This window comes from Humulus lupulus, chromosome 2 (assembly GCF_963169125.1).
Source record: "Humulus lupulus chromosome 2, drHumLupu1.1, whole genome shotgun sequence".
Taxonomy (NCBI): Eukaryota; Viridiplantae; Streptophyta; class Magnoliopsida; order Rosales; family Cannabaceae; genus Humulus; species Humulus lupulus.
Window position 1 is genome coordinate 15248957 of NC_084794.1, and position 72089 is coordinate 15321045.

The following is a 72089-nucleotide window of genomic DNA, read 5'->3' on the forward strand; positions in this document are numbered from 1 at the left end:
GCAGTCTCGTCTGTAAGGCATTTCGCCGTCAAGTTCCCGACTTCTAGTGGCATCGAGACGTTGAAGGGAGACCAATTAGCCAGGAGGGAATGCTATAGCATTTCACTAAGGGGAAAGAAGCAGGCGAGTGCACAAACGCTCGTCATTATCCAGAACAAAGACGGGACAATCTTGGAAATAGATGAAGAAATCGACCCAAGAGTGGAGGAAAGAGCTGATCTCGAACCATTAGAAGAGCTCGAAGAAGTCAGGCTCAAAGAATCAGACCCCCCAAAAACGGTAAAGGACGGGAAAAACCTCCAGGAAGAAACTAAATAGCAATTAATTTGCTTTTTGAAGAAAAAATAGGATGTCTTCGCGTGGTCACATTCGGACATGGTGGGAATAAGTCCAAATATAGTGAGCCACGCGCTAAATATCGATAAAAGCCTCCCGCCGAAGAAACAAAAGTGAAGACAACTGGATGACGATAGGAAAAAGGCCCTGAAAGAGGAACTCAACAAGTTAAAGGCAAACTGATTCATTAGGGATGCCTTTTACCCCGATTGGGTAGCCAATCCGGTATTGGTCCCAAAGCCTAATGGGACGTGGTGAACCTGCATTGACTACTTGGACCTCAACAAGGCCTGTCCTAAGGATTGCTTTCCTTTATCGCGGATTGACCAGCTCGTGGACGCCACGGCAGGACATGGACTAATGTCATTTATGGATGCCTATTCTGGATATAACCAGATTTCCATGCATGCTCCTAACCAGGAACATACGAGCTTCGTAACAGATAAAGGGTTGTATTGTTATAACGCCATGCCATTCGGGCTCAAAAATGCTGGGGCCACATACTAGCGGCTTGTGAACATGATGTTCTCCGAGAAAATAGGGAACAACATGGAAGTTTATGTTGACGATATGTTAGTCAAATCTCAACTTAACAATAACCATGTTGATGACCTCGAAGAATGCTTCGCCGTGCTCCGGAAATATAACATGAAACTTAATCCTCAGAAGTGCTCTTTCGGAGTATCTTCACGAAAATTCCTGGGTTTCATTGTAAATGCTCAAGGAATAGAGGCTAATCCGGATAAGATCCAGGCCTTGATCGATATGCCTTCACCTCGAAAACACAAAGATGTCCAGAGTTTGACAGGCAGGATGGCGACACTAAGTAGGTTTATATCAAAATCTACAGACCGTTGTCTTCCGTTTTTCAACTTGTTGAGGGGAGGCAAGAAGTTTGAATGGACAAAGGAATGCAAGTTGGCTTTTCAGGAACTCAATAAACACCTCGCAGAGCCCCCTATACTGTCAAAACCTATTACGGGAGAAGTTCTGTACTTATATCTTGCTACGACCGAGCACGCCATAAGTGCAGTACTCGTACGAGAGGAAGAAAAGGTGCAAAGGCCCGTGTATTACATCAGTAAAAGGTTACTAGGGGCAGAATCGAGATATCCCTTGATGAAGAAGCTAGCTCTCAGCTTAATTCACTCATCAACCACTTTCAGGCGCACCCCATCCATGTACTAACTGATCAACCACTAAGACAAGTCTTGTCTAAGTCGGAAGCTTCAGGTCGACTTCTTAAATGGGCAGTTGAACACAGGCAATTCGAGATCACCTATCATCCAAGGATGACCATTAGGGCGCAGGCCTTAGCGGACTTCATACTGGAGTGTACTGGCATGACCAACGATGAAGTTATAACCCTGGCCCACGAGCTGTGGAAACTTTACGTTGATGGGTCATCTAATGAAAATGGATCAGGGGCAGGAGTAGTGTTGATCACTCCTGCAGGAAGCAGATTTCACTCTACCTTGAGATTTGACTTCGACGCGTCAAATAACGAGGTCGAGTACGAGGCTTTACTGGCGGGACTTTGTATAGCCAAAGAGCTCAAAGCTAAAGCAATACATTGCTACAACGACTCCCAGCTAGTAGTTAACCAAAATTTGGGAGAATACCAGGCTCGTGGTACAAGAATGGCAACATACTTGGAAAAGGCAAAATCAGCATTGGAACATTTCGAGTTCTATGCGATAGAACAGGTCCCCCGAGAACAAAACTCGAATGCGGATGCCTTAGGTCGACTCGCTACCTCTACCGAGAATGACGAACTGAATGTCATACCAATTGAACATCTCTCGGCACCTAGTATTAACGAGCCAAAGTAGGAAGACGTGTGTATGATCGATTCTGAGCCTACCTGGATGACTCTGATAATTGAATATCTCGAGACCGGCATCCTTCCGAAAGAACGGACCAAGGCTCGAAAGTTGATGTATTAAATCCCTCGTTATACCATTATAGATGGAAGGCTGTATAGAAGAGGATATTCCATGCCACTAATTCGATGTGTGGCTCCACCCGAAGCTAAGAAAATCATAGAAGAAATTCACGAAGGGTTCTGTGGAGACCATACTGGGGGGCATAGCCTGTCCAAGAAAATTATACGCCAAGGATACTTCTGGCCTACCATCAAGTATGACTCGTTCGAATACGTGAAAAGGTGTGATAAGTGCCAACGATTCATCACGATTCCTCGAGCTCCACCATCCGAGTTGACTATGATGACCTCCCCATGGCCATTTGCGGTATGAGGAATCGACCTCATAGGCTCTCTTCCGACTGGCAAGGGCGGAGTAAAGTATGCGGTAGTCATCGTAGATTACTTCACAAAATGGACAGAAGTTGAACCTTTGGTGACTATAACCTCCAAAAAAGTCCTCGACTTTGTGGTGAAAAATATCATATGTCGATATGGGATGTCGAGGAAAATTGTGTTTGATAACGGAACCCAGTTTGACAGCGATCTGTTTACCAACTTTTGCGAAAAAAATGGAATAATAAAGAGTTTTTCGTCAGTGGCCCATCCTCAGGCGAATGTCCAGGTCGAAGCTGTGAACAAGACTCTAAAAAGTTTGCTGAAGAAAAATTTGGAAGAAGCAAAAGGAAGATGGCCCGAAGAATTTCCCCAAGTCCTATGGGGATATAGGACCACGGCCCGTACATCGATAGGACATACCCCGTTCTCTCTGTCGTACGGTTGCGAGGCTATGCTGCCAATCGAGGTTGAAGTTCCCACAATTCGAGCCCTCGCTTATGATCAAGCCTCGAACCACTCTCAGCTCGAAGAAAATCTTGACGTGATCGAAGAAAGAAGGAACGAAGCTCAGTTAAAAAATGTTGCATACCAACAACGAGCTACCGAATACTTCAACAAAAGAGTTCGGGATCGAAAATTCAGTATGGGAGATTTGGTGCTAAGGCGTGTATTCTTGGCAACGCGGGATCCAGCAGCTGGCATGCTCGGGCCAAATTGGGAAGAACCTTACCAGATAGAGTCAGACATCCAACCCGGCGTTTACAAGTTGGCAAGGTTGGATGGAAGTCTAATACCGCGAGCATGGAATGGCGAACACCTACGACCTTACTATCAATAGTGTAAGAAGGATGTTGCCTATAACCATGCTTTTTTATCTGTACTTTTTTTCTATTTTTGGATTTTTTTTTTCAAATAAATTTGATTTCGTTTAATATGTTGTATTTTTTGCAATCTCTCTTAATCTAATAACCTATGGTCACACTCATAGGATATTAAGGGGGCATCATCAGCTTGAAAAAATAAAATAACATATACGAAAAACATACAAGTGTTTGGATATAACCAAATGCGCGAAATGAGACAAGTTTGGATAACATACAAGTATTTGGAAATAACCAAGTGCGCGAAATAAGATAAGTTTGGATATACCAAACTAACAAAAAGATAAAAATGTTTGGATATGCAAATTAGATAAAAATGTAAGTGTGTGGATTACAAACCTAACACGATCTTAATAGGTTTGGAACAAACCAGCTAAAACTAATCGACAGTAAGTTGGAGCATAACCCACTTCGTACAAGTCGAGATCGAGGCTGAAGTATCTTACAAAACAATAGTTTCAACCTCATAACCTCGGAGAGCTAACCGAGGACGAGAAAAAGTAACTAAAAAGGTAAGGTATAACTAAACCATTTGCATTACACACCATACAAGTACTTTCGGGTGCATGGTAAAAGTAATATTTGACCTTGACAAATAACGAGATCGAAAGCGGATAATTCGAGCAAACTGTGCATGAATGCATTGAACCTCGAGCTTAAATCCAAACTATGTTTGTGTGATTAAACAGGCATATATGACACTTTAATATAAAATGCACAAAATATTTCAACTCAAGAAATGTAAAGCATAAATATTAAAATGAAGTCGAAAAGAAAGAAAAATTGTAGAAAAATTGTATCAGCCCAATGGGCATAAATTAAAAGAATAATTACAAAAAATAAAGGGACGCAGCCCCAAGGTATCATCTAAAGAGAAGGTGCAATCCCCTTGGACTTCTCGGCAACCTCCTTGGCCTTCTCAGCATCTGCATCCTCCTTGGCTCCACCGTGTCATCTCGAGCAGCATCCTCCTCATTAAGCCGAGCCTGGCATTTGGCCACGAGCTTTGCTTCAAGATGGCCTAAGAAGCTGGTATCGAGGTCAACATTGTTGGCTCAGATTATGTACATGGCCAGGTCGACCGCCCGATCCTTCTTCTTCTTAAACTCTTCAAGAAGACGAGCTTTCTCATTCTCAATGATCTCAAAAGTGAGGGCCTTCTCTTCTTCAAGCTTGGCATTGACCCCCTCGAGCCGAGCATTCTCCTTCTCAATCTCGGCGAGCCTGGCATTCTGCTTCTCAAGCTCGGATATCTTGACCTTAAGCTCCTCGGCTCCTGCCTCTACCTTTGCCTTTGTTGCCTTGAGCTCATCACTCAATTTGAGCTGAAGATCCTTCGCCTCCTAAGCAAGAGTCATGCTTGAGTGGACTTCGTTGTTTAGCCTATAATTAAGCTAAGCATCGACAGCAAGAGCCTGACATACAAAAAACACAAAATTAGTATATGGACTAAGTGTAAATGCAACTAACTGGTGGGAGAAGAAAGATTACCGCAGCGTGGAGCTCAACACTCTTCTCATAAAGAGTGTTGCAGTCTTTGGCATTGTTCAGAAACTGCCAGTGAGGAGCGTCAAAGCTCCCAAAGCTTTAGCCCACCCGAGACAGGATGTTCGAGCCTAATGTTGCCCAGTGGGATCCAGCAGCATTGTCGATCACATACTCATCAATATGAGTAGAGATCGAGAACAGTGGTGTCTTCGAGGACGAGGGTTTCTTCGGAGGCAGGCCAGCTGGGGGATTGGCTTGGGATGCAGAAGGAGTCGAGGTAGGGTCAACGAGGAAGTCCCGACCTGGGCAGATGGACTTAGAGCTGAGCTCGGAACAACCGAAGCCGGGGGAGGTGGTGTTATCTCGGTCCTCTTAAGGACCTTGGCAGCCCGGTCAGTCTTTCGCGACCCCCTGGGACGCTTACTCCTCTTGGCTCCGCCACTCTCAAGGATGTTGTCAAGATCAGAGAGAAACCTAACTGGAACTCTCCCCCGAGCTTGAGCTCGGTGACCATGAAATTCCCCCATCTTCAGAAGAGGCGGGGGGAGTACCTTCCCTATAGGTGGATGTAACGCCCTACTTCCTTAGAGCCGTTACTAAGTGAGTTTTAAATGTGCAGTTAACTTACTAATTGAGGTTTTTAGGTCAAAAGTGTAATTAAATCATAAACAATGAAATAAACTTTGAAAACAATTCCATTTACTACAAAATGTTGAGTGTTTGACACTTGGGATCCCAGGATACTGTTTAGAAATATTTATAACATATAATTTACAAGTTTGAATCAACTAGACGACAAAATCTAAGTTTTAATACAACCATTTCTCAAAACCACTGGCCGTGGCAGCCAGGCAGACCAAACATGTACACGCCGCCTCACGCTCTCCATACTCATGGTTGGTTGACCTTTCCCTTGCCCTTACCTGCACCACAGAGCACCCATGAGCCGAAGCCCAGCAAGAAAACCCTCACAAGCAGATAACATATACACAACAAACACTTAGCATATAATTAGGCCACCAATAGGCTAAACACATACGGCCATGCCGTCCCAGGCGCTTTACCAGGCTCTGGGTTCGCGGTCCACACCGTGAGGATATCCCAGGTATCCTTTAGGGTCTTGCCCTGGCAACTCGCACTCCACGTGCTCAACGCTGCTCCCAGCCCCTTGCCGTACTCGGCCTTGCACTCAACGTGCCGAACGTCGTTCCCAGCCCTTTGTCGTTCCCGGCTCTTGCCGACCACGGCCTACGCCGTTCCTGGCTCTCGCCGAACATTCACATAATTGTATTCATAGCATAACAAACATATACTGAATACTAACAAATTCAATCAAAGGGCTATGCCCTGCAATTCAAACATATTGGGCTCAGCCCTGCATACAAGCTCTGTGGGAATAGTGGTTTTCTTACCTGTATCCCGAGCTTCCGATGCCCCAAAGTCGCGAGCACGGTCCTCTAACTCGAGCCTCTCCAAAGACCTAGTCACAACACATATAAAACATCCTTTATTACTAATCAATCCAAAACCACTTCCCGGGACCGATCCCACACTCTCGGAATCCCCAAATTCCTAAAACAATTCATTGGAAACATCCCCCGAACCCCCGGAGCAAAAGCTCAAAATTGCAAAATTTCTATGCCTTGAAACTGGCCTAGCGCCGCGGCGCTGCCCAGCAAGTCAGAGAGCTTTCCCCTGCCCAGAAACAGCCTCGCGCCGCGGCACCCAAGAACAGGGCCGCGGCGCTCCTTCGCGAACCCAGATTTCTGGGTTTTTCCCTGCGTTTTCCCCGAGCTAAAACCACTCCAAATCAACCCCAAAGCATACCTAAGTCCAAAATTCGATTCAAAACCCCACATAGACCATCTAACAACTTAGAAACATCAAAAATAAACCCAAACACACAATCAAATCCCCAATTCACCAATTGACTTGAAACTTTATGAAACTTAAACTAACAAACCAGCAACTTAATTCACAGCAGCTAATACATAACAGAGATGCTTAAAACCCTTACCTCAAGTAGAAATTCGCCCCTGAGTCTTCTCCAAGTCCAGCTCCAAGTAAATCCCCCTTATTCTCAAACTGAATCTAAGCAAGCCTCATCCCCAAGAATCCACCAAACAGCCACACATCAACTTTCAATTTTCATACTAACACTCTAAGAAAATCAAGCTTAGAAACTTAACAAAACAGAGATAAATCCTTACCTCAGAAAATTCTTGGTTTATGATCAAGTTTAATTGCCTCCAACCACTTGATTCTCCTCCTAGATCCCTCAAGTTTCAGCTCCCTTCTTCCTTACCTTTCTTTATAGTTTTTTCCTCAAATTTTCAGCCAAAACAAAAATATACCTAAGTGTTAAAACGTGAATGACTTCTCTTCTCAGCTGAAGTTATCTAAAACCTTGCCAAAAGACCATCTTACCCTTCCATCTAATTCCTCTTCTAGCTAAGCCTCAAGGACACTCTTGTCCTTTCACTTATATTACAATTCTACCATTTTCCATCCAAACTTGTTACTCTCAGCAGTTACTAATGGTTACTCAAGTTACCTAATCACCAATAACCATTAACCAAAAACTCACAACCCAACTCATGAAATTTCCCCAAAGTACCCCTAGGCTCCTCCCAAGCCGGGTATAGAATCCCGTTGTGACTTTTGAGTTATAGCTCTCTAGGACCGTCTCGGCACGTGCATCACATTAATATCACCACACCCATGTGGTACAAACCACATAATACAATTATCACATTTATGCCCTCAACGAGCTAAAATTACCAATTTACCCCTATCATGCAAACGGGGCCCACATGCATACTTATACCACCTATACATGCATTCTAATCACATATTAGCATATTAATTCACTTATTTCCCTCCAAGCATGCTAATCAAGGTCCTAAACGTTATTAGCAACTTAGGGTGTTACAGTGGACGTCAACCTCGAAAGGTCCCTATAGTCGTTGGTCCCATATTGGACGGCTATTCCATTCCATACCTCATTCAAGCTATCCATGGTGTCATACTTCCCGAGCCAGCTATCGAACCTATGAACCCGTTCATCTACCCAAGACCATACATAAAAATGGTTCCTATCGTCCTCACACAATACTAACCTATCGGGCTTATGCTTTAGTAGGGAAGGGGACCACATATTCGAGCTAAGGATGATTGTACCTTGCTCATCCGAACCTGAGCTTGAGGCCTCGTCGTTGACCTCGTTCCCCGATTGTGGACTCCTGTGACGAACTGGAGGTGGAGGCCTCGCCTCTCTCCTTGGGGGGAGGTTGTCCGTTGGCAGAGGCACGAGCTCCCACCGGTCGTATTTTTTATTGGATCAGTCTGATGTAGACTGATCCTCTCCTAAGAGCCCACAAGCCCAGAGCTTGTCTTCATGTAGGAGATAGGAAAGGGATCTCCTACCATAAGGAAGTTGGAGCAGAGTCTCTCTGTGCTCCTTCATCTCATCAGTGGGAGTAGGGCGATGATAGTTGGCTGGAAAGTTAAGTACATTTTAGCTAAGCATGAGCCTAAAGCAAAGTTCGAGCACAAAAGAAGGAGGTTGAAATACTTACGAATCCGTCTGAATGAATAGAATCGAGACAGGGCTAGGCCATTTGTCCAGAAGAAGGCCTTCTTGAAGTCAGGAGGGTGATTGGGAAGATCCTCGAACACCTTCTTCTCCTTAGAGTAGCTCAAAAGATAGTAGAAGTCGTCCCCTCCCCGAGCTCGGGAGGGATTGCTTTTCAAACAAAAGAGATACAAGATCTCATTTGGCGATGGTCCTTCCCACTTTAGCTCGTGGTACAGCGACCTCAGGGCAGACAGAACCCTGTAAGAGTTGGTGTTAAGCTAGAAGGGGGCCAACCCAACAAAATCTGTGAAGTCCTTGAAAAAAGACTTCAAGGGCAGTACCGTCCCTGTCTTCATGTGCTCCTGGCTCCAAGCTGCGTATCTCAGCTTGCTGTCAGGATTTCCATCTCCTGGAGTGTGACAGCTTCGCTCGTGGGAGGTTGGGGCTCGACACCTTAGCGAGCCTGATAGTCCTATACCATGAAAGGCCAGGATATCGGTTATCTGGCCTAGTGACGTAACCGAGCTCCAATAATGCTCGGCCTCGAAAAATTCCCTCATCGGCTGCGAGGTAGAGGGTTCCCCCGTCAGTGAAAACTGAAGATCACCTGGCTTGAAAGCAATCGTCACTTTAAGCGAAGGGTCGAGTGGAATCGGCCTAAGCTCGTTGTCCGGATTTGGATGCAAGGCGACCCTTAGTATTTTCCTTTTCCCTTCTTCGACCTCGTCTATCTGACGTCGGAAGTGATCTCGGGTGTCTTCTTGCTCACGCCTCAGTTCGTGTTCCCAAAGTAAATGTTGATTCCGAGTGAAAGGAGATTCCGGGCTCAAAGTTATTGGCGAATAGGGAATTGCGAACTTTAACCCCCACCACTTTCCCGAATTCTGCGGCATCTAACAAGAAAGTAAAAGGGTGAGGGCCAAGCAAGCAAGAAGTACAGGGATAAATAGCACCTAAGCTCGAATGATCGAGGCTACAAGGCAAGCTCAATCCAAAGGAGACAAGACCAGTCCCAGAGTGTGTGTTCCACCGAAGGATAGGAAGGTGGATTTGTCATGGGAAATCTCGAAATATTAGGAAAGAAAGGTGGCGGTTATTGAAAAGGAGATATTTTTGGGAATCGTGCATTCCTTAAAGGCAAACCCTAATTTTGTACCTGATATCTTCATGTGCAAAATACAGTTTCTAAAATTTGAAAACCCAAAAAATGAACTATTTTTGGACCCTTTTTCGCAGAAGCTGGGTTTAAGTCTAATCCTAGTGCGATTAAACTAGTGATTTGATAAATGGGACAAGAATAAATCCTAATGCCCACGGTGTAACAGAAGTATAAGCATGCATAAAAAAAAATGTATATACGTAACGCAAAGAAGCCATGAACAGATACTTACACAGTGTGATCGGCGGAAATAGAGAAATGGACGATTGTATGAGCGATTGCAAGTGCGATCTCACTGAGTCAAAAAGTCCAACGTGGATTTGTCTTCTCGGTTTGGAGAACATGCAAGAAGTGGGCAATGAGTTTTCTGGTTTTCTTTTCTTTCCTTTCTTCTCTCTGATGGACGTGAAAAGAAAAGAGGAAGAAGACAACTGGGGGCTTATTTATAAGCCCGTGGGAATACAAAGGGCTGGATTGATCTGGGCCATTGGCCAGATTCCATATCAGATCAAGTGGTTAAGAACCCATGAGGTGATAGTACCCAAAAGGATGGCAGGCGGATAGGCGTGGGCAAGTTTCCAGGGTACTCAAGTACATTGAGTGAGCAATACGCAACTGAAGCGTGTCCATAGTCGAGTATGTGTGATGGAACGGTTCCCGATGAAAGTAGTTCAAAAGTTTCATTCTCATAGGATTCGAACTAATACTTTTGAGGGGGCAAAATGTTACACCCAGATTTTGAGGCTTGAGGTTGTGACCTCAAAAGCTGGATTCGTCAGGTGTGAGCTCGCAATATCTAAAGTGCAAGTTCGTGATCCAGGTGCCAAACCTTGAAGCAAGGTGGCAACCTCGAAGATATGTAACCTCGGAGTTCTTTCTAAGCTCGAAAGACGTAGCATCAGAGTATATCCATTGTCAGGTGTCTCGGATCAAGTAGCCCGAGCTTGGTATGGGTATGAGCTCGGAATGTGACAGCCTCGATGATATTTACCCGCTCCGAGCTGGTCTTGGGGAAAGTTATACAGCTCGTAATTTACCTAGAGACCTGGACTGACATGATGCTGACTGCTGACCTCGAACGGCTTAGTGAGTCATCTGATGAGACGCAGTCCATGCATTCAAAAGATATTTATTGTTGTAACTTCCCTACATTAAAGGGATATTAACTAGTCTGTTATATGTCCCCTGGTCTTCAGGGGATGTTTCCTTGTATATAGAAGTTATAGAATTTAATGTCATTATTCCCATTAATGAAGAGGAGTATCTTCCTGAAATATGTGGGAACGAACTCTGAGAACCCTCTATAAATAGGTGGATCATGGACACTTAGACGGGACAAAATTTTTGCTATCTTGAGAGAATTTTTGGAGAATTCATCCCTGAAGGAATTCCAGAAAACACCAAAGTCCTAATAAAAAAGACTCGTGGACTAGGCAGAGTTAACTGCTGAACCACGTAAAAAACCCTCATTGTTCTACTGTATTAATCATCTTTTCCATAGTTTCTATTGTCTACGTACTCTACATTTTAAGTTGACGAAAAATAGCGTCAACAAGTCTAAAAAACAGCAACGAGCTATTCTTCTTGTTGTGTTATTTTCCTCCGTGGTGCTCTGCTTCCACAATGGCAGCAGGGTAAGGAGGTGAGCCATTTATGTTGTTATTTTATTTTTGTAGTTTTTCCTTGATAAAGAAACCACATAGAGAAGATAGAAAGAGACCAAATAGAAGAATGTGGAATACTGAGCAATGCTAGTATATAGTCGTTCTTGTATGTAAAGTTGTACAACCTTAAATTTTAACCAATAATCTTATTGAAAAACCGCCCGCACCAAAGCTGACCCTATATATATATGTATATATATATATCATTTCAATATTAAAGTCAAAGATGATGATAGGTGAAATTTAATATGGAATGTTTAAATTCAAAATAAAATATGGATGTTTCATCGATCAATCACTTCATAACATATGATGAGGTGCTGGATCTTACCTATAATATGATGTTCCATAGCAATATTCATATTCAAGTTATTAGAGTTTTATAAAATTGAGAGAAAACTGAGAACGAGTATGTGTGATTGCATCAAATATTTTTTAGCATTTTTTGGTTGATCAGTTTTGAAGTTTTGCTATGCATTTAGGATATGCTTATTATATGCTTATATTATCATCTCGAAATGGTATTGTTATGTTAAGAACAGCTCATTATAAACGTGAATTTACAATCCATCAATCAAATGGAAACTTTTGATTTTGTCTCTTCATAGGAAAAAAAGCCTTAAACAATGGCCGCACAAAGCTTAACTTCGTGATTTCTTTTGTTTTGGATTCTAATAATTCCAAACGAAATCATGGTAAATTGTTCCAACATTACATACTTCCAAATGTATAATCAATTTATGATTTTCACATGTGAAAAATATTTCTAGAATGAGACAATATATCTAGCAAGAACACAAAAATAAACAAATGCACATATTAGAAAAAAATAATCAATTTAACTCAACCACTGCTTATCTCATCCTGTTATCTATTCTCTTATTCAACTCATCTATACAATTCAACTTTTACTCCTTCAGTTTCTTAATTTGTACTCTAATGGCCGACAGCCAAGCCAAACCAACATGGGAAGAACTCCTGGGACTCAACAACTGGGAAAGCATTCTCGACCCTCTAAACCTCGAACTCCGGCAACTCCTCCTCCGCTGCGGCGACTTCTGCCAAGTCACCTATGACTCCTTCAACAGCGACGAAAACTCCAAGTACTGCGGCGCCTGTCGCTACGGCAAGGCCTCTCTATTCCGCAAAGTTTTTCTCCAAAACGGCTCCGACTACGACGTCGTTGCCTACCTCTACGCCACCTCTCGCATCAGCGTCCCACAGGCCCTTTTACTCCGCTCCCGCTCACGCGAGTCCTGGGACCGTGAGTCCAACTGGATGGGCTACGTCGCCGTAACGACAGACGACGTGAGCAAAGCCCTCGGCCGCCGAGAAATCTACGTGGCCTGGCGTGGCACCATCCGAGACTACGAATGGATCAACGTGTTGGGGGCTGATCAAGAGTCTGCCAAGCCTTTGTTACGGCCAGACGATAGTAATGACGATCGAGCTCGGGTCATGAGGGGTTGGCTTACGATATATACGTCGGATAATCCAAATTCCCCATTCGTGAAAACAAGCGCACGAGTTCAACTTTCGACCATAATGAAGAACCTGATAAACAAGTACAAAGACGAGAAGGTGAGCGTAGTTATCACCGGGCATAGTCTCGGGGCAAGCCTTGCGATTATAAGCGCTTTCGATATAGTCGAAAACGTCGTCGAGCCAAATAAGGACACTCCGGTCACGGCTTTCGTCTTCGGATGCCCTCAAGTGGGGAACAGAGAGTTCAGAGAAAGAGTACAAAGTCATCAGAACCTCAAGATTCTCCACACCAGGAACACCATCGACCTCATAACACGGTATCCAGGGCCGTTGCTTGGCTACGTGGATATAGGGACAGAGCTGTGGATAGACTCTAGAAAGTCTCAGTACTTGAAGCGGTCGATGACCACAGGAGACTGGCACAACTTGCAGGGAATTTTGCATGTGGTAGCGGGTTGGAATGGGAAAGATGAGGAGTTTGAGCTCAAAGTGAAGAGGAGCGTGGCTCTGGTGAACAAGTCTTCGGGGTTTCTCAAGGACGATTACTTGATTCCAAGCTCCTGGTGGGTTGAGAAGAATAAAGGGTTGGTGCTTGACCAAGCTAGTGGGGAGTGGGTTTTGACTCCACCTGATGATGAAGATTTGCCTGTGCCTGAGTTTTGACTTTCAAGTAGTACTGCATGTAGCTTTATATTTGTTTGCACCTAAACTTTATTAATTTCTAAACTTTTAGCCCCCCGCGAAATAAAGTGATGGCTATGTGAGAAACAAATGTTGATATTGTGTTTTTTATCAGAAAAAAAAAATTGTCAAATTGACGAACATCTACAAAGATAGTTGTGTCACATGTGACCATAGTATAATGATTCTACAAGACTACAAACATTTTGCTTAGCATTGATAAGTTGACCTTGATATGATTAATAGTAAACGCATTTAAATTAAAAAATGCCTTGCTATTATAGAAGGCGTATTTCATGTGTACCAAGATAGATAGAGGTCTATTTCTCGCAATATATTGGTCAATGTATCGTATTCCCTTCTCTTCTTGCTAAATGGGCCGTTTATACGTTTTAATGCCAACTCGCAAGGAACCAATTGTCAAGCTTTTCTTAAAAATTTGCCAAAAACAAAATAACAAGTTACACGTTTGAATGATCACAAAGAACATGAAGTAAAGCCTGGTAGAGAAGTCAAGGTGGGACAAGCATGCGGCCCACAACTGATATATTATATTGCGAACACAACGCATAATGCTCTAGTTCGTGATGGACAAGGAGGAAAGCATTAGAAAGACTGAAGATTTTGCAATTAAGAGTCATCACACGAGAAAATTTAGAGAACCATTCTTGCAAAACATAAGTTTCTGCACATAGTTTTTGACTTCGGAAGATTAGCTATTACAGATTCATGCGCAACACTTCAACCAAACACAACATAGGTGAAGCTTCCTCCGTTGTTAATTTCCAAGGATAACTTTATTTCTTTCCACGTAGTTTCACGCCAAGAGCTCTCTCTAGCTTCGTTATGATCTGCTGATTTGGTATGGCTTTACCAGATTCATACTCCTGGATAATTTGAGGCTTCTCATTAATAATCTGCAAAAAAAACATAAAAAATTAGGGCAGATACCAATAATATTGAACGCGGTTATAAGTATTGAATTTTGGGAATACTAGAATGAGAGAGAGAGAGATAGGGAGTGAGAGTGGTGTACTTGAGCAAGCTGGGACTGGGTAAGCTTCTTGTCCATCCTAGCTTGCATTATAGCTTTTTTCAGTTCAGTGGGTACACGGTCATCTGTACGTGAAAAAAATACAAGTTATGCAAGGAAATCCCAGCCCAACAGAACAATAATGGCCCGAAACAGAAACATTTAGCCAAATTTACAAATAGCTATACAAATCCCTTCAACTTAACATCTAAATACAAAGAACATAGCAACATAATCTAAAAGGAATCAGGTGAATTACACTGAGAAAAGGGAATTGGAATGGGGTTCTAAACCAACATCACACAATGAAAAAACCACTAAGTCATTATGCATCCTTGCTCGTATTGTATCACACAATGAAAGGACACCTAGTTCAACGAAAACCAATACTTGTATTGTATTCTTTAAGAAAGCCAATGGCACCTTCTTCAAGTTCCCATTATATCACCAAAAGGTACAAGAAAAAGCACATGCAATTAACAATACAAACACGCTTGTAGACTCATACCTACCATGAGATATAGTTTTCTAGTTAAACTGTTAAAGTATTTGAAAGTTTCACCTTTGGCAGAACTTCCACCAAACAAACATTTTTTTACAGTCAACTCATACTTCCAATTTTTGTCAGAGATTAATTAAACATACTATTCCCCCAACCAAAACCACATTCCATGCTTATCCTTGTCGTGGTAGTAAAGAACAAATAAATAGCAGCTCGCCCACAAGAAATATTAATTAAAATTGTGACTAAAACTGAACACAATGTTCGTCAGATCATGAAGCTCATCATTCCTATATATCCGCCTCAAAATTGGTATCCAGTACAAATTCCAGTTATCATGCACCAAATTATATAAACACAATAGAAGAATTAAAAAACTGTAATGCATTTAACAACATAATACTATAATACTAAGGGGGTGTTTGGTATGGGGATTGGGTATGGTAGGAGTAGGGTTGGAGGGGGTTTAGATTAAGGGAATGTGAAACTAAGCGTTTAAAAGGTCAAGATGACCATCCTATCAAGCTAAAAAGTGTGACCCACTTGGAAACACAAAACTCTAATCCATTAAAAATAAATTTAGCAAACATGGGTTGCGTTAGTTTTGACATTACCATTCCCACCAACTCTAACCCCCAACTCCCATACGAAACACCCCTAAGAGCATAAAAGAGAAACACAGAGAGACAATAAGAATATACAAGTTGATAATATAAAAGCGAAAAAGGTTAAATTCACATCACCACATGAACTCCAACTGGAGCATCTCTAAACTGCAATACCAACCAGTGTAGTATATGGAAAATACTATCAACTTAATCGTAAACCAACAAAAGCAGGCAAAAATAGTTTGTTTTCTAGATCATGCAAAACGTAGAAAACAAATAATTAAACATATCAGAGTGTAAAGCTAAAGCAAAGTCAAAATAACTCACGAGCAAGATTTTCTGTTTCATCATCGAGCTTCCTTGTATTCAAAGATGTGCTACTAGAGGCAGCTTTGTTTGTTCCTGCGGTAGCTGTTTAAAATAAAGCAAAAAAGTGAAAATACAGGAATGTAAAAATCTGGCAGACTGGTAAACCAAACGCAAAAACACAAGAATTTAATAGCAAATAAATCCACATATATGCAGACGAAAACAACAAAGTTTACCCCCTTAAGATTCTGGAACAACGGTAACATGCAAAATTTATTCGAATAATCCAAGTTTTATCATTTTTAATTCAAAAATACTTATTTCCAAAAATTCATTTTAACATAGAACTACATTGTATAGAAGTTAATATATATATATATATATATAGTGTTTTCGGCAATGCATAACACCACAACCATCAAAATATTTTAAATTAAACAAAATCCCAGGTGAATTTCGAAAGAGACGAATACAGTACAGTAAATTCGAAATGATTATCGTTTATCGATTAAACTTAGTCGATAAACAAATAGCACAATAAAACATATCTTTGTGTACAACCTCTAATTGATCAGATACTAAATAATTTCCAGATTGTATATTTTGTTCTGTTTCACTTATGGATGATGAAAATAGAGAGCATATAAAAAATGAAATAAATATAAAGCAGAAATACGAACATTTTTTTACAGTCTCAATCTCAGCACCGGCCCGGCGAGCGGCGTTGACGGCTTTCTCGTCTTTCTTGGCGGCGGCGTTAGGTGCCTTCTTCCTGACAACGACGGGCTCCCAATCCTGAGTGATGTGTCCTGACATGGCTATGGATATGGCTTTGATTAAACTTTCTCTCTCTTCTATCTGTTGAGCTAGGGCTTTGTGGAAATGAAATTTGGGGATATCTCGTTTCCTTTCTTGACTAGTTGGCTTGGTCCGTACGCCTGGATTAGCTTATATATTCCCCCAGATTCTCTCACTGATATTTTCGGTTGTCAAAAGTTGTGTGGGTTACCTTTAATATAGCCTAACATTTGGCCCAAAAGTTCATAGTTTCACACTACCAGGCCCACTAATTACCCAGTCCAAAATGACCAAAAATTCAGAGAAAATCTACAAAAATGCACTAAAAATAAAAAAAATATATGAAAAATACGGTGATTACAAAAATACGGAATTTTTGGATAAAAATACGGAGTGGTAAAAGTGTAAATATGGAGTGGCTTTTAAATCGTAAATAGAAATGGTAAAATACAATTTTTTATGATCAACGTTTACAAACTTGTAAATATCTGTTATAAAATTGTTAATATCTGTTACATGGTTATAAATAATATTTACAAAAATCAGTTTTAAAATTTTATTTTTTTTACATAAAACTTACGAACAAATTCGTAATTAATTTTTTATTTTTGTAACAATAGTTTACAGATCTAGTTTCATAACTAGGAAAGATATTTTTGTAACTAACATTTACAAAAATAATTTATAGTTAAGAAATCCTAACCAAAATTTACATAAAATATATTATAATTTTCCATATGTTATAATATTGTACCAAAAAATTACAAGAACAATCAAATTTATATTATACAACTTAAAATATAAATTTAAGATATTCATTATTTATAAAACACTTTATTATATATATATATATAAAATGCAGTTACAGAATAGTGACTTACAATAATTTTATAAACAAGTTTTACATTTTTATAACAACAGTTTGCAAAACTAATTTCACAATCAAGAAGTTTATTTTTGTAACTAACATTTACATAAATATTTATAAATTTATTTAACATGATTGTTACAAAAATTTACAAGACTAATTTTTTAACTTTAAAATATATTTTTGCAACAAAACTTAAACTTTGACTGGATTAAGATTTTAGTTTAATATTGAGTGTTGAGATTTGACTAACTATGATTTTCAAAATAATATAATATATTTTTATCACTATCTCTCCTTCTAGTATTAATATATGTTACAAAAATTTATTAATATATATAGATGTTGTTTGGTAACACTTAAAAAAAAATTTATTTAATTAATTAAAAATTTGACAATTAAATATAAAATATGTTTGGTAACTCTATTTTTATTTATTATTTTTTAAAATTTTAATTAAAATTTATTAAATTTTGAAAATAAAACTTTTTCACTTTCAAAATTTTTTAAAACCGTTTTTTATTTTTCTCTTTTTTTTTTTCTCTTCTTCAAATCAACACCTCATATTGTTAAATAAAAAATAAAAATAAAAGTTATCAAACGCGTTTATTATTTTTTGTTTTTAAAAACAAAAAATAAAAATAGTTACCAAATATATTTTTATTTTTTAAAAATAAAGAAACAAAAATAAAATAATATTTCCAATTTTGTGTTTAAAAAATTCAAAAACAAAAAAAAAATTCCAAACATAACCATAATAAAATTGAAAGATCATTTATATCAATTTAAATAAAAATACCATTGTAAACAAATTAATTATAAAAAGTAATATTAATGGTGAGAAAAAAAAAAAAGTAAAAAGGCCCATATTTAATCAGAATTTTTGTGTCTTTAAGTAGACTAGCGAATTCATACTTAATAATAGAGGAAATATATGCGGTGGTGTAAATTCACCGTACAAATCAAAAAAAAAAAATTACCGTAAATGATGTAATTTTTCCAAATTTTATTTACAAATCCAACAATTAAAATATTACAATACTAACTAATAAATATCTACGCCGAATTTCAAAATAATTCTACATCTAAATCAACTTTCTTCTCCTCAATATTTCCTCTTTTTTCTCTCATTGTCGATCACTGTGCCTTCGATCACCACACGCATCGGCCCACGAGGAAGCCCACCACCAGATGACCTCGACGCCTAAGTATCACAATCAAGCAGTAAGCCATGCATTCCTATGTGCTGGAAGAGTAACTCACAACTGTTGCCCTTTTGTCCATTTTCTAATGAGTTGTAACATAGTTTCTAGGGGTGAGCATCTAAACCAGCAAACTGCGATGACTGACCGCACCGCACCACACTACATCGCAAATCGCGGTGTCAAAAGTAGAATGATTCGGTATGGTTTGTATCTTAGCTAAATCGCGCAGTGCAGTGCGCGGTTTGGCAGTGTGAAATTTTGATTTACACCACACCGCAACGTATACTTATAAATATGTTAAAAAAAATTAAACTTTACATGTATACTATTTTTTAGTAACTTAATATGAAACTAGAAGCCCACTTAAATTAAGGTATAACCTTATTGTCTAACACATCATACACAACAACAATTCATTCATCTCTCATCTCATTTGCGCATCCTCCCTATCACCATCTCTATCTCACACATTCTTTAATACACTTACACCGTGGAAAACCACCCAAACCACACCGCAAAAAAATGGTTTGGTTTGGTCAGTTTGGTGCAACGAAATTACACCGTACGGTGTGTTCTAGCTACTACACCATATTTATGACATGGTATATTAAAAAGTATTCAAACCACCCAAACCACAACGCACACACGCCTAATAATCTCGATTGGTACCATTGTGACCATTATCTCAAGATGAACCAACCCCGTCGTTTTCTTGGCGAGTTTGTAGGTATTTCCATCACTTCAAAAGCATTTTACAGTCATATCAAATGTCGATTGGACCCAAGAATGTACAAATGTGACCTATTCTTTGGATGATTATTTTGGTGTATGGCATGCCTAAGTTGAAAAGTCAAGCTTTTAATGGAATTGTCATGTATTTTATTGTAACTTTTTGGTTACTTTTAAATTTGGTTAACTGAAAAATAAAAATAATTTAATAGTAACCAAATTAATGAATTACTAAAATTTCGTACCATGTTATTTTCTATTTAAAAGTTATCATAAAGTATCCAATAAGCTATTCCCTTACATAAGTTATGAGTATAACAGTAACTATATGATTTTAATGAAAAACAAATTAAAAATAATTTAAGCGAATACTGTTGGACTTAGAAAGCTCAAAAGAGAAGAAGTAAGAAAAAAATTCACAAGAAAATATGCTCTAAATGAATAAACATGAACTTCAATTACTTAGTAATTTATACATGTACTTGCAATCTTGATTAAAGCACTGAAACAAAAGAACTAAAACTTAGGCAGAGTTAGAGCTTTGGTGAATAGGTTTGCTTCAATACGAATTTATCATACTTCCAATATCTCAATATATGTGTTAGTTCTGGAATGGAAAATTGAATTGGATGCTAACATTTGAGTAAAATTGGTTTTGCCGAGAGAGGGACAACCAACTTAGGGCCCGTTTGGAATGGCTTTTTGAAAAGCCCAAAGCACTTTTTAAAAAAGCTATTGACTAAGGGCCCGTTTGGAATGGCTTTTTGAAAAGCCCAAAGCACTTTTTAAAAAAGCTATTGACTAAAAAGTGTTTGGTAAAATAAAAAAAATAGCTTTTTTAGGAATTTAGGTTAAAATTATAGCTTTTTATCAAAGTTGGCCCACACCAACTTTGAGATTTTAGCTTATACGGGAAGCTGAAATTGTGGTTTAATGATATTTTTTTTGGACCAAAATACCCTCATTTAAATTAGAATTATTAGGTCTTCTTTTTCAATCGTTAAATCTTCTTCACCTTGCCTCACCATTTCTTCTTCCTTCTTCCTCACGGACTACACTTCTCTGTCAAAAACTCTAGCACAATCAAGTCAAGGTATTTCTCTAACTTTTTTTTTGAATGCTATATTAAACACAGATTTATTAAAGGGCATTATATATATATATTTGTACAGTGGTTTGATTATTGTTACTGTGATACTGGGTTATTTGATCTTCTTTATATCAGTATATTTGTGTGTGTGTATATATATATATATGGGTTGGACTTGTTTAATGGTTTATTTTGATGCATTTCCTTTTTTTGTTTCTAATGGATATATAGAGTTAGCTACTTTTAGCCTTCTCAAATCCCAAAACCCTCAATCAACCATGAAATTTGTATCTGAACCAGTTAATACTACTTCCAAGTGTCGTCGAGGCCTCATAATCTGCTGCAGTTTGACAGCGGTAGTCTTGATCATGATCACCGCAGTGTTAACCGCCTTGGGCATAACATTTTAATTAGCATATAATATAGAAAAACAAAAAATAGAACTGTTGTAAGTGTTATATTTAAATTTTGTATGAAATATATTATATAGAAGATATCAATAAAAGACAAATAGCCATAATAACATATCAATAGAAAAACAAAGGAACATCGCAAAACTTAATTAATTTGGCAAAACAGTACTGCTTGTTCATTAAGAGAGAAGGCCAAAAACAACTTGGTCAATGGGAATAGAAGTTTATATAAAAATATATATAATTCTATATAGAAATACGCAAATCAAAGGAGAAACATCAATGAATGAACCAAACCCAAACACAGACGAAAACAAGACCAACGTGTTAATTTCTTACAATGCTATGCTGCTGGGCATATTCACATAGATATAGAGATATAGAAAGAAAAAACTTAAAGCACACACGCTTGACGTGGTATTTAATTTGAATCAAATCAATAACCATCTCTATGATTATGATGATGAGGCTTTCAAGTTCAACCTCATCCTTGCCCATCTCCATCAACAAAAACAATCATTTTTCCTCTCTCACGAATTAAAGTCGTATATAAAGTTATATTCAACACTGAGAGAATTAAAGTCATATGTAGAGTTGAATATTCAATACTGACTGAAAAAGGATAGATATGCTTTTTTAATACAAAAACTAGATTAGATTTCTATCTTTTTGTTTTGAGTGAAATAAATAATATAAAGGAGATTTCTCACTTCAAAAGTTGATTTATAGTAACCTTTTACATGTATATGAATGTACATATGTGTGTGTTTTATCTTCTCCCAAGGGATTCTTTAAGAATAGTCTTGAAGTTGGATATGTTGAACTTTAGTTGAATTATTTAGTTTTACATAGATGGTAGTGATTGATAAGAGTTGTTGCGTATATGGATACATCATTTTACTTTTGTATTTTTTTTATACTTATCATTTCACTTCACTTTTATTAGATGGAAAATAAAAATAATATTTGCACCAAGAGTGACGTACCAAGAAGTAAAGCAATATGGAATTCAGAGAGTTTGAATTGTTTCTTAGACTTCTGTATCAAAGAGGTTGATGATGGGCATCGTCCTACTACTTATTTAGATAAAGTTGGATATGTAAACTTGATTACAAATATGAAGAAAGCAACTGGAAGAGATTACACTAGACCACAATTGAAAAATAAGTGGGATGGATTAAAAAATGAATGGAAGCTTTGGAAGCAACTCAAGGGAAAAGAAACTGGCTTAGGATGGAATATAAAAAAGAATACAATTGATGCAACTGAAGATTGGTGGAATAGTAAATTACAGGTACATTATAATCTTGTTAAATATTTATATGAAACTAAAAGACTTTTTTTTCATAAATGTTACATTTAATTAACAAACAAATTTTGTAGAGTCATCCCGATGCTGCAAAGTTTCGCATTCGGGGAATTGAACCAGAGGTAGAGGAAAAATTAGATAGGATTTTCATGAACACTGTTGCTACAGGAGAGTATGCTTGGACACCTTCATCTGGAATAATTCCATCTGAGTCTGAAAAACCTTTTAACAATATTGAAACCTTACATGAACAACTTGAGAGTAGTGACGATGATCTAGAGATGCCTAATACTGATAGATTTCTTAGAGAGAAAAATAACAAGAGATTAGCCGAGCCACTTGAGAAACAAAATAAAGCAATGAAACATGGAAAAGGAAAAATGAAGAAGACAGGGCCTTTAATGATATTTGAACAAATTGGTCGCCTTGCTGATGCTGTGGAGACAAGGAGTAGAAATATTGAAACAGCTAGAAAGGAGAATAGTATTACCGAAGTTATGAAAATTTTAAATTCTTTGCCTGGAATTGAGAAAGGGAGCAGCTTGTATTTATTTGCAACTCGCTTGTTTATCATGATAGAGAAGAGAGAGATGTTTGCTTCATTGGAAGAACCTGAGTTGATGCTTACTTGGCTCAAGAATGAGCATACTCTGGGATAATTATAATACTATGACTTATAGTAGTAGTAGTATTTATTTTCTAAACTTTGTGTTAAGACGTTAGTATATGTTTATTATGTTATTTCTTTACAGACTTTTTTTTTAAATTGCTCTCAAGACTTGGTGTTGTCACTATTTAATATAAATATGCTTTATTATGTTTTTCACTTGCATTTGTTATGAAGACTTTATGGCTATTTGGCATGTATTTTATATACTCTTTAATATACACAGGTTTATTTTAAATTAGAAATAATGGCAGACACGGATGAGGAGATTGAGTTACAATCGGCGTCTATAGCTACATACTTTGTTCAACATTATTATACAACATATATTGAAAAGACACCTTGTATGAATTCTTCTCAAACTGGTCATATGTGGTTGATGGAAATATTAAAAGGAAATGAAAGTAGATGTTATAGCATGTTTAGGCTGGAGAAAGATGTTTTCATTAAATTATGCGATGAATTGGAAGCTAATTATGGATTTAAGGGTTCAAAGAGAATGTGTGCTCTTGAGATATTAGACATGTTTTTATTTACATTAGGTCACAGTGCTGGAAACCGATTAACACAAGAGCGATTCCAACACTCAGGCGAGACAGTTAGTCGATATTTCAACAAGGTTTTAGATGTTTTATGTCATATGAGTGTAGATGTATTAAAACCACCAGACCCAGAATTTAAAGATGTTCCTGAAGAGATATTGAAAGATTCTAGATATATGCCTCATTTTAAGGTAAGTCATACTTTAAAATTATACAATTTTTTAATAATTTTTTTTCTAACTAGAGTATATTTTTATAATCTTGTATTTTTTTTCTAGAACTGTATTGGCGCAATAGACGGTGTACATGTGAATGCTGTAATTCCACCTGAAGATCAAGTACCATTTGTTGGTAGAAAAGGGATACCAACTCAGAATGTCATGGCAATATGTAATTTTGATATGCAATTTATATATGCATATGCTAGGTGGGAAGGTTCTGCTCATGATACAAGAATTTTCTATACAGCTTTACGTGATTCAACTTCAAATTTTCCAAAACCTCCCCAAGGTTGTCATCTAAACACATTTATAAAATATTAAAGTATTTATAATTTGTAATTATATTTTTATATTTTATTTGACAGGAAAATATTATTTAGTGGATGCGGGATACCCACAAATTACAGATTTTTTAGGACCATATAAAGGCCAAAGATACCATCTACCACAATTTCAACGAGGTAGCAAACCTACTGGTTATAAAGAGGTATTCAACCAGGCACATTCTTCTCTTCGAAGTGTTATTGAAAGAACTTTTGGAGTATGGAAGAAAAGATGGAAAATATTAAGAGATATGCCTAGTTATCCATATCAGAAGCAAGTGAAAATAGTGATTGCATCAATGACCTTGCATAATTACATTCGAAGGCATGCAAAACGTGATCGACATTTTGAGAAAATTAGAGATAATCCATATTATTGTGTAGAAGATCAAACTAATATTGAAGATGAAGATGAGACAGCTAGAGCTTCAAATTTAAATGAAATGGACAATACTAGAGATCTGATTGCTGCAAGTTTAATGGGATATAATTAAACTATATTCTTATCTATTTTATTTTATTTAAGTTTTGTATTTTGTCGTATCAAATTGACTAAATTTAAATTATTTGTTATGATCAAAATTTATAATAATTTAAAAATAGACAATATTTATGTTGATTTTTTATTTTTTAAAATTTAATTAATCATTTTATTATACGTATATATTAAAAGAATTAAATATTATAAAAAATCATTATTATTTTTAATAAAATAAAAAATAATTATAAATATTTTAATATGTATAAATTTATTCAAACAAAATTAGTTAAATACATATGATACCTATTTTGGTCATTCTGTATTTAACAGCTATCTAATAATCTAGTTTACCAAACACTTATATACAACTTTTCCAACTCACAGTATTTCTAAAGTTATAATTTACCAAACACTCAGCTGCTTTTTCTCACAGCACAGCTACAGCTGCTTTTTCCCACAGCACAGCTGTACCAAACTGGCCCTTAAAAAGTAGAGATTGAATCCAACAACTCCAATAAGAACTTCGTTATTTCATAATAGTTGTTATGTTAAGTGTGCAATGTACATTTAATTTTACATCATAATGCATCATTTTAATTTTTTTTTTTTTTTTGCCAGTTTCAATAGTGATGCAGCCCTAATTGGTATTATTATTATTTTTTTATCTATTTTGCATTACTAATGTAATTTTTTATATTAATAAAAAAAACCAACATACAACCACGGATCAACAATAGTTTACAAAAGAACTTTCTTTGTTGGAAAAAATAGCCATAGGAGAGAGAGAAACAAGGTATGTAGTTCTTTGTTAGAATGTGATGCTAATAAATGACAACAACTTTTTTTTTTCAAGTAAGTGGGGTTTCCTTTTTTTCTCAGTTAGGGCTTCATGAATTTCATTTTTCTTCACCTTCTCTTCTCGGCTAGGGATGTCGACGTCGTTCATACGTTTTTCCATGCCTGGTCGAGAGGATGTCTCTACAGATTGGATTGGTGGGGTTAAGCATGGAAGGTGGCTGCTTTGGATCTTCTACATCATGTGTTTGGTTTGGGTTAATTTCATGGAGGTGGACGAGAGGTAGCAAATTTGAAACTGCACTTGTTTGGTGGTTGATTTTTATGTTAGTTTTGTTGTTTTTATTACCTAGTTTTGTTGGCTTTGTTTTGTTTAAATTTCAAAATAATGGTGAGTTTCAACCACTGTCCTGATAGATTAGTGAGATTAGTAATTATAACGGTTGGGGATGATGGCTTTGATTCCTATTGGGTGATTAGTGGTTCTTCGTTCTCTGCAAATTGCTTCTTTAGGAATCTCGATTTTTCTCTCATTGCTTGTCAAATCTGGGGGATTCCTCGATCTCTCACTAATACAAAAACATGCTTTTATGACACTTTTTTAAGGCACTCACCTAAATGCGAGCCTTAAAAACATCTCTTGGACTTTTTAGGACATTCATTGAGAGTCCTTAAAGAATTTATTTTAGGACTCGCAACGCGAGCCCTACAAACTAATTCGTGTCCTACAAGTTTGAATTTATATTTTTAAACAAAAGTTCCTGGACTTTTAGGACACTCATTGAGAGTCCTTAAAAAATATATTTTAGGACTCGCGCTGCGAGCCCTAATTACTAATGTGAGTCCTAAAAGACTATGAGGAAATTTGAGTCAATGAAAACTTTTAAGGACACACTTTGAGTGCCCTAAAAAAATAATAAATTAATTAATTAACAATTTAAAGTTTTATTAATAACTAAATTAAAAAAAAAAAAACAAACAAACCCTATCTCCTACTCAGCCCCCCCCCCCCCCATCTTTCTCTCTCCTCTCTCTCGGATTCTCTCATACACCCGAAGTCTCCTTCCCTCTCTCCCACCTGATACTTTGCAAAGTCTGACCGCCACCTTCCCTGCCACCACCAGCAACACGCGCCAGCCAGGGAGCTTTGGAGGCCACCGAAGCTTCAATCCCCGCGAGCCTGAACCCTCATGCGCCACCTAAGGCGGACAACGACGCCTGCGATTTTGGGTTTTCCCAAAGTTTTCGACGAGATTCCGACCACCTTGGGTTGTTGTGTGTCGAGCCATCACCACCATCATACTCAACACTTTCATGCGAGCAAAACCCAACCAAGGATTGGGTTAGAAGTCGCCAGATTTCATTTTTGGTGTTCGTCGGAATCTATGGAGTCTAAAACTTTTTGCCTCCAATCCGGCCACCACGTTTCGTTCCACGAAGAACCATCACCACCACGACGTTCCTTGAGACTTAGGCTTCGAAAGCCAATCACTGTTTTCTTGAACCACCATCGTAGGGGGGTGGCACCGCCGCTGTCGTCGGAGCTCCGGCGGGAGCTTTGGCTACCAATTAATTTTTTTAAAATTAAAACTATAACTTTTTAGGACTCGCAATGCAAGTCTTAAAAATATTCTTTTAAGACTCGCAATGTGAGTCCTAAAAACATTTTTTTAGGCCTCGCAACGCGAGTCCTAAAAATCCTCACTTTTTAAGGCTCACAAATAGAGGACTCGCGCTCCACAAGTCCTAAAAAGCCTTTTTTGTAGTAGTGTCTATTGGCCATGTCTTACGTGGCATTTGGATATCTAGTGTTAGGGCTTATGAACATGGTTGATCGTTGTTTTATTTTCCTTATTCATAGTTTGAATAATGGAGTAGTTATCTCTTGTATTCTATTGGAAGATTATTGGCTAATGGCCATTGGTGGGGTTCATCTATCATATGCCCATTTGGAAAGGAAACCTAGTTTACTTCTCATTCATTGGAAGCTTGATTGCTTATGGCTAATTAGACTTTTAGTTGAAGTTTCTGTTAGGGTTTTTTTTTTCTATTGATTATTGTAAACGACTTGGTATGTCTATGTTGGCTAATTTTGCTCTATGAGTGTTATCTTTTTGTAATGGAATATGTTTGATTGACCTATTAATGAATATTTCATTTACCTTTCAAAAAAAATATATAAATATATAACCGATGTAGAGAAGAAAGGAACACATGTTATATTATTATTTTACAAATAATATAATATTTTGATTAAATGAATTATGTGACAAATAATAGAGTGTGACAAATGTTACTTTGTCAAATATAACATATATTGTGAAGTTACAATTTGAGAAATGATAACCATAATAAGTTTTGTAACATATAGAGTGGAGTTACAATTCTTAAGAAATGATGATCATTATTTTTGTAACTATCACAATTATTCACCAATTGATGTGTAAAAGGAGTTACACATGCATCTTGAATTTGATTTTCATTAGCTATAATATTTTATAGTTGTTGTGTGCATATTTCTAACTCTCAGTGGAGTTTAGAGGAATTAGAAAATCAAATGGTGGATGAGAACTCTAAAAGTAGATTTTTTCTTGCTCTCTTGGATGTAATGTTGGATTAGCTTATACAGAATCTTTATTTATTTTCATGTATATCTAATAATAAAAAAATTAATATGAGATAACCTAAAACATGTTTCTAAAATTGAATTCAAGAGAAACAAAGAATAGAATACTTACAGTATACGCAGCGGAATTAAAGAGTCATTCCTTCAGTTTCTCTAACTCTTGTATCCTCTCTGTCGCAGAGTATTATCAAGAAACTAAACCGATCTTGTATTTTCTTCACAATTTTCCAATGTATCTTTAGAACCACCTAGACTAGTGTGGGCAATTCTCAACACATGAGATAGATATAGAGAGAAGAAGAGAAAATAACAAAGTGGCTTAGAAAAGGACTTGTGTTTAGAGAGAATCTAAAACTATCTGAAAATCTGACTTGTGACTTATCAAACTTATGTTTTGACTTCTCTCTAAGCACTCCTTTTATAGACTCAATTAGGTCATTTAATTTAATTAAAAAATCAATAAAATAACAGGCATTTTGAAGCCCTAGGTCGAAATTATCATGGGCTATAGGCCCGTGAAATTTCTCATTTGATTATAAGCCCATTGGACTTAAAATTAAGACCTATATTATTTTCTATTGATTTAATTAATTAAATAATTATTTAAATCCTTTATCAAATTAATTATTTATAATTTGAACCTTGATTTAAATTTATTTATTAATTTAGATATCAATTTATCTTTATTAATAAATCTGCCATAAATTCTCTTTTCTTCTCAAAATTACACAACTCTGTGAAACTATCCAAAATTGACCTGGTCAACTTTAATAATTCTAATTGATGATTAAGTCAATTAATTGAGACTATCTAGATGATTTTCTCCAAGGTACAATGGGGACCATGGGCCTATGAAATCAAGCTCCAATAAGTTATCATAAATCTAACAAATAAATTTACTAACTTATTAATTCCTCATGACTCCACTATAGACTTGGAATTGCACTCTTGAATTCATAGGATGCTCTATAATAAATATAGATACGCTATTAATTATCCATTGTTACAACCATAATTGTCATTCAATCCTCTATAGACGGTCTACAATGAGATAGGACTAAAATACCGTTTTACCCCTCATTGTATTTTATCTTTAAAACACTTAGTTCCTTATAAATGATATTTCAGTAAACTAATTTAATTACTGAAATGAGATCTCTATCATTTAACACCTTGAACCAAACTAAAAGGAAACCATCGTTTCACTTCTTCATCAGAAGCTATAGATGTTCATATCTATGATTAACACTCCCACTCAATTATAGTACCGAGTTCCCAAGATGTAAGTATGGGCTAGTCCGTAGGGTAAGCTGGTAACGAACAAGTCAAAGAACTCAAATAATACAATCAGTTAGAATACTAACCACTCATAATTGAGATTGAATTGACCTATGGTTAACTATATGATATGACTAGAATAGATAATAAAGGTATGTTTACTTATCTTATCACCTGTCAATATCGGTCCAGTCCGATGTAATAAATACATCCGATCTTATCTATTTTGCTAATGTTTTGGAAATAACATAACACTGTAATGTGTAAGTAGATCATATCGTAGATTGGCAAGTCAATGTAAATCCTATGCACTGACTAATCTTAGGACTAACTTATTTTGAACATATAATCATATTTATATTCCACTGTGATTACGTCACTATAAATAAGATTAAGTATATGCTCGGGATTTAATATAAGTTTATATTAAACAAATAATCATGAAAATAAAACATGTGAGCAAAGTGATTGACCTAGTCAAAAAATGATTTCTATTCTTTTATTGATAATAAAATGAGATTACAAAGAATTTGAGTTTTAATTAGGGCATAAAACCCCAACATGTAATGCGTGTATTGACGCCGTTTTTCGTCAACTTAGAAAAGAAGAGCAATTAAACTTAAAATACCAGAGGAAACAAATAATATAGACACGATTTTTTACGTGGTTCAGCAGTTAAAATCTACCTAGCTCACGAGTCTGTGTTATTAACTTCTTGGAATTCTCTGATGGCTTTTTGAAAGCAATTGTACAGATTTTTCCCTATATCAGTTTCTCAATCTTACAAATGAATGGTTTCACTCTATTTATAGAGTGGTTTACCAAATATCTTCCCACATAATTCGGGTTGATATAATACAAATCAATTAAAATAAATGCTATTTAATGCATTAGTTACTACGTACGTGGTTATATCCCATGATATTTGGGATTAATAACAAATTACATCAGATCCCTTAAATGTAGGGATTTTACAACAATAAATATGTACACACACAGTTTACGAGCGTAGGCATTTGAATCATATGCCTTCGTGGTTGTTCACCCATTGCGAGCTCGTAGCCTCGGTTTGCCTCTGTTGTCAACAAGTAAAGTTGACGAAACCATCTTCTTCGAGCTCACAATACTCGATCTCGAATCGCCCTGTCTGAGGACAGGAAATGAATCAGGAGATTTTATACAAGTGTTGAACTATTGCCATTGTGAGTTTCGAGCCTAACTTATAGTCTCGAAATACCTTCAATACTACATAGTTTCCGAGCTCACCCAATCCCGACGTTGTCACATTTACTGCTCAGCGAGACTGTCTCTGACTTGCTAATCACATGACAACTATGCTTGTCTCAAACTTACACCTTACGAGCCTGAATTTTGAGATCAAGATTCTCATTCTCGAAATCGGGGTATAACAGCGTGAATGTGAAAAATACACTACATAGATTAGAACACTTGTGATGACATGCTCATCTTTAGAACACTATGATGAGTATGGGAAAATGCTTAATAAATCCTTAGAATTATTTCTAGAGAGTATTCCCAAAGTGTTGTTATGATGGAAGAAATTAATTTTAGGACAAATGTTTTAAACTTTGTTTAAGCCTTGAGAACTTCATCTTCTACCTCCTATTCTTATGTTGATTTACATAAGTTATGTAATCTCTTCTCATTTTTTCCTTCACTTATGTAATATTATTTGTGTCATTTTGATTGTAATCATCTCTATTGTTATATATTTCTAACAATCTAAAAGCTATTTTTCTTAGATGGTGATACAATCAAAGTTTCCATTGGAGGAGGATCAAGGTGACTGGCACATCACAAGAAGTGGTGGCTAGAAAGGAGATGGAGAATATTCATTTTATGGTATAAAGGTAAATCTCAAACCACATGATCGTTTAAACTTTATAGTATACTATTTTACATAAGAGTATGTTGGGAATTGTGCCCTAAAAGCATATGTAGTAAACATTGTTTTATGAAATAAATTAATGAATTGAATTTGTTATGCATATATTTTATGGACTATATTATTATGTAAATATCAAAAGAAATCTTAAGTTCATATATGTGATCTCAAACATGTATTGATACGAGAGGATTGTGTTTGAGATAAATGAACTTGAATAATTCGCAGTAAAATAAAGTTATGGAATCTTTAGATTAATTACTGCAAGTATGGTCCACTAGTATTATGAATACATGTGATCTAGATCCGAATCACTAGTGTGGTAGGACACTTTAGTGGAGGTACTTTATATATTAGAGAATATATAGAACTGGACCATATATGTTTATTAATACTTAGTTAAATACTGTTTCGAAGTATTAATTAAATATATCAATTGATGATCATATACAAATAGATCTTAATTCTGAAGTTACTATGAACTCCTGTTTATGTTATATGAGTTCTTTGATTCACTCGTTAGGGTCTGTCAGAATGATCAGGCTAGAAACTTTTGTTTTGGGAACTCATTAATGTAGATGGTTGGGGGCATAGTATACAGATATGGAATCTATGCCTTCTTGCAAGAGATTGAATGATGGTTTTCTTAAGGGTTTACTTTTGGGACTGAAAGGTTATTGAGCTCAAATTCATAATTTAGTTATGGATTAACCTTCACTAGTAAAGTCAATGGTACTTAAGGAAACAAGAGATAATTAAAATGGTAAAACGATAATTTTATTCCCGATTAATTATGAACCATTATTAGAGGGTCAATTTGTATGCAATGATTATATTAATGGACGATTTATAATTATAAAGTACTCAGTAAATGAAATGTCTATAATTACAAGAGTGCAGTCTCATATTTATAGTGGAATAATCATGAGATTAATAAATTAAGATTATTTAATTAAAGAGTTTAATTAATAATCTCAAATTTATTGGAGCTTGGAATTATAGGTCCATAGGTCCCCATAGCGGCTTTACCAACACTATTCGAGGTAAGAGTTGATATGAAGGGAAAATAGTTTAAAGACATATTTAAGAAGAAATTTGTTCTTCAAGCCAAATATGCAATTATATGATAATAGTGATTAATTAATTAATTAAAAATTAGTTGTAGTTAACAAAATTAATTAATATTTAATTATTGTATAATTTTCGAAATTGTATTAAATAATTAAATTAATTTTGAAATTTTATTAAATAATAAATTAATTATAATTTTTGAAATTATAATAAATTAAATATTTATTTTCGAAAATATTGGATTTAATTAATTCGTAGAATTAATTAAATATCTTTATTTGAGTGGGAGATAATAATTTGATAAGTTCAAATTAGATTTGAATTTAAAAGATTAATATTTATTCAAATAATTAATTATATTTGATAATTAATTAAAAATGTATTTAATTTAAATTTGAATTAGTTATCAGGTTGTTAGATCTTATCTGACAAAGAAGTTTGAATAAATAATTAAATAAAAATTAAAAAAACCAACATCCCTAAAAATAGGGATGCTACACGTGCACACACAGTGCGCGTACTGCTATTTTTAGGGATAGAATTTTCATTTTTATTTATTTATTTAATTAATTAATGGATAATTCAAAAATTAGTTTTTGGATTTTTTCATTAATAAAATAATTAATTAATTAAAATGTAAATTGTAAGTTGTAAGTTGTAAGTTGGTTACGGATTTTTTTTTTTAATTTGAATATTTTCTTTTAAGTATGACTTATGAGAAGATAATTCAGATAACCAACCAATCTCAGAAAACTAAGTCTAAGATTTGCTCTGTGAAAAATAAAACGATAGTTTTCTCTCCCTGAAAAATAAAAAACCAATTCTCAGGCATATTCTCTTGATCTCATGTGTTGAGTACATCAAGTAGAATCACAAATAAACTATCCTTCATTCTCTAAGTGCCCACACACTTCTTGAGGTGTAGAGAACGCTTTGGAAGATTTTGGTGTGAGTACGTGGGAGCGGCTTGGATAGGAAGATCATTCTAAATACGAAAAGATAGCAAGGACACTTGATAGGCTTCAAGAGGTATGAATTCTATTCATAAGTTGCTTATGATTAATGTATGTATATTAATGGATCCACATATTTAAATGTAGTTTAAATATGTTACAAAATTTTTGTTGTACACTAGGCCAACCCCACCACCATTCCGCTGCGTATTAAGAAACTCGTTCCTAATATAGTATGATGAGATATATTCACATGTTGATTTGTGATTTTGGGTATATACATATTGGTGTAATTTTTTGATGTGAGATCTATAAAATATATGATATGTTAGTGTGTTGTGTAAATAATCTCAAGTGAATTATTAGGTAATGTGGTACCATGTTATATAATTGCCTTATTTTGTGATAATGATAAATTAGCATGATAATTTTATGAGCTTTATATGACATGTATATACATATATATTTATTTTGTGAATCAATAGAATACTTTAATATGTGAAAATGTGAAATTATATGTGTATGATATTTGAAATTTATGTTTACATATTAAATTATGAGAATCAAGGGAATTATTTGAGAATTTAAATTTTATCATTTAAGTGTTGAGCATCTCAATTATGAGATAAGAAAAGATGAACCTAAGGGTTAGATTTTTTGATGAGTATGTCTTGCTATTGCAAGAAAAATGGATCAAGGTGGATCCCAAAATTTGAGATAGCATATTGTCCTATAGACTTGGAGTCTAAAGTATGGTCAAATGTAAAAACATTTGATTGTTATTTAGTGACAATATTTCTTAAATATTCAATGTCTCAATGAGAAGACATTACAAAATTGGAGAAGCAATTTTGAATGTTTACACTAATAGTGGGAATAGATTAAAGAAAATTTAATTCATTTTGGTTAAAGATAGTGACATGTTTAAATTAATCTCACAGATGAGATAATTTTAAACTAACACATGAGAAACCAAAGCGTTTAAATAAATCAATGATGGTTTTATTTTTCTTTAATTTAAGTGTTTAAAATTGACATCTTCATATTGATTTTGATGGGAAATCAATGGATGTCAATATGATGTTTTCAAAAGAATTTCAAAGAGACCTTAGAAAATGCACAAAAGTTGTTTAAGTGATTTTTAGATTATTTAGACAACTATAAGTAAAAATTAGTGATTATTTGTTTTTCATAAATTTTCACATTATATTTGTGTTTGCTTATTTCATCTTGTGAATTATGATGAAAAGAAAGCAAACCAAGTTAATGTTACTTTCACATGGGCGTGTTTTGCTTTTGCAAGTAAATAAATTAAATAAACTAACATTGATGCTTTGTTTATTTTGATTTATTGTGAAATTATCACGTGGTTTAAAGACTCATCATGATGGAATTTGATAATTATAAGTCTAGTATTATCTTGGAGGATAATGTAAATGACTTGATACCAATGAAGAGGTTTCTATTTTAAAATGACATTTTTTCTTCTATGAGAAATGTGGGGGTGATTCTCCAAAATTAGTCAATTTATTTTAAGAAATGATTTTAATTTGGTCATATTATTAAAAAATATATATACAAGTTATGTGATTTGGAATTCCACAATCTAAATCATTTTAAGCTGTATGTATATAAAATGTGTGATCTGGACATGTTTGATGTCTATTGTTAGTTTGTGAGATATTTGGTTCAAGAAATAATCAATTTATAACACAAAAGGAGTAATAGAAACAAATATGTTTCTTGAATTAATATTCAAGAAAATATGTTTATCTTGAGTATTAAAGCGTGAATATAGTGGGGGTGTTGACTTGGGTCAAATTCACAATTTTGATAAATTAAAGATGTAAATATTTTATTCAAACTATAGCTAGCACAAAGTTTGAATAAAATAATGAGAGAGTGATGACACATTAAGTATGCATAGATGAGAAATTGAAATGATTCAAAATGGAATCAAATTTTGAAAAGTTAAGTGAAAACTTGACAAATAACTAAATGTTTACAAAAGATTTAGTACATCTTGTGAGATGAGACTAAAACTCCCTAAAGAGATTCACGGTTGATAGTAACCTATCTTAATACCAGTTACTCAAATTAGTGTTATATTAAATAGGTAATAACAAGTCAACTAAGTGAATGCATATAGTACTTAAAATTGTCCGATCTGAGATATAATTACTAAGTGTTACTAATTGGAAGGTTAAAACCGAAAGGTTTTGTAACGCCCTGGATAGCCAAGATCGTTGCACTATGTACTTTAAATAGTGTTAGACTTGCTAATCAAGTTATTTTTCCATAAACGTGTAACTAAAAGTGATTAACAAATTAGGGTTAAAATTTTTGGTCAAAAGGAATGATCATTTCATTAGAATGTTTAAGTTTGTACATGAGATCCCAAAATAAACATTTAAATGGTCATTTGCAATTCAAAATGGGCTATTACAACACAAGTAGGCCTAAGCGGCAGAATTAGAGTTCAACCCTAGTTCCTCTATGAATCCCCGATCGTGGTGGTCGAGCAAGCTGCATATGTGTACATGCCGCCACCGAAGCTCTCCAACTCATGGCTGGTCCAGTTTCCCTTTTCCCTTACCTGCACCACATAGTACCCGTGAGCCAAGACTCAGCAAGAAAACTTAAACATGCTCATAAGCAATTAATAACATATTTCATAATCATAATCAACATGTCTAGCAGTAATAACCTTACTCATGCATGCATTTAATCAAGATAAGTGACTATGGAGTCACACCGGGGCCTGTTTCCCTATATAAGTGACTCTAGAGTCACCTCGGGCCCATTTCCCTAGGATAAGTGACTATAGAGTCACCCTGGGGCCCATTGTGTAATATCCCACATTTTCATAATACATTTCTTTATTATAAATCAGAGTTTCAATACATAAAATGTACACGTTTACAAATTTAAGAAATAGTAATGGAAAAATAGTGTTTAAAATATGTTTTTTTATGTTTTTAATGAGATTAAAGAGAGAGAAACTTGAGTAGTCAAGTATTGGACCCAAATGTCATATAATTTTAATTGAGGATTTTTATAAAAATTAAGAAAGTTTTGCTAAAAGGATTATTTGAAAAGAATTTTAATATTTTGGGTCCAAGTGTAATTTTAAAAATAAAAAAATAAAATAAAATAAAATAAAAGAAAAGGCTCAAGCCCTTCTTTTTACCCGAGCCTCTCTCTCTCTCTCTCCTCAGAAATTTTTTTCTTCTCTTTCTCTCTCCTTCTCTTCCTCTTTCTTTCTCTCTCTTTCTCCTCTGCGTGCTACTGTTGCCGACGACGCAGGAGTACTTTCCGGCCACCAATTATAGCCACGCGTCGGACCGTTGGATTCAGAGGCCTCCGAACTATCGACCACGCGGGAATCTAGAGCTCACTCGCCGATTAAACACCTCAACTGGTCGATTTAAGTTCGGCCACCCCGCAACTTCAAAGTTGCGATTCAGCCACCTCGGGCATCCGTTTGTCGATCTGTCACCACCATCGTGTTCCTCGTGTTGTGGGCTTCAAAACCCAATAACTTGTTCCTACATCTACCATAGTTGGGTGGTGGGCCCACCACGAGCCACCGCGATCCACCATAGACCGACGGTCGAAACTTAGTGTTCGAGGTTTCGAAGTACGTTTTGAGTTTCAGAAAATCACCGTTTGACTTGTTGTGGAAACCCGATCATTGTGGTATAATTTCTTTGACCTATATTGTGATTGATTAGAGTAATTGTTATTATGTGTATTTATAGTATATAATTATATATTATTGATATATGGAATGTTTTCTGTAATTTACTAGCTGTCTGGGATTATATGTATTTTTTATACAGGTTTTGATTTTGGGATTGTCCACTTTATAGCCGTTGTGCTGTCCAATTTTCTAGAAAATATTAGATATAAAATAAAGTATAAAAATACATATTTAATTGATTTTATATTAATATGGAAATTATTATGATTAAGTAATTTTAATTATTATTGTTATTATTTTGTTAAGTAAATCAAGAATACAGATTCATGTATATATATATATATATGAAAAGTGTGATTTATAGTAAACCTATTATTTAACCATTATTATTGTATATTAATATTTTTGTTAATATTTAAATATTAAAATAATATCAAATATTAGTTTCTTACAGTTATTGATATTTGTAAGACCAGTGAATTTTGGAGAAAGTATATTTATTATATCACTAGAATTGGTATTATGACTAATTAATAATAATATAAATATTTATATTTATATTATTATCATTATATTTATTATAACAATTTTATGTTAAAAATATGATTTCTTTTATAAAATGACTATTTGAATATATACATTCATATACGTATTGCTATTGAAGTATTTTGTTATTAATATTGAAATAAGTTTATTTATTGACGATAATTATTATTATTGCTGGGATTATTATTATTATTATCATAAGAGTATATTATCTTATGAGCAAGGTTTAAAACATGGTTTTATATGAAGAGTTATTTGCATTACGTTGATAATAATTATTATTATCATTTATATAGTTTCTGGTATTGTTAATATACACTATCAATAGTGTATATTTACGATTTTGATAGAATTTAATAAATGATGTGCCTTGAATAGGATTTGTATGGATTTGATTGATTGACTCTTGGTGAACAGTTTTAAAATAAGCTAAGGACCTAAGGTAAGTAAATCTCACCTTTTGTGCTTAAGTGTAAAATGCATGACTACATTGATTGTGTACATCTGATGAGTTAAGTATGGTTTGATGATAATGCATATGATAAGTATGTGAAGAATGGTTATATGAATATCATAAGGGTGTTGTGTGATATGTAATTGATGAATTTCGTGATATGTGAAAGATGTCTTACTTGGTTAAGATTAATATGAATTATGTGCAAGTATGTGTTCTTATGTTGATGAATATGTGGATTATTTTTATGTTCATGATTTTGTTATATGTTATGATATATGAAACGTTTAAGTTTTTAGGCTGGAAACCTTAGACCTGAGCCATAGCTCTACGTTAAGGTATAACAACGCCACTATCCCAAAGCTTCATGTATTATGACTAAAGATGTTTTGAGTTATATGAGATGTGATACAATGCCTTGATTGAATACCATCAAACATGAATCATGAACATGAACATTGTCATTTCAACATCTACACGTATGCATGGCATGTATAGTTATGTGATACATTATTATGTGATATAAGACCATGCATATGAATATGAGAAAAGTTATGAAATGCCTTGAAAAAGTCTTATGTAGAGTTGAACATTTTAATGACACAAGGCTTAAGCAAAGTGATAAAATATGTTAAAAAGGGTGCCACGGTTTCGATGAAGCAATTAAGTAAGTTCAGTAAAGAAGACGGAGGTCTATAAGGCTTATAGTGGCTACCCACTGGTATGGGCTAGGTCAGAGTTGACCATTCAGATATGTTTGCCATGTTTCCATCTTTCTCCTCCATATGTGTAATAAGTATGGCAGCTATGACAACGATGAAATGAGTGTTAAGATGAGCCTAGCTGCGATGATGGCTAGCTGGAGGAGAACCCATGGGATTCTATATGATATGTGTAACAAGCCCTGCAGGCATTGGCTGAATCAAACAGTGTGCACAAGTGAAATCGGGCCCATAAAAATGTGAAACTAAAAGAAAGAGCATAAAAGTAAAGTTTGAAAGTGCATGAGCAATAAACGAAATGCATAAGTATATAAGTCAGCATATTAGTATATGGGCACTTCAAACTCATGACATTCATGTGTATGTGTATGCATGAGATTTGTTTACTGAGCGTTAGCTCATTATGTTATTTTCCAACATTTTTCCAGGTGTGGCTTTAGCTGTTGAGCAACTTGTGGAGCACGGACTTAGTAGCAATGCAATAGTGGTTTAGAGTTTTCATATGGCTGCATTAAATTTAAAGTATTCATACATGTAATAATTTCTATTAATAAGTTTATATAAAAGTTTTAAATTTTTCTGTATTTCTTTGTATCATTGTATTTAATTCATTTGGTCAAGTGCCTAACATACATGTAATTCTAGTGTTTACGAGTATGTGGTGGACGTACCCTACCTTAGGGTCGTCACACATTGCCCTGTCTATATAACCAGCCTTAGGGTTGGCCAAGTGTACTTGTCGCTTTATTTTCCAAACAACCATAAGGTTGGTTAAGCTTATACCACACTCCTGGATAGGCCTAACCACATTGGCCAGCGCTCAGCACGCTATTGCCGCCTTTGACTTATAAGTCAAGCCTTTCGGTCGGCGGTCAGCGTGCTATTGTCGCCCTTGACTTATAAGTCAAGTCTTTCCAATCAAATAATACAGACAAGCGTAAATCATTTAAAAATTCTTCAGATATAAAGCATTCAAGCATGCTTAATAAAATAATCACAGGCATAGTCATAATCATGCTCATTCACAGGGCCTCGAGCCCTAATCATAACCCAGGGTACAATTTTCTTACCTTTGGTCCAAACACTGGCTAAATAAAAATGACCCTCGAGCATGATCCCCTTCCGAGCCCTAGCAGTGCCCTAGTCACAACCATAATAAGAGATATCCATCAATATCGAGTGACTAAAGGTTTCCTGAACAAGTCCTAACCTCCGGGACCTCGAATTCTACTAAACCGGGTAGTAGAACCCTTCCCGAGCCCTTAGGATTTAGTCATTGCACTCAAAAACCCATTTTGGCTAACTTTCCCAACTAGCGCGTGCGACACACCCCTGAAGGGTCACAGTGTGCCTCAAGTTAAAGAGCCCCCAACCTATTTTTCCTGGACACGCGCTATGGCGCAGCCCACCATGCGTCGCGGCGCTAAGGCAATTAAGAGAACTGCTCTAGCCTCTGAGTTCATGCGGGCTGCGGCGCATCAAGAACAATGCTTCGGCGCAACCCTGCGAACCCAGATTTTCAAAGCATTTCTCTTAGCCAAATCCCACAGAATTCACCCCAACTAAGAATCAAACCCAAAATTGACTCCCAAAACCTTGATAACTCATCATAAGCATCATTTATATCCAAAAAAACCAAACTAAATCCTCATCAAGACTCCAAAGCCAAACCTTAAGCTTTAAAGCTGAAGAACACCAAGAAATTCATGAAACTCAGAGATTTAATGGTTTAAAGAATGTTACCTCAGTTAGATAATTTGACCCTAGGTTGCCATTAACCTAAATCCTAGCTCCAAACTCCTCCAATTCTGAAGCTTTAACCTCCAACAATTAAAAGGACCCCATGCACTCCATGGAGAAAGAGAGAAATGAGAGAGAGATTGATATCTGAGTGTTTGTGTTGGTTTATCCTTAGTTTCTGAAAGTCTCTAGTAGACTAGGCTATTCCCAAGGGCCAAAATGACCAAAACGCCCTTGCTTATTCCTTTGCTTCTCAAGGCCCACAAGGGAAAAACTGTCTTTTATCCCGATACTCACTAATCCTAAAATGTCACCACATTTTTTCCAGCTAATTCTAATATCTCTAATTAATCACCAAATATATTCCCATTACTCGATAAACTCTGGTAATGTACTAGATTACCAAAATACCTCTAGGCTCATCCCAAGCCGGGTATTCGGCCCTGTTGTGACTTTCCGCTAACTTGCTCACTAGGATCGCCTCATGCCGAATAACTCAAATATATCCACATAATAATATGGTCTCAATCATAAAACACATATATTTACAAATATACATTCAATGAGTCAAAATTACAAAAATACCATTCTAATAAGAAACGGACCCACATGCATATTTAATATACCTAAACATGCAAACATAGTCATATCATAATATAACTCACATAATTCACATAATCATGCATATAATCATAAACACGCACATAATATCTATTTATGCCCCCCGACACACTAATCAAGGCACTAAGCCTAATTAGCAAATTTGAGAAGTTACATGTTTTTTAATGGAACTTAGTCTCGAGATAACAAATATCTTATGAGTAACAATATACTATAAAATTTCCACCTATATGGACTTACGGGTGGTTTCGCCTCTCATGAGAATTGAGAGTTCATTCTCAAGAAAAGTCCATGGATTTGTGCACGTGACCATTAATGGTGCAAAAGCGAGCCATGAGGTTCTCAAGTGAACATAACAAAAGTGTGTGTATTATTACTGGTTTGTTATTCAGGAAAAGTGGTTCAATGATTCGACAACCAAAATTTCAACAAACATTGTGATAATTACACTAAGGTAAAATCAAAGTCAAAAGACATTTTACTTTATGCACTAATGCATTGGTTTCAATAGAGAGTTGAATTATTAATCAAGTGAGGGAATATTATATTATTCTATAATATAATGTTTGATTGATTAAATAAATGTTACAAACTATTTGTTACTAGAGAAATGTCATTTAATCAAGTGGGGAAATGTTACAAATAATATAATATTTTGATTAAATGAATTATGTGATAAATAATAGAGTGTGACAAATATTATTGTTAAATGTAATATATATTGTGGAGTTACAATTTGAGAAATTGTGATCATAATAAATTTTGTAACATATAGAGTGGAGTTACAATTCTTAAGAAATGATGATCATAAGTATTGTAACTCTCACAAATATTCACCAATTGATGTGTAAAAATTTGATTTTCATTAGCTATAATATTTTATAGTTGTTGTGTTCCCAAAGGAGTTTGGTAGAATTAGATAATCAAACGGTGGATGAGAACTCTATAAATTGAAATTATCTTGCTCACTTAGATGTAATGTGGAAATGTGAAAAAATACACTACATAGATTACAATACTATGATGAGTATGAGAGAAGACTTTATAAATCCTTAGAAGCATTTCTAGAGAGTATTCACAAAGTGTTCTTATAAAAAAAGAAATAGTTTTTAGGACAAAAATTTTGAATCTTGTTTAAGCAAAGAGATCTTCATCTTTTACCTCTCTATTCTTGTGTTGATTTTTATAAATTATGTAATCTCCTCTCTCATCTTTTTACTTCATTTATGTAATATTTTATATATATATTTTATGTAATATTATCCTTTTACTTCCTAATTTATGTAATATTATTTATTAATATTATATATATTTTGTGTGATTTTGATTGGAATCATCTGTACATATCATATGTACTGCCCTACAATGGCATGATGTGATGTTGACTACCATAGCAATAAGTCTAACCACGAGATGTTTAGTACAAGCAAATCAACAACCCAAATGCATTGAAATTCCCAAATATCAATCATTCATTTGTTCTGTTCCTTTTCTAACTATGCAAATTCCTTTGTAATCATAATTCCATCATTAAATTCGTGGAAATTGAATACAAATTTATTCCGCTGTGAACTTATTATTCCAAGCCTGCTTTTGAAAATACTTTACTAATCAATCATGAAAATTGCAATGAATTAACGCACCACTAATTTAATTATTATTTAATTATTTCCTCATTCTCACTCGCTCACTTTTTTTATTGACATTTGGTTTGTAAGTTTTATAATATTCTAATAATTCCCTAAAATTATCCATGCTATTTAATTATTTTATGAATTTATAAATTTAAATGATATTGATTAATGAAAATAATACATTATTTAACTGTTTTTTATTGGGAAATTTACAAAAATACACTAAAAGTTAAAAAAAATCTGAAAAATACGGTACCTTACAAAAATACGGAATTTTTGGATAAAAACATGGAATGACAAAATTGTAAATACGGAGTGGCAAAATCATAAATAAAAGCTGTAAAATACAATTTCTTGTGATCAACGTTTACAAACTAGTAAATATATGTTACGAACTTGTAAATATCTGTTACGTGTTTGTAAATAATATTTTCAAAATCACTTATAGAATTGTAGATTTTTTTTTTTTTTTGTAGATAAAACTTACAAACAAATTTGTAACTAAATTTTTTATTTTTGTAACAATAATTTACAAATCTAGTTTTACAACTAAGAAAGATATTTTTGTAACTAATATTTACGAAAATATTTTATAGTTAAGAAATCATAAAGAAAATATACATAAAATTATTATACTTTTTCATATTGTTACAATATTGTACCAAAAAATTACATGAAACATCATATTTATGCTATACAACTTAAAAATATAAATTTAAGATATTCATTATTTATAAAACACTTTATTGAATATAGTGGTGAAATACAACATTTTTCTTTAAACAAGTTTTACATTTTTGTAACAACAATTTACAAAACTAATTTCACAACTAAAAAGTTTATTTTTGTAACTCACATTTACATAAATATTTATAAATTAATTTAACATGATTATTACAAAGATTTACAAAATTAATTTTTTAACTTTAAATATATTTTTGTAACAAAACTTGAAACTTGGATTAGATTATGATTTTGGTTTAACATGGAGTGTTGAGACTTGACTAGCTATGATTTAAAAAAATATATATAATATTTTTATAAAGAATAATAATATTGTGATTATCTTTAACTATATATTGTAACATATAGTTATTAATGTTAATTTTAATTAACAGTATATTTGTAATTTGTATAAATATTTATTTATTTTTTGAGTAATTTTATAAATATTAATAAATATATTTATTTTAAATAAAATAAATTACTTTATTTTATTTTATTTTATTGAAGGTAGTAAGTATAATTATTATTACTTTTATTATTATATTATTTGATATGCCTAATTCTTATTAAAAATTGAAATAAAAAAGTAAAACAAAGGGTTAATATATATATATATACACACGGGTGATAGGTAATAGGTAGTAAATGCCGTATTTTTGTAATTTGTTAACATTACCGTATAAAACGAAATTTTTTTTAGATTACGGTAGAAGATGTAAAATAATAAAATTTAAATCAATCAAATATTAATAACGGATTGTTTAGCAAAATGACATTCTTTTTTATATTTATTTTACATAATAATATTATTTTGATAATTTTTTTGTAAATGACATTTCAAATACTTTTACACTTTATCGAGAATTCCAAGCATTATGTTGAAAATTACCAACATGTTATCTTAATTCCAAACAAAAACCAAATTGATAACAATTTAAAAAAATGTCATTTCATAAAGTGACAAAATAAAAGGGTTTATTTTTACCTATTACTTAATTAATTGAATAATATATAATAAAGATATATTTGTAAATGTAATAATTTTCTATTTTGTTTAAATTAAAAACTAAATATCCCCTAAAAACATTTAAACTCAATACTACAATAATTGGTAGGAGGCAATGTCCAGTGATCTAAATGCTAGAAGACAACTTTTTACTCCTTCCTCTAGGAATAGAACATAAGAGAAGTCACAAATAGAATTGCTTTCCTTTTTCACTAAAAACATGATTGGTTTTCATCTAAAATGGCACCCCAAAATTAAAAAAAAAATAAAACGTACTTGTTTAGATTAAATAAGACCAAACTAATATTAAAAGCAGTAAACAACATCACTACATTTTACCCGAAAAACAAAAACATGTCGTTTGCAACAGGAACGACATCAAATTTTATGATGTCTCTTTTATTATTAAAAAAAAAATCTTTTTCACTGGACCCCAATTTTCATACGATTCTTCTTTCTCACTTTATGTCAATATTTTATTTTTATTGTTTTAATGATGTAGATTAAAATATACTAATTCCCATTTAATTAAAGAAAATAATTATTTACTTGTTATGAAGGCACTGTGAGCCGTGAGAGGTATATGCAGACAGCGCAGGGCCTAAGAGCTCTGCGAGTCCCAATTGGTGGGTGCTCAAGAAGAGAGGAGCTGGACGAAGAGCCCCTAAACCCAAAAACCCAAGAAAGGTAATGACGTACCCAAGATCTTCTTCTTCTTCTTCTTCTTATTCTTCCTCTGCAGTTGCTTAAATATACCGTAACCCACCTCTATCTCTCGTCGTTTTACTTGGTGTTGGATTTTATCATTCGTTCATGACCATTCCAGGTTCTGATCCAATTTGGGTCTTCTTTTTATTCGTGAATTATCTTCCAATTTTTATGGTTTATTTTTTGAATAATTTGGGACTTTTTTTTTTGTATTTTTGTCTCCTTATTGAATCTTTCAATTCTGCATCTGAAATGGGTCTTAGGGTCTAAGTTGTTTCGCTAATGGGTTTTTGTCAAAATTAATGAACTCGCATAGCTGTTGTGTTATACGGAGACCAAACTACGCCATTTATTATGTTTAACCTTCACGTGAAGAAACACTTTGTTATGTTCTATTTTTGGATTATGTTAAAAATTTGATCTTCTGAGGAATACGTAACGTAGCTTTATGTGTTTTGTTGCGCAGTTGCTTGTTAATGAGCTTGGGAGGGAGATTGAATAGATAACTTTCGATGCAGATCTGTTGTCATTGGTTTGCTTTTTCAAAACAAGGAAATGGTTATGCAACATAATCAGAGATAAACCTTGGCCAACCGTGTTTTGGATTGTCTGCGAAATCAAAACAGTTTCTTTTAGCGAAGGCGTTACCAGCTTACTGATATCAGGGCTGGTGTCCATTCAGTTAAGTTGGTACCGTCTTTGCACCATGCCATATTATATCCAGAGACTCTTTAACACTTGCAAAGCTTCGTTTTCCCCGAATGGCCCTGCTTCGGAAGAAAGCCTTGAAAAAGTTCGTGCAATGCTAGGTACGCATACATGATCCCTTACAATGATTCATAAGTAATCTTAATTCAACTTACTGCCTGCCTGCCTGCCTGTCCATTTTGTTTTGTTTGTTAATGGTTCTGTATTATACCTTTGTATTAATATTTTCTTGTTTAAGTAGAGTGTTTGGCTAAGGACATGATTTCAAGAGAGAATTGTAAAAATCTTTTGAGGGTGAAATACGGATTTTGTCGAAATCCAAGAGCACTATGGACATCTTCTTTTTACCCAAAGTATGGATTTCCTACATGATGTTGTGGTCCAGTTAAATAATCAATAGCTTGTTTAATGAATAAAAAGAATTCGAGTTTAGTTAATTTGTGCAATTAAGTACCAATGGAAATCTATGAGAAACAATTTTTTGTTGATCATTGATGAACCTATAAAGCTTGAGTGTTTTGGATAAAACTGAATGAAGATTCATTGAATGGAACCTACAAAGCTTGAAACTTTTGCAGGTTTGGAAACTTAAAAGGATTCAAACCAGGAAGAAAATCATACACTGCTGAAATATTGTTTTCTTTTATTAATCGTATCTTTGAAGTATACATTACACATGTATATATATAGATACTTAAAATACATAAACAGAATAAATAACTACTGCCTATATTCTAGGAACAAAATTCTCTAACTAAAGCTGACTGTTTTATTCATTTGAATAATTCAACAAAACTTGATTATACTCTCTATCTTTCACATGAATTTCATTGAGTCAGCACACTAAAATTTAAAAAAGAAACATTGAAGCTTTATAGGTTCATCGATGACTGAATGAAGATTGAACCACCTGAAACTGTCTCATAAGTGTCTATTATTTTCTACAACTGTTATTAGTTTTTTTTTGTTTACTTTCGGTGAAACCCTGTGTTTAGGCTGAAATGAATTTTTTTAATTTTTATTTAAAAAAAAATACATTATGGGGACTTGCACTCAGTACTACTCACACACATTCACCCACCCGACCGCTTGAGCTAGCCTCAAGTGGCATATTGAAATAAACTATTAAGCTTTTCGTTTGGGTTCACTGTGCAATTTATGTGAAAATGTCTAGGCATTATATAAGTGTCTTTAGAATTTCTCAATATTTACGAAGCTTCCGATCTGCTCACTTGGTTGACAATTTAGAGGTGGATGCACACTCCCATTCTGATATGGGGTATCATTCTAAGACTTATAGATGGTGATTCATCAAATATGTTTACTAAAGCCTTGACAAGAAACACAGCCTTGTCAAATCACTGTAGATAAATACAGAAGTACCCTTTGAAAATAAAAAATAAAAACTAAAAAATCTTTTTTCATCTATGCCTACTGATATTTGTATAATCTTTTCAACATGCTAATGCTGATATAACTCATTTCTTAACTTATATGATAAAGGAGACACAAATCCTGATATTCGTTGACTAGATTCTTGTTTTACAATGAGTAAGTCATGAAAGCCTCCTGCTTTTTGTATAAAAGCAATTACATTTCAAATGTGTAGAATAATCTGATGGAGTATTGAGTATCCATCTACTGAAATAGTCACATCTCAGATATAAAATATCCAATATATATGAAATCTTTGGGGGCATCAGATGCATTTCAGTGTGTATACACTAAACATTAAAAAAGAAACAAAGAACAATTAGTAATTTGTGTGAAGATATGTTGGAAATATGTAACGTTTGAATAGAATGAAAAGTGGCCGAATTTAAAATGCTTGTGGCTAGGATTTCAATGTATGTTTGTTGACAATATTAAGTAGAGTAGCTCACTCTGCACATTTTGAACCAGTAATATAATATTTTATTGTTTGTACATGCTATTAGGTCAGCTCCATAAACAATGGTTTATACTTCGGGTAGAAAATGATCTACTTTATGATAAGCTTTCTTGAGAAATCAGTGCTGTATGTTGTGTATTTGTCCACACGTCAAATGATTTTGTTTTTGGTTTCTTAACTACTGTAAAACTATGTCTACTTGATAGACAAGGCTTCTACACATCCTGCTTTGACATTTCTACTTATCTAGAATTCTAGGCTACAAGTATTTATGGCTCATAAAATGTCTAATATTTTTCCATTGTTATATGCTTTTCATGGTGTTTTTACTCTTTTACTAGTTTTCCCTGTTTTAATGATGCATGTCATTTTTTTTCAGAAAAAATGAAGCCTTCTGATGTAGGCCTAGAACAGGAGGCACAACTGGTACGTAATTGGCCAGGTACTTTGCCTGAACGCAATGGCCGCCATCAATCACTGCCACCAATCAAATACTTGCATTTGCATGAGGATGACAGCTTCTCTGTAAGCATTAATTTTAAGTAATCAATTGTGACTTTCAACTAAAAAAAAGGAGCCATTGATTGTTGGTTACAAATATATTGGTGTTTTCTTTCTAAGCAATCCAGGAAAAATGTTATGTCAGGGTTATGATACTACTAGAAATATCCAACTTATATAGTTCAAACAGAATTAAAGATGATCATGTCATAAAGTTTTGCTGAAATTTATCAATGTTTCTGATATTTCCACAGATAGGAATTTTCTGCATGCCACCTTCATCGATCATACCTCTCCATAATCATCCTGGAATGACTGTGTTGAGCAAGCTTATTTATGGTTCATTATATGTTAATTCCTATGACTGGCTCGATTTACCGAGACCAGATGACCCTTTTGAAGGTGCGTTTTCCCTTCCCCGTGTATTTTCATCTTTAGATTCATGCACTTTCTACAAGAAGAAATTTTTTTTGGGCTAGTAGACATTAAATGGCATGGATCAGATGGTTCATATGTATGTATACACACCCATACCCAGGCACCTCTTTGTAAGCTTGAAGAACAGTATATGGCTTCTCGTTATGCTTAAAAGTGGTAGATTGGTAGCACCACCCACCCCCCTGCCCGCCTCCTTCTCTTCCTCTCTCTTTTTGGGGAGGGGGGATTATTTGGTCTTCAAAAAGCTAGGGTAAGATAATAAAAATGTACATTACAGTAGTAAACAAAATGGTTTTTTGTACTTAATAGTTGATTTCTCCTCTGTATGATATTATTTTCTCATTTTGGTGGTTTAAGACATTCCGCATTCACTCATGGAAATAAAAATGTAAGCATGAAGTTGAAACAGTACATGGCGCCTGGTAGCCCCCACTTCCCCTCTTTTCAGGAAGATGTTGACAATGAACCTTCCAGTACTTTAAAAACTGTTTCATTAATACCTCATTAATATGTTATTATTCTCATCTGAGATAGGATGGTTTATGCGTCTTGATGATACAGTCGGAATAGGGGGATCTGGGTGCAGTGGAATTTTAGATTTTTTAAGGCATTCTTTTTTTATTTCCATGAGTGAATGCGGGCTTCCTCAGATTGCATTCTCTCCTTTGGTCCAGTAGTACATTGGTTGGTCTTTTTTTAAGTCTGATTTATGGCAGTCTTATATGCTGCGACCAAGGATTTGAGAACTCGTGACTTACAGTTTGTATCATTGTAAATAACTTGGATCTTCACAGTTAATCAGTTTAGGTTTTGATAACTTGAAATAATCAATACCTAAGGATTCTAAAAGTTATGGTCACTTGAGGCTAGCTCAAGTTGTTGGATAGGTAAATTAAATGTGTGTGAGTGGTCCAGGATTATTTTTTTTAAAAAAAAAAGAGGAAAAAAGAAGATTATGAAAGTTATGTGCATCACTTGGTCCCAGGATTATTGCTTGAAAGCATAAAAAAAAATCCAAGACATTAGAAAGAAAGAAGCTAACTGACCATCTATGGTCTTTATACACCGTTTTCAAACAAAATTTCAGGTCGTCTTTGTCATTTCCATTTAGTTGATAATTCCCACTGGCACAAAGCCCACCTTGAAATCTGTACCATGCCTGAAATGTGGACAACTAAAATCCTTGTATAAAAAAATGAATAATATTCTTTTTTTTTTTTTTTAAAAAAGAATCTCAGTTATTGTAATAGTTTGTCCGCTGGATTGCCAAGTTTGAAATGCATATGATCACAACAGTTTAGTTTAATGGTGCTCTGCTGTGAGGCAGTGTAGTAGCTGTATAATGGTGAAGTTGAACAATACTAAATCACTGTCCAGCTGTGCCCATTTTTTGTCTGTATATGGCTGAGCATTGTAGAGTAGACACTCTTATAAGTGGGTAAAGGATAAAGTGGATGGGAATCACAAAGAACAAAATATAAAAAATAAACTGAACGATTTTATGAGCCTTCCAACCTACAAAAGACATAAACAAAGAGATTGCAAATGTAGCCCTTGACAGGGTTAAACCAAATAATAAATAGTCAGCTCATTGCCTTGGTTTTTTTTTTCTTTCTTTCTTCATCTTCTTGGATTCTAAATGTTGATGCTGTTTCCAGTAAGGTAATTGGTTTGCATCTATAATTGGTAAAAGGAACAAATGTAGTCTTACTCTCTTTATCTGTTTCTCGATTTCCATTTCCATTTCCATTTTTTCTGCTCACTTGACTGGAATTCATCTACAAGTTGTACTTAATTACGTGCAGCTAGACCAGCAAAGCTTGTTAGAGATACTGAAATGATAGCACCCTGTCCAGCAACAATACTTTATCCAACAAGTGGAGGCAACATCCATTGTTTCAGAGCGATGACCCCCTGTGCCATATTTGACATCTTATCACCGCCATACTCTTCAGAAAATGGACGACATTGCACTTATTTCCGAACATCTCCAAGAAAAGATTTGCCTGGTAATAAAAGCTTTATTTTTGTTACTGAGTAGTGCAGTCAGTTTCTATTTTCCGAAACCTTGTTAGAAGTACGAATGCTTTAACTTTGAAAGATTAATTCAATTATAATTCATTGAGTCTATTCTTTATTGGAACGAAGGTAGTCTTGAGTTGGATGGAGTTACAATCCCTGAAGTGACATGGTTAGAGGAACATCAACCTCCCGACGACTTTGTGATTCGGAGAGGGCTGTACAAGGGTCCTGTTATTAGAACTTAGAATTTCTTATTTTGATGTTCTTTACATTTTAGTCAAATTTGCTTTTACTTGATAGGAAACATTGAGGGGAACTATGGTATATGAGTGGTTGAAATGACCATGGCAATAATATTTTTGGCTATGTAAGTTGGGCATTTGGTTTTGTACATAATAAAACAGCCGCACACTCATTGATTTACTTACTGACCTCACATGAAGCTTGTAGAGTAGTCTCTGAAAGTTGGGAAACACTTGTTGCTGAAGGACTATTCATCTCAGAATCGGCTTGTTTAATGCAATAATGATATTAGCTTAATTTAGCCTATTCTTCTTGCTCCCCCAAATATCTTTGATTGACAAAATCAAGTATTTGTGCATTTCTAAGCTAGTTTTGTTCTATCAAGTTTGGCTTTGCAGCCACTCTAGCATTTTTCATATGCTTAATGAAATAATCAAGATCTTATGTCCAAATATTCAAGCATAAAAATTTCAAGGATAGACATGAATTGATCTCGTTTGGTCTTTAAACATATGTTTCTGCCTGTTCAAATCTTATGCGCTAAATTTCATATATTCTTGATATCAATAATACTATTCTCCTTAACTTTATGCAATTTTTTTAATACATCCTATTTATAGCTCTGATTTTGTTTGGACTTCTAGCTATTGAAGTTGTTCCTTCCTTTAACTAGCACTAGATTTACTCTTTGAATAAGATTAACGAAAGTACGTTCATTTGGAATAAGTTAGTTTATTCAAGGGAATCAAGCTAGAGGTAGTTTTGAGCTTGAATAATTTTAAATGAGATTTTTATCTTAAAATATAATTTTTTTATTCGAATTACTCACTTTCACTTGGTCAAACACAAACTAATAGTAATTCGTGGGAGGAATTACAGTTTTTACTTGAGATTACTTCTGCAACTCTTTTCTTCTTATTATTCTTGACAATAAATAGTTATTTAAAAAAATAAATAGTGCAGAATAGAGAAATAGGGTATATCCATCCACAAAATTCATTTTGGTAATGTTTCAACAATAAAATGGTAGAATTTTAGTACTATATATATATTTTCATTTCAATCACAATCACAGCACCACCAAAAATTACACAAAACAATATTTACAAAGTTATTATATTATTTCAATAAATCATAATTATTATTATATATATATTTTGAAAAAATATTAATAATAGAAGTGAAAAAGAAAAAAAAAATTGTAGTTACTAGTGTCCCGCTAAGAACATCAACAACTTTTGTGTTGCCAAAAGTACATAAATCATATTAAAATATTATTAATTTTTTAAAAACAGAATAGACAACGTTGCTTTACAGTGATTATTTCTCTAGCCACAACAAATAAAAATCTTACTTGGTAATACCATGTTGGTATTTTATCTGACAAATATAGTCAAACTACTATTGTGGCTACCGGCGTTGTAGATACTCTAATACGATGGACAATATAGCCGATCATCAAAATGAGTGAGGAGTTGTCATTCGGTTGGAATAGTATATAATGTGAAATTGGCACTATTTTTACCTTTTGCAGTGTGATTGGACTTGGTGTTAGGCTTCTCCAACTCAACGAGAGATATAATTTTTGTGTTAAATTTACACAAAATCCATTCCATAACAACACTGTATATATTTGTTGAAGTCTACCATATCCCATCAAATTTGGTGGAAACTGTAGATTACGGCAAATTGTCTTTTTTATTTTATAATAATGATAAATCACTTTAAATATATATATTTTATTATAATAATAATAATAATAATAAAGAGAATATTTTATTTTATAAAAAGATACTCTTTTGTGATATTTTTAGTGTCGAGGATGTAATGAGAAAATAGTATATATAAAATCAAATTGAAGTTGTGTGTTATGGGTTGGAGTTAAGAGTGTAAAAAAGACTCCAGAGAGAGAGAGAGAGAGAATAGACATGTGATTGTTCTGATCACATAATATAATCATAGTAACACTGTGCCTGTGAATGTGTGTCTCGAAGGCAGTCAGATCTCATAGGGTGCCTATGTTCGCGGCGACTCTTTTCCCAACGCATCATAGTGAGTGAGTGAGTGAGTGATTGAACATCTTACCTATAGATTCTTTTTCTCAATATATATTACATCAATTAAATCTCCAACTTAGTGCCTTTTTATAGCAATCGTACTCAAAATTAATAAATGTGACTGACAAATTTAAATTTCTATTAATTATTTGAGTATATATTTTGAATATATATATATTATTCATTGTAATAATATTTATATTCCTTTCATTTTTATAGTCCATGTCTTTCTAATACCATACGTGTGTGTATACATTTATTAATGGAAAAATTACATCCACGGTAATTAAAAAAATATTTGATTTATACGGTAATATAATCTAATTACAAATATTGTAATAAGAGAGGTAACATTGTTTTTTTTAAAACAATTGCACTCAATTTTGATAAATATAATTGATTAATTTAAATTGTCATGTTATATGACATATTTTAAGTACACATATTACTCATTGTAATAATATTTATATTCTCTTCATTTCTATAATACATGTCTTACCAATACTATACATGTGTGTATACATTTATTAATTTCCATTATACTGTAAATTTTATAAACTTTTCATATTATCCACCATCAATTCTTTTACATTAATATAATTGCTATATTTAGTTGGAGAGAATAAAAATGAAAATGAGAAAATGAATTAAGAATAAAATGGAATAAAAATTAATATGAATAAAAAAATTGATAAAAAAATAGTCATTCTACTAAAGTTGTGTGAAAATTATTTTATTATAATGACATTCTAATATTTTAAAATGTAACTAAATAAAAAAATTAAGAAAAAAATAGATTCATTTTCATTATATTCCATTACCCAAAACCAAACATCACCTAATATAATAATAAGAAATCATTTTTATTAAGTGTTGTGATGAATGCAGTTGTATAATGTAGTTTTTGTTTTGAATTAGAAAAACAGGGACAGTTAAGCAAAAACATGTTAATTACATTAATCTATTGAAAAATTTAACAATAATTAAGAACTTGGGAGTTTATTGTTTGTAAATTCAATAATTAATTTGAATATATATAAATAAAAAATTAAAACTAAATTTCCTAATAGCCAAAAAAATGTAGGGCGTAAACTAATAATAATTCCATGCATATATAGAACAGGTGATCACAAACTTCGATTAGTGTTATATATAAATAGTAGATTTTGTCCTTAATGAATCATAACATTAAAAGAGAATTAGGGAATATGAACTTACGTAATGTGAACACTTTTATTATTTATTTTTGTTGTTAATAAACAAATTAATTGAATGGAGCGACACATACCAACTTTTGTAGAACTAGCTTAATATATAGTATTACTATATTATTTATTTTAAAACGGTGTTTTATCACATTATTTATATCTATTTTATGTTTTAATAGATTACTTTTTAGATTTTATATTTTGTAAAATAGTTTAAATATTTTTAAATATAATTTTGATCAAAGTTTTTTTTTATTAAAATCATAAATAATTCACCAAATTTACAACTCATAACAAAAACACAATTATTATGCCTAATAACTATGGTATTATATTCAATTTATTGTTCATCAAAATCAAATTTAAGAGTCTATTTAAACAATTTTACAAAACACAAATGTCAAAACATAAAATCCAAACAAATAATATAACAAAATTATACTATATAAAAAAATATACACCCTATTATATATATGCACATAACCCGGTCAAGAATTGCATTTGACGGGTCAGAGGAAGCAAGTTGTCCTATATATATAATATGAATTCTCTCTTCATTTTTTTTTTTTTTTTTTGATCAATCTTCTAACACTATTTATTAATTAGCTAAGATCGAAATCCAACAATACTATACACTAAAATTCCTCATTTTCTTAACTGCACGAGACCAATTAATTTTCTTCTCTCCAAAAACTTACTTTAATTTAATCCTTCGAATATTTGTCTTACTATATTCATGAAAAATAATTAGAATCTCTCTCTCTCTATCTCTCTGTATAATTTAATTACAGCTAGCTAGCTATAGGTATTTTCATTATAAAAAATGTTTGCAGCTAAATATGTGCACATATTTCTAGTCAAATTTGGTTGTCTTTTAGCCCAACCTAATCCTTGAGATGATGCTTATTTGAGACTTTTTTTCATATTAAAAAAAAACTGTCTTATGTCATGACAAAAATATTTAAATTCTTTCAAAGATGCCTTGGAAAGTAAATTCTTGTTCATTTAGGAAAAAAACATGGAGAGCACAGACAAACAAAATAATCCAGGGAATATTTAATGGATCTGAATTAACATATAAATAACCTAAAATATAATGTAATAATATCTTTCTTATATATTCCCTATGCTAGATCGATCGAGCAAGCAATGTATTTATTTATGTATTGTTTGTGTTTTTTTCTCTTTGTGCTTATCTCTTCCACCATTCACTCTTTTTTCTGGTCTTCTAAAAGTCTTACCTAAGTTTTTATAACCTTATATGGCTGCTATTATTCATCAAAGTCGTGATTCCCATTTATATAAATATACGTATATGTATATATATTTATAGTAATTCAAAGAATAAAAAGAATTATCGTCACGTACTTAACATTATTAGTAATCATATATATACTCATATTTCTCTAATATCTAATATTTTGTAGCTTAAGGTCAAATTCTTATTCTTAAAAGAATATATAAATGAAATAATTATTTAAAATTAATCAGTTAATTATGTTTCTGATAGTATACAATGAATGCTATGGATAATAAACATTTTTCTTAATTATATATATATGATCGAAGTCTCTGAATTATATATATTATATGTACTATTGTTTCTTTGAATCGTGTAATAATATAATTAATCTGAATTTGTGTGCGCCAGTTCAATTATTATTCCAAGTTGTTATATAAGCTCATCCAACCAATCGTATAATTTTCAAATAAATATTGTATTTTGTATAAATATATATAAATAGAAAAAGAAACCTTATATTTTTAAAAAATGGAAAATATGTTTTGAGCTAATTAAACAGGAGAGGGATTCGATTCGATATGTTTTTTAGAATGAATATATATATATATACATTATTAATTTTATTTTTTTTTAAAAAATAGTTACCTTTGCTTTGTTAGGCTTATGGGTCTTAGAAATAAATGTATAACTTCTACTTTCAACATGTGACTGAGCGAATTTAATTTAGTACACAGTTATACATGATGCATATATATATGTTTATGTCTATAATCTATTAATCTAAATAAACCACATTCATTTTTTTTAAAACAAATTAGCATTACATATGTGCAACTTAAATATATTTATTTATATAAAATATTTATACACTATATATGGGGATCATAAAAAGCCGACGTCCTTCTATTCTATATATAATATATTATTAGTTAATTAGTTGCATGCGTTATTACTACTTTAGTTTGCATTAGTTAATAATAATAATCAATCTTTAATTATAGCTCTTCAATTTTTGAGACTTGTTTCGTTTTATTAATCTCTCGGTCTTACCAATTAAAAACACCTAATCAAATGTATGTGCATACTTAATTAGTTGTTGTAAATTATAAATGACTCTACATCGTAATTAGTTTGTTAATTAACTAATGAGTTATCACTTCTTTTTTGAAAGGGAGTTATCAATTCTTTGGTAAATAATTGATAAAAAACATCAAAATCTGGATAAATAATTTGAAATTCTCTACCTATATATGTATTGATTTTCCTACTTTCATTTTCAATATATACTACGTGACTTTGGGAAGGCCCAACATGAAACAAAAACATAATCAAAGAGTGAACAAATAAAAGTCAGAAACCAAATTCAAGAAACGAAAAAGAAAGTTTGGAAATTTCAAGGAACAAATTAAACTGTGATATCTATATATTTAAACTTATATGTTATTACCTCTCTTCATACAGTACATTTCGATATATATATATATATATATATATTCATATTCCAATATTGCATTGTAAAGACAACCTCTTTATGTTTTGTTCTAAAGAGGTAATTTAATGTATAACTTCTACTTTCAACATGTGACTGAGCGAATAGGTAGAGAATTTCTACATATATAGGTAGAGAATTTCAAATTATTTATCCAGATTTTGATGTTTTTTATCAATTATTTACCAAAGAATTGATAACTCCCTTTCAAAAAAGAAGTGATAACTCATTAGTTAATTAACAAACTAATTACGATGTAGAGTCATTTATAATTTACAACAACTAATTAAGTATGCACATACATTTGATTAGGTGTTTTTAATTGGTAAGACCGAGAGATTAATAAAACGAAACAAGTCTCAAAAATTGAAGAGCTATAATTAAAGATTGATTATTATTATTAACTAATGCAAACTAAAGTAGTAATAACGCATGCAACTAATTAACTAATAATATATTATATATAGAATAGAAGGACGTCGGCTTTTTATGATCCCCATATATAGTGTATAAATATTTTATATAAATAAATATATTTAAGTTGCACATATGTAATGCTAATTTGTTTTAAAAAAAATGAATGTGGTTTATTTAGATTAATAGATTATAGACATAAACATATATATATGCATCATGTATAACTGTGTACTAAATTAAATTCGCTCAGTCACATGTTGAAAGTAGAAGTTATACATTTATTTCTAAGAACTTAAGTAATTTAAGAACTTATTAGATGGAATATTATAACATAAAAAACCACAACAAAACATACATATGAAGCAGATCGAGGTCAACCAATAAAGATTATTAAGGATAGGTGGGCATATATATATATATATATTTGTATATATATATGAGACAGAAATTGACTAGACAACCTGTCTAAATTGAGGAACAATCAGAAACAAGAAAAGGCTAGAGAAGTCACATGATCATTTTTAACAGTCCAAGAGAGTAGTCATATATTGATTATTATATATATTTTTACAAATTAGACTATTAGTGTACAAGTCATATTTTCAAGTGCAAAAATTGTCCGACCATAGTCTTCTTGCACATATCTTAATAATTAATATATTAAAACACATGAATTGTACACATGGCACATTAATAATTGAAGTGTTTAAATTATATATATATATGTTTTAAATTATTATTATTAATTCACTTATGGCAGGGAGAGTGCTCATTTTCCACAAAATATATTCCAACCAAAGCTCCTCCTAATTCAAAAAATAAAAATAACAATTATTTAAAACTACAATAATTAAAATGAAAAGATAAACAAGCTAGTCCTCTCTCTCTCTCTCTGGTATCAATATCTCTTTCTATGTTTCTGTGTTTTGCTCTATAGCTCTCTCTGGCTTTTGGAGGACTAAATTGATCGGTACTAGTGTATTCATCAACTGTTACTGGGTAAGTTTCAATTTCAACCTGATTTACTTCCATTGTTTTGTTCTTTCTGAATTTAGCTTGTTTGGTTGTGAGATATATATATATATATTTATATAGCATCGAAATTATACTCATTTGAGCTGATAAATCATCCTGATGTGTATATATACTTGTGGTCATATATGTTATATAATCTTGATCATAATAAGTCCTTTTTTTTTTCTTAATTTTTATATTTCTTTTTTTGGGTCTTCAGTCCTTATCAAATTGATGAAATAATAGAGAAATGGTCCACGGCGAATGATTTTACTCATAAATGCACTTGAACTTTGTATAATTGGATTTGTTTGATTATTAAATAAGTACTGATTAATTTTTTTCATCATTATTCAGCTACGACCACGTATATAATGGTCCAGATATATATTATGCTTTTTGGTGATGATTATTTTTCTTGAGTTAATTATTTATCAGCAACCAATATTCAAACATGGTTTTTCACCTTTTTCTTGATCTTCTTTCAAAAAAGCATAGCACACTACATGCTTATTTTGAAAAATGAGTTCTAATATGAGTAATTAACTAATAATTAGATCTCATTTCAATATTTTCAGAACTTGTAATATATATATATAAATATTTATATGAAGTTTGTGAAAACCCTACCCATAGATTACGCATGTTGCTCCATTTTTATCCGTATAATATACATATAGTACTATATGCTATATAATCTCAACCTATTATTAATTAGTAATAATGATCTTCGATAGGGGGGTTGTGTGGCTCAACTCCCATGTTGCCTAGAAATAAGAAATTGTCAATAGCAAAATATGCTTCTGGCTCGGAAATTAATGACACGAGACAGATTAATTAACCTTTGTTGGTAAGTATTCAGCAACCAAAATTCAACAAGAAAACCCAACAAAATTCGAAATTATAGTAATTATAAGGCCTACATGTAGGTTTCATTCTTAAATTTTTTGAAAAGTAAGTGATAACAAGCTAGAACATGACCAAGACCAACTATATATTATGTACATTAATATTATTTTATGCATGCAATAGGTGTATGCATAATATTGTATATATACATAGATATATAGGTACCTCGCTAGCTACATTGTTTATACAAATATATTTATACAGATTTTGTAAACATCGGCAATTAATTTAATATCCAGGTAATATATATATATAGCCTGCATATATTTTATGTACATACACCATTTATTTGTTTGTTTAATTACTACTTCATGATCTCTCTGTGCCAACCTTATTAGACACCTAAATATATGTTATCTTAATTAAATATTATTTTCAGCAATGTACTCAGAGAGCTATACCAAAATACTATGCAAGTAATCTACATACTGAAAGCTAGCGTTTTATGATCAAGAAATGCAATAAATAATAGGCACACATGGCTGAGAGAATTGAGACTACATACCAAGATAGTATTAGTCCTGGAAATGATGACATTCGACCTATGAAAACCTCCTCAGCACCCAATTTTATTTCTCACAAATGTTCATCGTTCGACTTAAATGAAGATGCAAATATAGGCCCCAGCGAAGACGAAAAAACATCTCCAAAAGCATATGATGATGATGAGGATCATGAGAATAAGGATAATGAGGAAGATGAAGATGATGATGATCTGAGTTGTAATAATAATAAGGTAAATGTATTGGAAGAGAATAAGTTAGGAAGTAGCAGTAGTAATAGTACTGGTACAGTTAGGCCATATGTTCGATCGAAATTGCCAAGGCTTCGCTGGACTCCTGATCTCCATCGAGCTTTTGTTCATGCTGTTGAAAGACTCGGTGGACTAGAAAGTAAGTCTAGCTATATATATATATATACATGTACAATTCTTGATTCAAAAATATTCATAACATTAATACTGATCAAAGTTGACGAAATGAAAAAGTTTTTTTGAAATTGATCAAATATAATGATAAATTTTACCAATCGTAATAATTAATGCACGTACAGGGGCAACTCCAAAGTTAGTTCTACAGCTGATGAGTGTGAAAGGGCTTAGCATTGCTCATGTAAAGAGTCATTTGCAGGTAACTTAATAATCTTTGAGAGTTGAGATCTGCCAGTACGTATATATGTCCAATAATATCTCATTAATTACATTAAAGGCTTATTATTTCACATTAATGATACTCTAATTTTTCTATTTCAGATGTATCGAAGTAAGAAGCTCGATGAATGTGGCCAAGGTGTGTAAACTTAATTTTAGCAAAATTTTCTTTTTAAATTGTAGTTGATCAAGGACTTTTTAGAAAGCAGATCACTATAGCTAGCTAGGGATATGTTTTGTAGTCAATATCACTACTCTCACACTACACACACATTTTATATTATAGTTCACTGCTTATAAAAGTTATTTATAAATAAGCAGTGTGACCATAGGAGAAAGTAGTCATGAAAATATATAACAAAATATAAATAAAAGGCAACAATTAATTAATCAAGTCATTTGTTTTTTCCTTAGTACTAATGGACAAAAAAAAAGCCTAATATAGAAATTCCATGTTCTAATTTGTACACAGTTCTATCTCATAGAAACATGGCAATGCAAGGAAGAGATAACATTATACAAATGTGCCAAAGATTTAGTCCGTATGTTGGGAACTTTACAATGGACAACAGAGGCTATAGTGCTACTTCTTCAACCTTTAAACACCCAACTTCTTCAAGGTAAAATAACACAACTTAGAAGAGTTGATAATATATATTTAAGAATTTATTTTTGACTTTTGATGTTATTTCTTTGATCTCTCTCTCTCTCTCTCTCTCTAGATATCATCAACCTTGGGCATTAGGCGTCGATGATTCGTTGAGCAGTGCTGGTTCAGTACTATGGAGCAAAAACTCCATAACTGAAAAAGTTATGGTCCAAAACGGGATCAAGATAGTAAGGCCAATTAGCTCATCACATAATAATAATACTAATAGTATGTTTGGTCTAAGAGATGCCATAACAAGAACTGTTCCACTTAGACCGAGTCAATTTCTTGAAGAGAAGAAGTGGCCTCCACGAGAGGTTATTGATTATGGAGCTCATCACCATGATAGGAACATCATCCGAAGAACTACTCATCCATCTCATGAGCTGAGTTTTTCTCGCGCCGATAGTAATATCAGTTCGTATGTGTCACTAACCAACCCATTATTTCAGTTTTATATATACTACGTACTGCAATATCCACTCGACTACTACTGATTCCTTATTGTTCATTTCCAACAGCTATGAACCCAAGTTAAATACCCTTTCTCAGGTTGAGGTAACTAATTTATTAAACCTCCCAATTCTATATATATTTCTTTTACGAACTGTTTGTTTATGGATATATTATTAGTTTGTTTTCACTTATTGTAGTATGATAAAAAATATTCACACATCATTTTTATCATCATATCTATGTTAGAAACGTACTATCAATATATGTGTTGCAGCTATATATATAAACATGGATATCTTTAAATACTTGTATTTGTGGTTGCATCGTCTTTTTTCTCTAGGAATATATATATAGAGTAAGACTACAACATCTATTAACAGTAGTATTAGTAGTTTTTATCACGTGAAAAGTTATAATCTAACAAATTTTTGACAAATTTAGAATAATTTAATGTGCCAAAAATAAAATTCAAACAACATGTTGCACGCTAAATTATTTAAAATTTCTCCAAAATTTATAGATGAACAACATATACTATGCACCAATACTTCTGCTTTAATGGATGTAATATATTTATATATATATATATATAAAATAGAGGTACAAGTAAATACGTAGGTAATTAAGTAGGTATACTATGTCTTCACAGTTTATCTAACTCTAACTAAGTTGGGTTTTGAAATGCAGGTTGATAAGTTAAGAACAAAGCAGTACGAGGGAAAAGAGAGTTGCAGTACTTCTAGTGCTATCATAGAGACGTTGAAGAAGGAGAACAAATGTTTTCCCAATTTGCATCTGAGTTTAGGTGACTACGGACGTTGTGATGGTAGCCACATAAATGTAGTCCATAGTCAAGAAATTGGCGAAGCTGATGAAACCGAAATCATGCTTTCTCTGTCCCTGTCAACAACTTCACCAACTCAACAAAAAATACAATAATATTAATTGTAGTCATCATCAAAAACCATATATAAAAGAGTCAAATTACACCCACATTGAAATATGGCCTAGATTTTCATAAATATTAATCAACTGTTCATTGCAGTATGGCCCTGTATGAACCAAGTACTTTTCGGATCTGATGTCGTCCACCATGTTAATAGAATAATAAGGCTACGTACGTAGGAGTTTGAGCTAGATCTTGAAAGTACTTGTCTTGAAAGTAGCCACATTGGCTTAAGTATAATGTGATTACTTCTTTGATTTTTTGGAATGACAATAATAATTGTCTTGATATAATTGTTTCTACCATGGTTTTCTCTCTAATTTGTTAGTCGCATTGTTGTCTATTGTGCGGAAGTTTTTGTACATGGCGTCCAATAGTCAATCTATTCAGGCTCTTGAAGCCCAATATGCCAGCATCAAGGCTGGAAGAAGAGGAAGAGGGTGTAGATGCAAGGTGGTGTCTGGTTGGTTGATTTTTGTCAGAGAGGTGGATAGATTTTGAGGTGATGAAACATTAGTTGGCAGCATTATGGAGACCAGAAAGGGGTATGTTCGTCAAGGAGCTGGAAAATAATCTGTATTTATTCCAGTTTTATCATGAGGTCGATATTAGAAGGGAGACATTTGGGTCCAGATTTTTTATATGTAGCCAGGATTCATGTCCGAAAGAGTCGCTAAGGAAGTTGGCAATGAAGTGGGAACCTTTGTCGAGTCAGACCCTAAGAATTTCACAAGCGTTTAGAGAGGCTTTTGCGCATAAGAGTAACTCTCGGCATCACACCCTGTTTGGATTTTGTTCAGGTATGAGAGAGTACCAACGTTCTGTTCCATTTGTGGATTAATAGGCCATACAGGGAACTTTTGTGACCGATTGTTTGACGAACCTTTGGAGCATATAGCAAAGCCTTATGGCGTTTGGATGCAGGCACAACCTCGGAGACACAATCAATTTATTGGTTCAAAATGGTTGCGCACAGAAAGTGACCAGAATTCGACCATCGGAGGTGATAGCTTGGGCACACAAACAGGGTGATACCCCAATATGGAAACCGACTTGTAGTCGGATGGTGCTGGGATCATGGAGGAGGATAGGCAATCAGAGAGAGGTGAAGGTGAGGATAATGGAGGAGATTGTGGAGGTATTAATGGCGCGAGAATGGCTTGAAGTCAAAGCAGAAATCAAGGGGTGTTAAGAGGGGAGGGAAAAGCGGGAAAGTAGTCTAAAATTCAAAATGGTGAGCTGGTCATTCTTCTGTTTGATTCCACACTCCTAAGGTACCAAGTCCAAGTCTATCCTTTGGCAGCGAAATGACCAAATTGCCCCTAAATCAACTCTTAGCTTTTTAATGCCTCTAAGGGCAAACCCGTCATTTGCCACATTCCCGCTAATTCATCGAGTAGTCCTATAAATCCACAATTAATCTCGGAATACCCAAATAACCACTAAATAACTAACGTGTTACCCGGTAAATCCCGAACATGCACTAACTCCCCAAAATACCCTTAGACTCACCCCGAGCTGGGTATTTGACCCCGTTGCGACTATTTCGCTAATCCGCTCCCTAGGATAGCCTCGGACCACACATCTCAAATATATCTCCACAATACTGTGGTCTTACTCATATCACATACATAACACATATATATACCCTCAACGGGTCAAAAATAACAAATATGGCATTGTTAACCACATGCAAATTTAATAAACATGCATATCTAATCATATCATATCATAACCCAAGCAATCAAATAATGACGCGCATATGTCATAATTAATCACGTAAATATAATTAAATCAATTATTGCCCTCCTGACACGCTAATCAAGGCACCAAGCCTTAACTAATCTATGATATTATTTTTCCGGTTGACGAGAGTAAAAAAATATCATTAGTTAAGTAGAGTTGTAAACTCAATTAATAATGGATACCATTATTAACAACTTACTATTCGATCAAAATAAGAAAACAAAATTTCTTATTTTATGAGCTCGACCCACGGTTTCAATAATCATAGATTTAGTCCTAGCAGTCACCGTAGGGGTGAGCCTATTAGAATTTGATTTATAATTATCTATCTTTCAAAGTCTAACCTTGTCAAAATAACTAATGAACATCTTCCGTAGGGGGACGCATTGAAGCGTCTTGAGGCCCCATTAAGCTATCGACCTTGTTAAACCAATGGTGGAGATTGCGTATAATTATTAAAATTGTAAAATTAAATTTTTTAAAACCAAAGTCCTATAATTTTCTATCAATTCTAAATGGTGGAGATCGAGTATAATTCTTAAAATAAGCTCATTATTTAATTAAAAATAGTAATTTTATTATTAATTTTTTAAAATTAATGACTATAGTTCTCCAAAAAAATTGTAAAATTAAAATTTTTAAAACCAAAGTCCTATAATTTTCTATAAATTCTAAAGTGTCACATTCAAACAAATTCAATTAATTTATAATTAATTTATTGCTAATCAATATTTAGGTTTAACTATTATAATGAACATATACAATTAAGTCAAACTCAGGCAAATGAGCCTTAACAATTGGGCTTGTATAGAGGAGGGTTGGGTCCAGTATGTTGTTCCCACTACTAAGGCCCTCAAACTTCCATACAAGATCCAAAAGACAGGAATTTAAACATTCGTTTTATTAATTGTTATTAATTGATTAGACCCACTATAGTCATGCAAAGCAAATGAGCATTCACAAGTGGAATCACCCACAAGAGAGGAATTTAAAATTTACATTTTCTAATGGGCCCAAATAAAACCTATCATTTTATGAATGTTTTATTCAGCAAAATACCATATATTATGCAAACATATGAGCTACTATATGCATCTAAGCCCAATTACAAAAATACCACATATAGTGTAAACATACATGTTATAATTGGATGAGCCTAATCATGTTACTATACGAGCAAGTCTATGAATTTATGCAAAAATACAACAATTTATTTCATTTGCAAAAATACCACAATTAATTTATTAGAATTTATCAAAAATTCGAATTTATTAAATTTTTGCAAAAAATAAGTCAATTTAAATTAAATTTATCACCCATTAACAAAAGTTAATTTAAATTTCATTTATCAACAATCAACTTAGTTTAAGTCATTTTGAAAAATATTAATTTAATTTAAATATGATTTATCAACAATTAACCTAAAGTTAATTTAAATCTCATTTATTAACAATTAAAAAAATTAATATTTTGTTAATTGGTTTGAAAAATGGATATTTTTTAAAATTTAACCAATTTTAAATTTTAAAACAAATATCATTAACTGTTTTTCAAAAAATATATTGTGTTTTTTTACAACTATGAGCAAATATCTTAAGCATTTCTTAAAAAAAAATTAAAATATTAATAGTTATAACAAACCTAAAATATCTTAAACAATTAAACAAATTCAAATATCCATTTAAATATCTAGTCAACAAATTTTCAAATTTCAAATAGTTTAAATATTAAAATCCATAAAATAATCACATTTAATATTTTCAAATAAAAGATATAAAAAATAATAAGTTTTTTAAAAAATATCTTAAATATTTGATAATTTTTACAATGTTTTACTGCAAATCAATGACGCGTGCAGATGCACGCGCATGTGCGCATCGCAGCCAAAAAAAATTTCAAAATTTTTTTATGTAATTTTTCAACCCAAAACGTTTTCTAAATAATTTTTACAATGTTTTACACCAAATAAAACATTTATAACAATTAATTGCACAAAAAACACAACACAATAACCCAAATTTGCTAATAATCATATAAAATTAAATATGCTTCATAAAAAATATAAAATCCATCCAATTACTTAACACATCAAATAATTCAATTTTACCATATTCATGCATGAAATAAAATTTACCAAAGGCTTTGAGGCAAGTTGTTGGGAATACTTATACATGATCTTATTTCTTTTCATGTAAATCATATATTAAACAAATTAATATAAGAAAACCTAGACCATGTTTCTATAATTGAATTTAAACAGAGATAATGGTAAGAACAGCAGAATGAATAAGTCATTCTTTCAGTTTTTCTAACCCTTGTATCATTTCTATCGCAGGGTATCACCAAGAAACTGAACTGATCTTCAAATTTCTTCACAATATCCTTAGAATCACCTAGACTAGAGTGAGCAATTCTCAACACATGAGATAGATATAGAGAGAAGAAGAGAAGAGAATATAGAGGCTTAGAAAATGACTTTTGCAGTAGAGAGAGTCTAAAACCCTAGAGCATCAAACTAGATATTCCGTTCATCTGTTTTCAACTCTCACTTAACATTCTTTTTAAAAGATCAATTAGGTTACTTATTTAATTAAAAAAACAATAAAATAATAGACAATTACAGCCCTTAGGTCGAAATTCTCATGGACTATAGGCCCATGAAATTTCCCATTTAATTATATGCATGTTGGTCATAAATTTAAAGCTCGTATTATTTTCAATTGATTAATTAAATCATCAAATTAATTATTTATAATTTGAACCTTGATTTAAATTTATTTATTAATTTAGAGACCAATTTGTCTTAATTAATAAATATTCCCTAAAATCTATTTTCTTCTTTAAATTGCATAGCTCTTAGAAATTATCCAAAATTGACATAATCAACTTTAATAATTATAATTGATGATTAAATTAATTAATTGAGACTATCTAGATGATTTTATCCAAAGTATCGTGAGGACCATGAGCCTATGAAATCAAGCTCCAATAAGTTATCATAAATTTAACAAATAAATTTACTAACTTATTAATTCCTCTTGACTCCACTAAAGACTCGGAATTGCACTCTTAAATTCATTGAATGTTCTATAAGCAATATAGATACATTATTAGTTATCCATTATTACAACCATAATTATGACTCAATCATCTATAGACGGGCTACAATGAGACGGGACTAAAATAATGTTTACCCCTCATTGTATTTTATCCTTAACACACTTAGTTCCTTGTAAATGATATTTTAGTAAACTAATATCAATTACTGGAATGAGATCTCTATCATTTAGCACCTCAAACCAAACTAAAAGGAAACCATCGTTTTACTTCTTCATCTGAAGCTATAGATGCTCATATCTTTGATTAACACTCCCACTCAATTATACTATCGAGTTCCCAAGATGAAAGTATGGGCTAGTCCGTAGGGTAAGCTGGTAATGAATAAGTCAAAGAACTCAAACAATACAATCATTTAGAATACTAACCACCCAGAATTGAGATTGAATTGACCTATGGTCAACTATATGACATGACTAGAATAGATAATAATGGTATGTCTTCTTTCTTATTTACTATCAATATCGGTCCGGTCCGATGTAACAAATACATCCGATCTTATCTACTCTGCTAATATTCTAGAATGAACATAACACTACAATGTGTAAGTAGATCATATCGTAAATTGGCAAGTTAGTGTAAATTATGTGCACTGACTAATCTTATGACTAACTTATTTTTGAACATATAATCTGTAACACCCTGGATAACCAAGGTCGTTACACTGTGTGGTTATAAAGGTGCAAGACTTGTTAATCAAGTCATATAGTTGAAAATGTGATCCTAAAGTCGTAATTAGGTTAGGGTTAAAACATTTTGGTCATAAACAGAAGATTTCTCATTAAAATAAACATTTAATACAAGGGATCCCAAAATAGGTTTTAAAGGACAGTTTACAAATTTTCAATTTATGTACAACCACTAGCCACTCTAATGGAAAAATAGATACTTTAGGTTGTCCTATCCCTGTACCACTTCTCGGCCGTGGCGGCCGATTAGCTGACTATGTACATTCAGCCCCAGAGCTCATCCACTCAGGATTAGTCCACTTTGCCCTTGCCTTTACCTGCACCACGTAGCACCCGTGAGCCAAGGCCCAACAAGAAAGCCACAATACAAAGCATAAACGATAATAAACAATCAGATATTTCACAAATCATCAATCAGATATACAACAGGTCATATTGCTCACACAATCAATGATATCAATTTGCAAGCCAATAATCAGTCATCCAGATAACAAACTTGTCACAATCATCAGTCAAACAACATTAAACATATCTGTTATACCCAGATTTCGAGCCATAGTAAATATGACCTCGAAAGCTAAGTTCGCAACAAATGGTCTCGTGAGGATTAGTGATCTAGGATTGTAAGTCGAGCCTGCAAAGTATGATGTATGATTTCGAAAGCGGTGATCTCGAAATGACCTCGATCTCGAAAGGTAGCTCCGAGAACACTTTCATCTTCAGGAACTTCGGAGCATGGTTCTTGAGCTCGATATCCCATCTCGAAAGAAACATTAGCTCGGGAGATGTCAGTGGCTCGCACAATGACATGAGACCAGAAATGCTGGAGACTTGAAGATACGCCATAACCACCTTGAGTATCTACATGTGTAATAACTATGAGATGTAGTCCTCATTAGTTGATGTAAATCCCCAAGAATTGTGGGATATTATTTAATACAGTTATACGCCCCCTGATCTTTGGGGGACGTTTCCTTTAATATCTGATTATTGGCATTTAAAGCCATTTATTTGTATTCACAAAAGAGTAACTACCCAAAATATGTGGGATAGTATTCTGCATCCTTCTCTATAAATAGAGAAGGCATGCACCATTGTAAAGGACCGAAATCCTAATCCTTGAGAGAAAACTCAGGAGAATTCTTGCTAAAGAATTGTTTAGAGATAATCTTGAGATTAATAACAGAGACTCGTGGACTAGGCAGATTTAACTGCTGAACCACGTAAAAAACCGTGTTTGATTCGTTTGTATATTTTTGGCCATTGTCTTAAATTGTTTGCGTGCTCTATTCTTTTATCTGTTGACGAAAAACGGCGTCAACAGTTTGGTGCTTTCATTGAGAGCCTTAAGCATTCATCCCTGAGAGATTCATGGCTGCAAACAATCAGAACACTCCTGAAGAAAATTACCCAAGGCGTCCTGGAAAACAGCCAATGGAGAACCCGGATGCTGATGAAAGGAGTGGGTCCTCCGATTCCCGAGGGCCACCTCAACAACCAAGGGATGAGGACATGTACTATAACCCTGAACGTTATGTCCCTATTGTAGAATTGGAGAATCGGCAGTTGAAACAGTTATTGGCAGAAGCCAAAAAACGTAACGAGGAGTTGACTAGGATAGCCGCAGAGGCGTAGGTGGCTCAGCCCCCGCCTCCGCGCGAAGACCAAGTCCCTCCTCCAAGGGACGTGCACGTTCCTCCCCGGAGGCCCCGTGGACGTCCACGAAAAAATGCTACCACAAGGAGGCCGGCACAACCTCCAACACCAGCAGAGCCATCCGCCCCTTCTAGGCCTCAGAGGAATACCCGGGCTCGGGTCCCGCCTAATACACCCGTGGAAGTGCCTGCAGGAACTGAGAACAACCGAGCTCCTGCCGAGGCTCAGACTCAGGTTCCTGGTAGTGCACCGAATGCAACTGGCCCATCTCGGGCAAACTCCGGACCCTCCAGGCCGAAGCAAGGACGACAACCACCGTCACCTATACGGTTCCCTCCGTCTCCCATAAGATATCCTTCACCTCCCCGTAGAAACGCTCAACCTGTTCAGAATCAGGGGCAAGGGCGTGCGGGGGATAGGCAAGGACACAGGGAGACTTTCCAGGAGCAGAGAGGCGCACAATCTGAGAGAAGTCAGACGTCCCAGTCTCGCACTGCGGAGACAAGGCGGCATAGAAAGGATTCACCACGAAATGACCGATCAATAAGTTTCACCAGTGACGAGTCCGGAGAAACCAGGTTCGTCAGTAAACGCGACCGAGGTCGTAAAAATACTGGAAGCCGCAAGACCCAACCCGACCTGCGGAATCATCTGAATCAGAGCAGGGGGAAGGGAGATCAGACGAATCCGGACCTAAGGAATCACCTAAATGGGCGTAGAGATCCCTCACGGAGACGCGAGCCTGGGATCATAATCAATGATCGGCAATTCCAGACACCCCCTAAGGACCCAGTCCAAGAAAGGATTGATCTGCTCGAAAAAGCCTTTAGGCTTTTGAAGAATGAACGAGCGAGTGGTCGATACGAGGACTCTGATGAGGAGCTCGAGCCGTTTGCTCCCAATATTTCTAATACTCAGTTTCCTCAAGGGTTCCGAATTCCTCACGTCCCAGCATTTGAGGGAAAAACTGACCCATGTAGCCACCTGAGTACATTCAACACTATCATGAGAGCTAGTAATGTGGGCTACGAGCTCAGATGCATGTTGTTTCCAACGTCGTTAGCCGGACCTGCCAAGAGTTGGTTCGAGAAGTATAAGAGACACTCGATAACCTCATGGGATCAGTTGTCTAGGGACTTCAAGAAGCAGTTCCGGGCTATGATGGGAGTCAGACCAGAGGCATCCACTTTGACCAACGTCCGACAACAGCCGGGCGAAACACTGAAGAGCTACCTGACAAGATTTAATCTAGAGGTCGCCCGGGCTCGAGATGTGGATGACAGTGGGCACCTAATGGCTATCCGAGCTGGTGTTTTACCCGGGAGTGCCCTTTGGGATGACATGCAAGGGAAACCGGTGAGGTCGATAACCGAGTTTAACAGACGGGCGCAGAGATTTGTCAATGTAGAGGAGGCGAGGTCAACGCTCAAGGCGACCTCGCAGACCGAAACTACAACGATAAACATTAACTCCGCCTCAACCTCGGCTGACCCAGCAGCTCCACAGCCTACCTCGGAGAATCCCTCCAAGAGGAAAAAGAGCGAGGGAAATAATCCCGAGGCTGATGGAGGAAAGAAGAAAAAAGGAGAAAGATATTTCTCCGTATATAAAGTGCACACCGAGCTCAACGAGTCTCGGGAAAACATATACCTGGCTAATGAAAACCAGGTCCCCTTCAGGCGTCCGGACCCTATGAGGAATCAAAATTCCAAGAGGGATTCCAGCAAGTATTGTCGGTTTCATAGGGACACCGGACACACAACTGATGAGTGCCGACAGCTGAAGGACGAGATCGAAGGGTTGATCTCGAGAGGTTATTTCCGGCAGTATGTCAAAAACCAGAATACTGGACAGGCTACTGCCAGCCAAAGAGTAGCCGCGCTTCCGGCAGCACAGAATAATAACTCTCGATCTCGGGATGAAGACAGGCCTCCGCCGATAGATGGAGAGGACGTAATAACCATCTCGGGAGGTCCTCATCTCGCAGGAGGGGGTAGAAATGCTCAAAAGCGATATGTGAATGAGCTGAAGACAGGGGACGGGTCTCCTTATGAACCCGAACCAAGGGCACCAAAAAGCCAAAGGGTTGAAACTCAGCCTATAACCTTCACCGAGGAGGATGCCTCCCATGTCCAGTTCCCTCATCATGATCCACTTGTCATCACCCTACAGTTTGCCAACAAAAGAGTGCGCCGAGTTCTCATAGACAATGGGAGCTCAGTTAACATTCTTTATAAAGCAACACTAGAAAAAATGGGACTCTCCCTTCGCGACCTGAAGGCTTGTGCAACCACGTTGTACGGCTTTTCTGGAGAAGGAACCGCCTGTATGGGGTCCATCGAACTCCCTGTGACCTTGGGAGACTATCCAGTCTCAGTGACCAAGATGATGGAGTTCGTGGTAGTAGAGTTACCATCTG

At 33.9% G+C, this 72089-nt stretch overlaps 5 protein-coding genes across 5 annotated transcripts; 4 read left to right on the plus strand and 1 right to left on the minus strand.

Annotated features, from left to right (window-relative positions):
* The first annotated feature begins 12209 nt into the window (after positions 1-12209).
* LOC133817366 (phospholipase A1-IIdelta-like) lies at positions 12210-13685 on the plus strand. Its single transcript, XM_062249865.1, has one exon. The coding sequence runs from the start codon at positions 12308-12310 to the stop codon at positions 13514-13516; it is 1209 nt and encodes a 402-aa protein (XP_062105849.1). The 5' UTR covers positions 12210-12307; the 3' UTR covers positions 13517-13685.
* Positions 13686-14038: 353 nt separating this feature from the next.
* On the minus strand, positions 14039-16968 carry LOC133817368 (multiprotein-bridging factor 1b). Its single transcript, XM_062249866.1, has 4 exons — positions 16667-16968; positions 16005-16088; positions 14571-14653; positions 14039-14451 (listed from the first exon to the last, which is right to left on the minus strand). The coding sequence occupies exons 1-4, from the start codon at positions 16800-16802 to the stop codon at positions 14332-14334; spliced, it is 423 nt and encodes a 140-aa protein (XP_062105850.1). The 5' UTR covers positions 16803-16968; the 3' UTR covers positions 14039-14331.
* Positions 16969-22124: 5156 nt separating this feature from the next.
* On the plus strand, positions 22125-23081 carry LOC133815856 (L10-interacting MYB domain-containing protein-like). Its single transcript, XM_062248639.1, has 2 exons — positions 22125-22383; positions 22473-23081. The coding sequence occupies exons 1-2, from the start codon at positions 22207-22209 to the stop codon at positions 23055-23057; spliced, it is 762 nt and encodes a 253-aa protein (XP_062104623.1). The 5' UTR covers positions 22125-22206; the 3' UTR covers positions 23058-23081.
* Positions 23082-23312: 231 nt separating this feature from the next.
* On the plus strand, positions 23313-24645 carry LOC133813950 (uncharacterized). Its single transcript, XM_062246977.1, has 3 exons — positions 23313-23798; positions 23886-24117; positions 24194-24645. The coding sequence occupies exons 1-3, from the start codon at positions 23313-23315 to the stop codon at positions 24643-24645; spliced, it is 1170 nt and encodes a 389-aa protein (XP_062102961.1).
* Positions 24646-44948: 20303 nt separating this feature from the next.
* LOC133817369 (plant cysteine oxidase 5-like) lies at positions 44949-51230 on the plus strand. Its single transcript, XM_062249867.1, has 6 exons — positions 44949-45100; positions 45588-45930; positions 48100-48245; positions 48476-48623; positions 50465-50668; positions 50808-51230. The coding sequence occupies exons 2-6, from the start codon at positions 45828-45830 to the stop codon at positions 50924-50926; spliced, it is 720 nt and encodes a 239-aa protein (XP_062105851.1). The 5' UTR covers positions 44949-45100; positions 45588-45827; the 3' UTR covers positions 50927-51230.
* Positions 51231-72089: the final 20859 nt, after the last annotated feature.

What these genes read in the sequence shown, in the direction of transcription:
- LOC133815856 (XM_062248639.1), top strand. Translation starts at nt 22,207, where the DNA reads ATGAAGAAAGCAACTGGAAGAGATTACACTAGACCACAATTGAAAAAT. An exon ending in GGTGGAATAGTAAATTACAG is followed by an intron (nt 22,384 to 22,472) that starts GTACATTATAAT and finishes CAAATTTTGTAG; the next exon opens with AGTCATCCCGATGCTGCAAA.
- LOC133817366 (XM_062249865.1), top strand. Translation starts at nt 12,308, where the DNA reads ATGGCCGACAGCCAAGCCAAACCAACATGGGAAGAACTCCTGGGACTC.
- LOC133813950 (XM_062246977.1), top strand. Translation starts at nt 23,313, where the DNA reads ATGGCAGACACGGATGAGGAGATTGAGTTACAATCGGCGTCTATAGCT. An exon ending in GATATATGCCTCATTTTAAG is followed by an intron (nt 23,799 to 23,885) that starts GTAAGTCATACT and finishes TTTTTTTTCTAG; the next exon opens with AACTGTATTGGCGCAATAGA. An exon ending in TTTTCCAAAACCTCCCCAAG is followed by an intron (nt 24,118 to 24,193) that starts GTTGTCATCTAA and finishes TTTATTTGACAG; the next exon opens with GAAAATATTATTTAGTGGAT.
- LOC133817368 (XM_062249866.1), bottom strand. Translation starts at nt 16,802, where the DNA reads ATGTCAGGACACATCACTCAGGATTGGGAGCCCGTCGTTGTCAGGAAG. An exon ending in TGAAACAGAAAATCTTGCTC is followed by an intron (nt 14,654 to 16,004) that starts GTGAGTTATTTT and finishes TTTCACGTACAG; the next exon opens with ATGACCGTGTACCCACTGAA. An exon ending in CCCAGTCCCAGCTTGCTCAA is followed by an intron (nt 14,452 to 14,570) that starts GTACACCACTCT and finishes TTTTTTTTGCAG; the next exon opens with ATTATTAATGAGAAGCCTCA.
- LOC133817369 (XM_062249867.1), top strand. Translation starts at nt 45,828, where the DNA reads ATGCCATATTATATCCAGAGACTCTTTAACACTTGCAAAGCTTCGTTT. An exon ending in ATGAGGATGACAGCTTCTCT is followed by an intron (nt 48,246 to 48,475) that starts GTAAGCATTAAT and finishes ATATTTCCACAG; the next exon opens with ATAGGAATTTTCTGCATGCC. An exon ending in ACCAGATGACCCTTTTGAAG is followed by an intron (nt 48,624 to 50,464) that starts GTGCGTTTTCCC and finishes AATTACGTGCAG; the next exon opens with CTAGACCAGCAAAGCTTGTT.